Here is a 72,089-nt window from a genome sequence, read left to right on the forward strand (position 1 = left end):
CAGCCATAGCCCTCTGTTTTGTTGACAAGTTTAGATTTGGAGCAACAGCACAATGTAGTTGAAAGTTTATCCTGCACACTGAACTGTGTGTGGAATAAAATGTGGAATTAAGTTAATGCATTTATTGCAGTTAAGAATGTATTGTAATTTGGGGGTGTCCACATTATGTAGGCCTATAGTCGGCTACTGTCTGTGAAATGTATAGGCCTGTAACATGTACTCAAACTGAGGAAGGAGTTTGTACGGTACATGCACTTATTGGTGCGTGCGTGCGTGTATGCGGGCCCGGACCCCTCATTTTGAGGACCTCTCATATCTAAACATCTTTTTGTTCTATTATAATGGTGTCAAACCCCCAAAAAGCTGATGTGAATGTGAACAGAAACACTGTGCACAGCAGGGGAGGAGGGCAACAACCATTCCAACTCACCACTTTTTTATGACAAGGACCCCCCAAATTAATATGGATTAGGCCATGGACCCCCATCTGAAAATACTTAGTGCCACAGACCTTCATACAAGATTTCTGTTGTTTCAAATAAGATTTGTTGTTGTAAATAGCAGATATACAAGCTCGACAATGTGTCGTGATGTGATGCCTTGTGATCTTGTAGATCGGCTATTTTCAAATAGATGATGTTAAAGTGTAAAAGCAACACACACACACACACACACACACACACACACACACACACACACACACACACACACACACACACACACACACACACACACACACACACACACACACACACACACACACACACACACACACACACACACACACAATAATATATAATTGTTGTTGTTGTTGTTAGCCTGTTATAATTATGTAGCACAGCACATATCCTGTTGAAACAAAGTCACAGCTATCTAACTTCACACAGTCACAGAATATTAATATACCAGACCTACTGATTGACTAGCCTATTCGTGTGATAGGTTGTTTTATATATATTATTTTGGCTTATTTGACTTCTTTCCTATTCTAGAACAAACTGTTCAGTTAAAACAAAGTATTTCTCTACATCAAAAAATCTATATAGGTTGTCCTCTAGATCAGTGGTTCTCAACCTTTTCAGGTTGCGACCCCCCAAAATAATCATATTTGAACTGGGGACCCCCCATCCTGAGAAGCACTATTTTGTTTGACTCAATTCCACAAATAAATATTGTGAAAATAGCAGATCTACAAGCTCATAACGCCTCGCGTTGCATGGCATTGTGAGCTTGTAGATTGGCTATTTATTTTAGTTTTACCTCTTTCTTGTATAATTTGACAATTTGGCCAATTTTTATAGTATAGTTTGTTGATTACTTTTGATGCAGTAATGGTATTTTTTCTTTCTTTTCTTTCTTTTTGAGGTATTCAAAAGGTCTTAATTGTTACTTCACTGTCATCTGGGGGGACACCCCCCCCCCCCCCCAAAAAAAAGAATGATCGTGTGGGGACCGCCTGGGGGTTCCAACCCACAGGTTGAGAACCACTGCTCTAGATGCTCGCTAGGAGCTGTGTTCCGTCAGCAACTATAACGGAGCAACTATAAGACTTCCGGTGGACAATCTCTTCAGAATAAGAGTATCCTCTAAAAATAAAAATAAAGTAGAAAAACGGTTAATTTGCACATTAAAACTACAAATTAAGCATTTAAACGAAGCTATACAACACATATTATGTTTCTGTGTAACAAAAACGTTTTTTTAAACATCAATAATTTATCTAAATGGATAAATGGTCAGAAAAGGTCAGAAAAGTGCCGTTCTCAGACAAAAGTGGACACTGGACAGGCACCGGCGGACACTGCCGACACTTCTGACATACGCACGCGTGCGGGGACACCTCCCCTACAACAACACACTCTCCGCTAAGCGGGAGAGGTGTAAAAAAAAGTGTGGCGGACCGTCCAGTGAGGTCAGAGGTCAGAAAAGTGCCGTTTTCAGACAAAAGTGGACACTGGACAGGCGCCGGCGGACACTGCCGACACTTCTGACACACGCACGCGTGCGGGGACACCTCCCCTACAACGCCACACTCTCGGATAAGCCCGAGAGGTGTAAAGAACAGTTTGGCGGACCGTCCAGTGAGGTCAGAGGTCAGAAAAGTGCCGTTTTCAGACAAAAGTGGACACTGGACAGGCGCCGGCGGACACTGCCGACACTTCTGACATACGCACGCGTGCGGGGACACCTCCCCTACAACGCCACACTCTCCGCTAAGCGGGAGAGGTGTAAAAAACAGTGTGGCGGACCGTCCAGTGAGGTCAGAGGTCAGAAAAGTGCCGTTTTCAGACAAAAGTGGACACTGGACAGGCGCCGGCGGACACTGCCGACACTTCTGACATACGCACGCGTGCGGGGACACCTCCCCTACAACGCCACACTCTCCGCTAAGCGGGAGAGGTCTAAAAAAAAGTGTGGCGGACCGTCCAGTGAGGTCAGAGGTCAGAAAAGTGCCGTTCTCAGACAAAAGTGGACACTGGACAGGCGCCGGCGGACACTGCCGACACGTCTGACACACGCACGCGTGCGGGGACACCTCCCCTACAACGCCACACTCTCGGATAAGCCTGAGAGGCGTAAAGAAATTTGCAAAAAAACACATCCACACCATGGCCAATATCTTCCAAATTGTCCTCTATTGTGATGCCAGCATTAAGTGATGCATCATTACATTTCACATAGAAATAAATGTACCCATGTGTTTTTGCGACTTGCAATGCTTTTGCTGGTTGGAGGATGTTTATACTTGTACAGGCGGACGCTGCCAACACTTCTGACATCAATCCTACCCATTGGCTTTCAAGACCATTAATGAAGGCACACACCAACATCTCGTTCTGTATCTCTCTCCGTTCCTGAGATAAGACGTATGTAACATTGACTGTGACTATGATTGTGCCATTTATCTAGGGCAGCCTGGAGATCATTTCTACCAAGTTCCATGAAAATCTGCCACTCTCTTCTGGAGTTATTTTCTTGTCAACAGACTCGCACACAGGAGTATTATTATTATTTGTGTTATTGTGCTTGTCATAATTAGAAACAATTGCTGGCTGTAGGCTATTAAACGCTGACTCAAGTAACAGTCTTTCTCACTAAGAGTCAAATAAAGTCAAAGGACGGTGATAGGTATTAGGCCTACTATATAAACTAATGTGAGAACTGCAGTATATTTGACACAAACCCAGTTTGACTCCAGTATACAACACTATCATTTCACGTTGAAATAAGAGTATACGTTTTGTAAGTGACTATAGCAGAACCCCACAATTTTTAACATTCACAATTATAAAGAATATAAATAATGAATGAAAATAAACTTTTAAGTGCATACTTTTAGTGGCATGTCTATTACATCATGTGTACGTACCAGCTTAATATCAGGCAATGGATGTGGAGCCATTTCAAAATGTGAGACATTTTCAAAGAGAACTCTGGAACTAATCTGAACAAGAATCAAGAGGGATTTATTTGTCACTTACTCAAGTAGCAGTGAAATGTTGAGACCTGTTTCTACAGAGACTGTGCTAACACAACCAAACAAAATACATCAGTAACAAGTAACAATACTGATGTAATGAAGTAGAAATAAAAATATAGATAACACAAATAAAATTAAAGTACAGATGGAATGGCAGGTATGATAAACCTTGTGCGTATGTCACAAGTGCCACGGCAAATAGCTGTCTCGTGTCCAGCGTCCAATTTGTAAAGGCTATGCACTGACCCCTGACCTCACTGGACGGTCCGCCACACTTTTTTTTACACCTCTCCCGCTTAGCGGAGAGTGTGGCGTTGTAGGGGAGGTATCTCCACACGCGTGCGTATGTCAGAAGTGTCGGCAGTGTCCGCCGGCGCCTGTCCAGTGTCCACTTTTGTCTGAGAACGGCACTTTTCTGACCTCTGACCTCACTGGACGGTCCGCTACACTTTTTTTTACACCTCTCCCGCTTAGCGGAGAGTGTGGCGTTGTAGGGGAGGTGTCCCCGCACGTGTGCGTGTATCAGAAGTGTCGGCAGTGTCCGCCGGCGCCTGTCCAGTGTCCACTTTTGTCTGAGAACGGCACTTTTCTGACCTCTGACCTCACTGGACGGTCCGCCACACTTTTTTTAACACCTCTCGGGCTTATCCGAGAGTGTGGCGTTGTAGGGGAGGTGTCCCCGCACGCGTGCGTATGTCAGAACTAAGTGTCGGCAGCGTCCGCCGGCGCCTTTCCAGTGTCCACTGTGGTCTGAAAACGGCACTTTCTTTTACTTACATCTGGCCGCACTGGACGGCCTGCCAGGTTTTTTTTTTACAAATTATCTCTCAATTTTCACCAACATTCTGTACTACTGGTCTGTATCAATTTTCTATCAAGTTCAGGGGCGCTCAGTTATGGAACAGTTCTCACGAACACACACACACACACACACACACACACACACACACACACACACACACACACACTTATATTTTTCTGATAACATTCTTATTTGTATTGTATTTTAGTTTTTGAATAGGTGAGATCAACTTTATAAACCCCCCTTGCTTTATTTTTTTAAATCGCACCTGCACTATCTACTATTATTATTTGTAGCATATTTTGTTGTTACTTTTATCACTGTTTATTTGCTTCTGCAATAAACAATATTATATCATGATAATTTTCCAAGAGTGACCTGGCCTAGAGGCAGCATTATTACAATAATGGACAAACAGTTCAAAAACAATACATATGTAAGAAACACAAATGAATATCCAGTTAAAGTAAATGTATTTTTAAAATACATTTGTGTCTATAAAAATAAAATTGGCAATTAGAAGTGTTCTAGTATGCGCCATTTAAAAGACGTACATCATAAATTTATTTTTAAAATAGATTTGTGTCTTTTAAAAAACATTACACATTCGTGATCTTATTTTGAAGGCAACCGGAAACCTTATAGTTGCTAGCTCCAAAACCGGATGTCCTATAGTTGCTGACGGAACGGAGCGCTCCCTAGGCTTGGCGGGCTGTCTTTTCCCGCCCCCCGCCCCCTCCCGCCCGTACCTGCACGAGCCCATAGAGACGGAGAGGTCAGCGGTTTGACTAAAGCATTATATTTGTAAGTAAACAACTCGTGAAATAAACAGCTTGTAATGTAACATTCCACCACATGGAAGTCGAGTAGAGTTCTCAGTATGGAGTTAAAACTGCTAAAATACATGTATGACAGCTGGTAGAGAAGTGAATTATCTTGACAGTAGGCCTAATGACAAACTGCTTTGGTGATTTCTGAGTTCCAACAGGTGAGTTTAGCTACCTACAGTTAGCTGCTTAGCATTAACATTTAGCGTATATAAAATAGAGCTGAATTGTGTGTTATTTCATTTTTTGTATTTTACTTGGTAAAACTAAAACTATTCAGGATAAAGCATTTTTGAGGTGTGAATATGTGTTTGTATTGTTGAATTGAGCTTTGTTTGCTTGTGACGCAGTGATGCAACATGCAAGCCCAGTAGTAAAGCTCATAAAGGTCGCGTGTGTGTGTGTGTGTGTGTGTGTGTGTGTGTGTGTGTGTGTGCGTGCCTGCGTGCGTGCGTGCCTGCATGTGTACGTGTAGTTTTTGCTACTTTTGTGAGACACTGTTGTATGACGAAGTGAGGCAATAATTTAAAGTTGAAATATGGAGATACAAGGTTTTTGCCAGACAGACGTTATGACATAATTTACAGTAATATAAATCTAAAATAGAAAAATACAATATTAAGATAAATCTACAGGGTGTGCAGTGTGCACACATAGCCTACTGTACATCCCCCATGCAAAATGTCGAGTTTGTTTATAGATAGACAGTAGTCAGTATTTTTGCTTTAGAAGTGACTTGAAATGACTCCTAATCCTAATATTAATTTCAATAAACATAAAGTTGAGTACATTGTTGACAGCCCCTAAGAAGCTCTGTGGTTGAATTTTCTTTCTTTCTTTCTTTCTTTCTTTCTTTCTTTCTTTCTTTCTTTCTTTCTTTCTTTCTTTCTGATACTCAAGGCCTATGGTGTCCCTCCCAACCTACGCTGTGCTATGCCATGGGTACAAGAGCCAAGGTGATAACCCCAGATGCATATCTAGTGTTTGGAAATCAACTATACCCCCACATATCAAGCTGAGCTTCTTCTCAGTGACTGTAGAGTCTGTTCTCCTATATGGCTATCAGTGCTGGACCCTGAAGCCTGCCCTACAAGAAGTCCCTGGCCACTGTGCTACACCAGAATGCTATGTGCAATAAACATCAACCAGGATGAACATGTTATCAACAAGCATCTGTATGGCTGCCAAGGGTGAGTGAGAAGATGGCAACCATGGGAGAATGAGGCGAAGTACTGGCGAAGTACTGGCGAAGCTAATCAGATATATGGAGGATGGAGAGGCTGGAGGGCTTGTCCGAGGACAAACTAGAGAGGGGGGGGCTCTAGACTCTCTACGATGAGTCCCAAAGTTTGATCCTGGCCCTCACTTACTCAACTGATGAAGTCAAGTAGAAGACTACTCAAGGTAGGAACCTTTTCTTTTCTTTTTTCTTTGCTGCTGCTGCTTGTGTTGTATGTTGTTTCAACTTGTGTGTATAGCTACTAATGCTGTCATTTTGGGACCCAATGACTGGGTGAAACCTGAAATGTTCAGTGACTGTGGCTCTGGAATTGAATGCTGATGTGAATCTACAGTGTGTATACCGTATAGTGTCGTGTCTGATGTTCCAGGTGGTGAGTTATGACAGGGTACAGTATACAGTATGTGTATGTGGCTGGTCACTTCAATTATCTTATGTGTGAGTTTGCTATTTCCTTTTTAAGCTCAAGCTAGAGGTTTTGGGCTTTGACATAACAGCCATCAATACTGATGTGGATCTACAGTATGTATTCAAGCTGTTGTTGTCATATTGTATCATATGCCGTGTAGTAAGTGTGATTTGAGCTCTTTTGCTCATTTTTACACGTACAAACTTCTCTTCCACTGGGTTTTTAGATAATGGTCCATAAAGTGTGTGTAGAATTTAACTGTTTGTCAAGATCTAATGGTCAGAGGTCATAGGTCACAGCGGCAAACAAACAAATACAATAAGGTGCCTACTCACAACATGCTTGCCCCCCTAAATAGTAGCCAAATACCATATACAAGCCTATACAATATCCAAATTAATCATTACAGCTTGAACATGTTGAAGTCATAGAGACTACAGAAGCCTGTAAAACTCATTTTATAGGAATCACTATAGTCCCTATATGGTTGGGGATGGGTAGGCTACTGTTTATATACACTTCAACATGTGTAATAAAGTCTAGAATAGATTAATACAATGTAGTTAACCAGGTATCTTTGCTTGTTGCTACAGTAACCAAATCTTTTGTCAGCAGATAGAGTCTGAATAGTTAAAGGATTTGGTTCCAAAAGTAGGTTATGTTCTTGCACACAAACATTACAGTTAAAGCAGTGGACTGCTATCAGTATGGCAATGCCAGGCTAGTGGACTGCGACAGCGAGTTATGTATCAGGTTGTATGTTGCCAAAATATCCTGCAGGAGGTGCTGTTGCATCATACTTGTTCTGAGAGTCCAGAGTTAAACTGGGTTTCATATCTATCCCTCTGTTTAAGTGGCATGTTTAGATCTGGAGCACCAGAATAATGCAGTTTAATACCTAATAGAGGGCTTGAAGTCATCTGGGTCCCTGCATAACTTAACTTAACTCTGAAAGTGTAAAAATGTAACCCTTTACAGTTCCATTTTTATACTTTCAGGGTTAAATGACCAGTGGATTTACTGTGCAGAAACTGATTTAAGACACAATGTTGCTGTGGAGCCCCCCCCAAGACTTGAATTGCCATATTTGAAATCCCTCTTTGACCTACAGGGTGTGCTGTTCCGTTGTGTTGCACATCTCTCATTGAAGCCAAAGTGTATCTTTATTCTGCCTTAATGAAAACCCTTCCAGCCAACTGGCCTGGTATCCACCTGGAAGTGGTACAAAAGCACAGTTGTGCAGGAAGCTTAGGCAATTTCCCCCCACTTGCGTCACTGACGCATTACTGTGCCTCTCGCCCAAACCACAACCACATGGGAGCCGGGTGCAGTACTGGAATTTTCCCACTGACAAAAAAACACATTAACTTTGGAGAGCATGAAGACTGCTGGATCATTTGTCTGAGTGTTTTTTTTCCTTTGCTTTGATCCCAAGAATGAATGAGGTTCTTCTTATAGCAACACCTGTTGCGTAAATATAGAAACAAATCAGACACAGTTTAAATGGTTATTCTTATTTGGCTTGTTACATTTGTTCACTTGTCTTATGTTTGCAAGCTATAAAATCTCTTCCACATATGTCTTGTCACCATAATTTGGCCTATTGTATACACCAGACCAAGTATGTTAATATCAAGTAACATCACCATGCCACACCAACACGTATTGTAAATGATGTATAACATTAACATTCAAAGTTTGCTAATTAAGGTCTTAGGTATAGAAGCAGGCAAATAACACAAGCTTGCAAATTGACCAGTTGTTTTTGGTGTGCTTTATGTTTGACATAATTAATGGCTATTAAGATTTTATCATGGTATAGTGCTATATTTAAAAGGTCCCTCCCCTCAGAAATAAAGTCAGATATGTTTCACTGGAACAGAGCATTTCCATTTGTTCCATGCAGGTACAAATCTCAAATCAGTGAACAAGACCACCATCTAGTTAGTCCACTGCATTATTGAATAAGAGTCGATGGAAAACAGATCAATTCACCACTTGAGGCAGTGATCAATGTAGCAACAGACACAAAACAACCACAGGCATTTTTCAATGAAAATCTCAACTGAACTAAGATGAAATTAGATGAATCAACACAAATTGGGACAGACAGACAGACAGACAGACAGACAGACAGATAGATCCTCAGACACAATAAGTGATTGAGGATCATTTGATCCAAGTGACAGGACAGGAAAATAACATGGACATCACAAAGCTAGGACAGAAATGAACATTATTTGCAAACTTTCGATCTCATTCCCAACAAATTACAAAGGATAGACTAACTAAAACTTTAGCTAGTTCCCAGATATGCACAGACCTTTTTCCAAGATCATTTATGAAAATGACATCAATGATTGAAAGGTTACATTTCAATTGAGAGTACATCTGTGGCCATGGAAATTGCCAGGGAGAAATAAGCTGATCAGGCTGAGAAAGAGACTGAATAACTTGTCGGCCTCACTGAAATTGTAATGAGTTTTTCTTTTGAATTCTGCCCTTTGAGAATTTTCCATAGCAAGGTTATGAGTCAGGTTTAATAAGGAACAGAGCTGCTTGTGTAGCAGCCAAGTGACTTGTCAATCCACGACGATGACATTGATGATCATCCCCCTCCATAACCTTGGTTCTACACCAGCAGTTTTGTTTGTTTGTTTTCTACACTGAAGACAGGAACAGTTACAAACATGGGGATGTTTTTGTAATACCTGGAGCTACCACAAGGGGAGGGGTCCTTTTACATCAAATTACATGCAAGATAATAAATACTCCAAATCCTACACCTTGGAATACTTTTACTTGGATATTTTGGGGGATTATCTTCTCATCCTGAAATCATAGATCCACCAAATCACCAGCAGCTTTGTAGTGCAACTGGAGTTGAGGATATCCTCTTCACCTCGCTTAGAATGACTTTCATGCTCGGCTGCTGTCCAATTTTATACTCCTGGAGTTGCTAGGCGACAGGAACATCCTTATTACAAGTGTGTTCTGGGAAATGATGAGACCAATAAATGAGTTCTCTGGGTGTGTAAGTTATTATCTGCCCTCCACCACTGCTGTTATCATATTGGTCAATGAAAAAGAGGGATTATATGCAAATCATTTTCAATTACTTGGAGTGTTTGCTTTGGCCTGCCTGATGAGCCAGATGAATGGGGATCACATCTCAAGATTATTCAACTGGTCTCAGTACACTGGGCAGGTTCAGTTAATCACAGGCAGTGATTTGAGTGGATTTTTAAATAGAATCTTATTTTCTACAGTTATCCTCATGTGGTCTGTTCAGTGAAAATATACGGTCTCCAAAGCATTTTCAGAAATATTTAAAAATATGATGTACACAGCAAATATACTGTGAGGCAGGACAAAGACAACACATATTGCAGAAAGTGCAAACGATGCAGGAAATGTGACAAATGCTTGCAAATATGGTTCATGGACTTTTCAGCAACAGAGCTGAAAACAGCTCTCACTTTTTTTTCAGCCTTATTGTACATGCCAATATCCTAATAATTCCACTGTGGCAAACAATTCAATAATTTAGATAAGAATGATTTAGATAGCTAAAATGGGGGTCAGCACAGACCTGCTCCTGCTGCGGTTCATTATCATGTACCCAGGAGGTGTTCTGCTTATTTGTGACAACTACTTTGATCAATATACCCTTAAACCCTATCTATAAACTCCTAATGTGCTGTTTTTTTCTGCATCTTGGGCTGGCTCACCTCATAACAAATCTATACTTCATGTTGTCATGGTCCATTCTGTGTCTGCAGAGGGATGTGGACAGCACTGCATTGTGTGCCGGGCCGGCCCAATATTGCATAATGACCCCACCGGCTAAACCTTATTATAAGATCATGAAAGATACATATCTCATAAATGGTAGAACTAACGTGATTATATGGACTCCTTGTCTGCAAGAGCAGCTAATGGTGAGTGTGTGTGTGTGTGTGTGTGGGGGGGGGGGGGGGGGGCGGGGGGCTGTAGTGGGAATAAGGGCCCTGTTATCTGACTGTGTTTGTCTGAAATGCTACCCCCACCAGGCTTTTTCACCTCCATCCTCTCGCCCAGATAAATCCCTGTTGCACTTAGTAGTCATCCATTTTTAATGTCGGAGCCTCAGCTGGAGAAAGTAATGGAGACAGTGGGGAGAGGGAGGGAGGGAAAAGAGGATTGGAGGGGAGGTATAGAGAGGCAAAGTCAACGTGTGGATGACGTTACCCAAATGCTTTAGTTCATGCATGTAGATACAGTAGTCCCCTTCCTTTGTGGCCCTTCTTGTGCCGCGTGTAATTGGTGAACTCACGAATGTCAATATTGAACAACGTTAAGCTGTCCCAGCCGTTAAAATGAAGTCATATAATGTACTGATCCAACACAAAAGAAGGACAACAGCAACAACCAGTAAGCAGTGTTTACTGTCTTCAGCCCCTTAACAGGAGCGCAGCAACTATTCCACAGATGGGAGGCGTAAAGCCGGGGAGGGCGAGCTATTCATTCCTCTTCAGTGCAAACATTTGAATGGCCATGCAGGCATAAGCCAAGACATTCCTGTGTGGGCAGACCTTCCTAAACAAGTACCATGGACAACTATGGCACTCTGTTTGGCTTACAGGAGCAGCTCCTTGGGTTTGCCAGCTACAAGCTTTAGCTTAATTCTGTAGTGTTCTGTATAATTGGTGTTGGTAATGAAGATCATTGTACTGATCCTTATCCAGTTGGTCGGTCAGTTAGTCAGAAGTCAGGAGAAAGCTGTTGCTGTAAGAATCTACTTTTAAATACATAGTATGTATGTAATCATTTAGTCCTTTAATGGAAATGTGAGTAGATTATAATTGCATGGAAGAGTCAATAAGTAAGCCAGCTGAAAAACAGGACAACATGGATCCAAATATTTGATAAGTTTTTATTCCTCTAGTGAATTTGTATGTTGTTATTCTGCACAGCAGCATACAGGAAATTGTGGTAAAATATAAATAACAAAGTTCAACAGTGTCTCTTTTTCTCTTATTCATTTAATCAAAAACCTCTGTTAAAAGTGGCAAATTGTCAACCTTTGTCATTATCCACTCTCTTACACACTCTCAAGAATGTAACATTGAACAACTAAACTTTAAAAAGTAATGGGTATCATCATTATTTACAGACAATCACCTTTTGGTGAACAATGCTTATAGCTTCTTGGAAATTCACTTCCATAATGTTAAATGCAATAAAACGAAAATACAATTATGTTATACAAAGATCAAAAATACTATCAAAACCCTTATTATAAATGGCAGCACTATATCAATAAACTGCTGTTGACATTTTACATGTAAGTACAAAATCCTGTTGAGGTAGCGCCCTCTGAAGTCACTTGAAATGTTAAAATACTGAATAAACATCACTTTATGTACAATACAGCAAATCTCTCATCCTTCTTCAATGCAATTTGTATTCCTTTGGTAAACAAAACTGTCTGAAATGTGCAGTCCTGCAAGTGACACTTTTCAATCATACATTCACAATATTTTTGCATCTTTTTTGGGTTTCTTCAGAAAAAGTGGGCTAATACATTGTTGTTTAATAACATTCATTTGCTCTACACACCACTACCCCATCCAAAAAAAAATAAAAGATAACGGCTATTGTGACTTACTCAAAGTAATATAGCGTTTGAGTATTCAGTATTCATACATATTGATCATCTCTGGCAAATACATTGTCAGGGCAAACCAGAACCAAACCACAATGAGACTGTAAAAGAGATAGGCCTACCTAAGAGGGAAAAAAAAACAAATCCAGTGTGTCGCCCTTATTTGGGAATGTAAACATAAAGAATGTAATAGTTTATCTCATTTGGGTATTTTCACTGCGCATAGGCTCATAGCATAAGAACCTTCTTGCCATACAAGATTGGAAAGCCTTTTGGCCTGGTAACAATTGATTATAATGTTCCCCAGAGAATATGAGCCCTCAACAGAGGCTACATTGTCCTGGTTTTCCTTTTTTCTTTTCTTCATTCCTGCCACACAGATTGAATGTCAACTTTAGAGCAAGCTGGAAAATATGTTGTGGAGTTTTTAGGCAGGCAGAATAGGAGTCGGGGGAGAGTTCTAATTCCGGCCAGACACACACAAGTTCTCATAATGACACATTCTTGAGCTTCGTTTAATGGCAAACATAACTTTGGTTTTCTAAGACAAAAGAAAATAGTAAGCTTAGCTTACCGTACAAAAATACTTGTAGAAATATGACATTCATACCCTTTTGTCAATGACAGTGTGTTTCCCTACAAGACCAAAATACTTAGCATTTATTCACACTTTGTGATTATGGATACATAGGTGTATTTATATGCACACGCTCAAATGGCTACAAACTATAAGGAAAAATAAAATTCAATGTATAAAGCATAAAATTATTCTATGTGGATAAAGGAACTATAAAAATATAAGAGATTTCGGAAAAAAAGATAAAATCAATATCTGGTTATGAAACTGGGATAAAGGCTACTATAAGCCGAAATCAAAACAGTCATCTGAAAATTGTTCAGTGCAATTAAATTTACTTTACAGTCAGTCTGTCTAAAATATTTTCATTCTCTTACCACCCACAGCCCTGCCCCCCTTTATTGGTCGTTGGGCAGGCTGATCTTTTGAGAGTGGACAGTATTTTATCGTGTGGGCATTGTCCCCGTTGGCACTGCAAAGGGGACAGGTATACGCCCGCAGGATCGGACACACGACCCTCCCGTCCGGGGTCTTCAGGACGTGGGAACCGTACACCTCCTCCGGCGCGCCGTTATTTCGGCAGAAGACGCAGATCTTTGGTTCCTGTTTGTTCCTGGAAGAAGTTGGCTTGCGCATCTTCCTCTCCATGCCAAAGAGATCGAACCCTGCGAAGCCACCGCTGCCACTGCCGGGTCCGAAGCCCTGCATCTCCCTCTCCGGCAGCGGACCACCGCCGCCGAGCTGGTTCTGGTGGAACGGGCTCAGGATCGAGAAGCGTTCCTTCAGGTCGAGGATGGAGGCGGGCGGCGGGCTGCCGGATGACGGACAACAGCAGTCCAGAGGTCCGCCGCTCTCGCCGGTGCTGCCCGCGATTACGCACGAACACTCCGGGGAATCGTCCAAGCCCAGGGTGGCTTTCAGGGACTCGGTGATGGCGTTGGGGTTCTGGGGCATCATGCTGAGCTGATGCGTGTTGTTTTTCGTGACCAACGTCGACAGACCGAGGTAGTCGTTCCAGAAATTGAAAGTGTAGTCGTATGGGTTGCGCGCGTTCAAATAGTTGTGATTGAGAAAATCCATGGCCACTTCAGATTTTTTTTTCTCCCCCGTCAAAAACAAACCAAAAAAAAAAGAACCGATGTAATCCCTTTTAAGGTTCTCTAGCAGTTCGTCTCCAGAATAGTTCATGTACCGTGGTGTCGTTCCAGTGTCTGTTATGTATGAATGTATGAGCGCATTTCTAACAGGCTTTCTGGTTATAAGGACCAGGAGGGAAGGAACGGCAGAAAGAGGGCGGGGCGCTCTCTCTTCAAAACCAAGTTTCTCTCGGGGTTGCCATGTCCGCTTATTATAAGCGACTTTGGGCTTGTTTTTCTGTAAAGTTGGTAGTCTGCGGATTGCGGTTGTTTGGGTTTAATTGTTTTCAAAGTGTAGTTGTTGCTTATTTGGAATTGAACCAGTGTTTCTCAAACATTTTCAAGTCAAGAAGAACCCCCAAATTAATATTTGTCTGTGGACCCCTATCTGAAAACATTTTATGCCAGGGACCCCCCATACAAGAAAATAAAACATTTTTTTGAAAATAGCAGATAGCAACTGAGCTGTGAGCTTGTAGATCTGCTATTTTCAGATAGCCAGCGTATTATGTGGGCGCAGGGCTCGCTTCTTTTGGGCTTGTTTTCATATATGTTGTTGCTTATTTCTCTCACACAATCTGGCAACACTGGGTTCTCTCATCAAAGGCAGATTTAGACACATGGCAGGCGTTTACCTTGCGTAATACGCAAAAAAACACAGTCAATATTAACACTCGTGGCTTATAAATACTGAACATCCTTTAAAAAATAATCTACTTGAGGAATTGCGCAAAGGAAGGTGGGGAAACATCCACACAGCCTCGACAGTATAGTCTATATATGCTGCTGTGCTGTGTATGTGAGCAGCAATCAATTACCGTAGGGGAACATATCTCTTTGTTGGCCCAGTACAAAAACACTGCGATTACGCATGCTTCGTGAATCAATATCGTCAATCATTGTGCGCAGACACCAGCAACACCAGCTCGGGTATTCATTCGCATTCTTTAACCTCTTGAGTGCCAATTTTGCTCCATAACATGATGTGAGTTGAACGATAGTAGCCTTTTACAGTAGACTGACTCAATATTTCGGGAGTACTAAAATGCAGTGGTTCTCGAACTTTTAAATGTCAAGGACCTCCCCTTAACTCTGACAGTATAGAAATGGAACCAAATGGACCCGTATGGGTCAATTTGGTTCCATTTGGTTCCAGTACACTGTCAGAGTTACAGACTTGTAAAGGTCCATTTAGAATCCACTCAAAGAACCCTGAGGGTCCCTGGGCCACATTTTGAGAACCACTGCTCTAGTGATGAATGAGTAAACTATTATGAAACAATATCAGAATGTTGCCATAGACAGTAGGCTACTACACTCCCACTAAACATTACTTTGGTTTACACTGAGACACAAATAGAATTCAGAGGACAGACAAATAATAAATAAATATGAATTCCTCACAACATACTTGTCCTTTTTTGTATGTGTATATATTCACCAGTTTCACTGGTAAATGGAGGAAGCAAGTTTTGTTGAAATGATAACATAACTGAGATAGCCAGCTATATTACTTTAGTGTTTACAAACATGCATGTAAAACCATGTTGCAGCCTCTAAATCAGTGTATATCAAAAGGATGCAAAAGTGGGTCAAAAGATTCGCTGACTGGGTCAAAACATTAATAAACATGGGAACTATAAAATGTTGTAGTATTTCATTTAGTTATTTTGTGGGTCCGGGTGCAAAACAAACTGGTCTAAATACACAAGGACACTAACTCTTTTGTATCTGAAGCTCAGAGGAACACATTTCAGAATAAAAAAAACAAACAAAAACAAATAACTTCATGCAGACAAAGCCACAAGAGAAGACTTATCGTTTCAACAGGGGGCAGTATACTGCAATTACATACCGACCCTTAAGCAACCCTCTAAGCCACTTCCTCCAACACCCCCCCCCCCCCACCCCTCAGTGCCTATCTGAGCTTAATGATGGCCAGTGCCAGTGGCAGCGAGATGAAAGTCACCCATGCCGTTCCACTATGAAGATGTCATTTGCATATTTTGACTCTATTCAAGGAGTGATAGCCAGAAGGCAGCTCCGTCTCAGCCCATATGGAGAGTGTGACAAGGTGCGCACACTACAATGTCATCTTCATGCCACAGTGAATCCAATACCCAGTCTTTTGTCCTGATAACAGTCAGTTACATCTGCACGATTAAACAAAAAGGTCTCGGACGGCTTTGGTCAGGGTATTTAGGATGTCTCATTATAATACACATGATTGAAAGCGGTGACGTTTGGATTATTCCATAACTACCATCCAAATAGCTGATCATGTTTAAGGAGATATTGACAATAGGAACATGTAATTCTAGTTCTTTGCCTCTAGGTGATCATGTCAGTGTGTTCAGGTCACAATAGACCTGACCTGGTGTCTGGAGATAGCATCCCTGTGGCTTAATGTCAATCATTGGCTCAGCCCATCTTACTGTACCAGTCATTTTAGCTCAGAGTTTTCCTCTCTGTTGAAAGCAGAAAAATATTAAAACAAGCGTGCATTGTTTTCTAAAGGAATACAGACTTGTTTGCAAATTAGATCTTTCACAAACTTAATGTGGTAAAAGAAAAAAATAATTGTGTAAAATTAAGCTAATTTGGGGTGCAATAACTCATATTCTGTTAGTTATGAGGGTCCATGAAATCAGTCTACGAATTCCAGATTTTAACCAGATGAACCCTAGCAGTGGAAACATTTGGCAATAATAACCGATCTACAAGCTCAAAATGCATTGCAACACGACACGTTGTGAGCTTGAGATGACCAGCAACACCAGCTCGGGTATTCGTTCGCATTCTTTAACCTCTTCAATGCCAAATGCCAATGGCGTAGAGGGAAAAAAGAAGCAGACCAATTATAGAGCCCGAGGGGATTTGTCAGGATTCAAAAGTGTACCACTGGATGTTCTGATCAGGACAAGAAAACAAAACAGCAGAGAACAGGGAACAGAAAAACAAGATGTTTGTCCTGACTTCATGATCACTGTAAGATTTGCAAGCCACTGCTTTTAACTTGTTATCACATAATTGAAGTCTCAGTTCTGCGGCTATCAGCCATTACAGTTCGTTGGAAGACAATTCTAAAATGGAATAATAAAAAATTCAGCATTGGATTCATGGTTGATATAACACGCATGCACGCACGCACACACACACACACTTTTCAATTCCTTTGCACTGAAAGTGAAGTAATGTTGTCTTTGTACCATGTGCCTGTGTACCAATGATCTATATAAAGACATCAATATGTCTCCATACCAATGTCACCACAATAGACTCCTGTACTGTACATGCATTATTATACTGCTCTCAGTAATTAAAGCGATTCTGATTGTTGCGTTGGAAAGCAGAAGAAACAATGAGGCAACAAGCTGCTGAGCCCAGTCACTGGCCAGTGATCTTGTGATGAAGTGGGCAGGTTGTGGAATGTGGAAGCAGGCCTCTCGAAAACAACGATAACACAACTGAGTGGTGTTCTAATTAAAACTACTGGCGGCAGGGGGGTCTTGGTCTGTTCAAACGTAATCACGCCAAAGTATCACATATATTTTTAAGGGATCTATCAGGAATGTACTGCTGCCTTCGAGACCAAAGCCATAAAAGCAGAGCATAAAGGCACTGGCTTGACTATACCGCAGTGTTTTAGGAAGCATTTTCTCTCTGTGTTTTGTGTGCTCAGCAAGTTAGTTGGAAACAGTATTGACTGTTCATCTGATTTTCACTCTGAAGTCCCTTTCGGTTTGTGCAGAATATGAATTTTGTGAAGGAGCATTAATAATGTAGGTAATCATCATTTCTGCCCCCCCCCCTCCTTTTTTTTTTGCAGCCAGGATAGATTGTAGTGTGCACATTCCAGTGTTACTGCAGTGTATGTAAAATATTAATGGCCACATTATTGCTTAATTTTGTTGTGACTAAGAGGGATTAATGCTCATCCATTAACCATAGAGCTAATTCCATGGCCTTGCCTCAAGGTGCCATGTGGACAAGGAAGTGAGATTAGCAGAGGAATGATGCATAACATCAGCAGGGTGGCTATTGCTGTAAATCGATTTGGATTTGAAGCACACTGACTAAGTGGTTATTGTGTAAGTGTTTTGGTTTTTGCAGAGAAGGGCGGGGGGAGGGGGGGGGCAGATCATCATCAAGGCCTTTAGTTGTGGGGGGGGCTTTTGTTTTTCATGACCAAAAATCTATTTCATTTGCATGTGTGAGCACTGAGCTCATTAGAAACATAGGATTTACATTTTAAAATTTTAGCTGTTTGTGCTCAAGATGAATTATGCAATGCAAATCAATTCCCACTTGCCTTTTTGCTGATGTTAGGGGAATGGTCTTGTATGATTTATACCATCTTGAGCAGCTAATCTACCTCTGATATGCAGGCTGCATGCATTATGCCTCTGATTTATAATCATAAACACATTCTGTGGTGTGACATGGGACTAGGTTTTAGGCTGATTGTCTGATTGCCCAGATCACACAGAAGGGGTGGAAAAGGGTTTGTAACAGTTCAAGCAAAACAAGACAACACAATGTCTACTTGAGATGATTAATGAATAATTAATGGAATTGTGGAATACATGGAGACAAAAAATTAGAGCCCTTTCCCCCCCAACAATTATTTACAATTAAATACTTAGTTGTGTTATAATTTTGAATGCAAATCCTTAAGCCCAAAGAGGCGCTCGTAACAACTCCTTTCCAACTTATGAATTTTGATGTAAAATTGTATCCAGTGTTAATTTACCTAACTCATAAATTATCACTTTACTGCGTGGGTCTCCGTTTTTGTTCTGTAGTGCTCATTATAATGAGAGAAGTTGCTTACCTTCAGCAATGGCCTTGGGTGTGCAGGTGTTACAGAGCAACACACAAGATGGGAGGTGTCTGCCTATTATTACTCTGTCAAAGACAGCTGCGCTGAAGCGGTGCCTTGCTCAAGGACACCTCAAAGGGGGCTATCCCCCCCACCACACACACACACACACACACACACACACACACACACACGTTTACAGTGCATATTGATCATGGTAACAATACATAATGGGTTTTCAAGAATTGCTGAAAAATCCATTTAGCTATATTGATTACTATAATGAAGATGAATGCTGAATCACTCAGTACAAAAATGGCTTGTATGCATTTATGACCTGTATATTTTGTACCCCATTTCTCATTTGTGCAGCGAACTGCCGCTCTTTTCTTTTTTTCCGTCTTTTCCCCCCTTGTTTCTTCCTTCCTTCCTTCCTTCAAACCTCAGACCCGTGGATTACCATGTGTTTTCATTCAAATCCATTAGGCCGGTGTTTGTGATTATGCAAATAAGGGAACATGGAGGAAATTTAATCAGGGTGCAAATTTGATTTCACGTGAAAGATTGCTCGGGGGTGGTGGGGTTGGGAGGGAGGAGTTTGATCACATAATATTGAACAACCAAATTATGTTCAATATTTGTTTTCACAGTGCCTCTCCACTTGGACACCCCATAGCTTTTATAGGCTTAAGGTTTTGCCTCGGCTTGCAGCCTGGAATTAAACAGTCTTGTATAAGGTTTGATTATCCTTTGTTTTCCCAAGAGAACACCGAACACAAACGACAAACCACAGTTAATAGCAAGCATTTCCATATCAGCAGCATAACATAGTGGCATGTGTTTATGCATTTTTATTATTGTTGTGCCCCGTGCACAAAATATCTAAGTGCTTGCTTTTCTCTTTTGTTCCCTAAGCTGAATGGCTTGGAAATTGGCTCTTTATAATTGCATATTCACTCGGAAGACAGCCATTGTGCTTTAGCATGTGCCAGTGAAGATAACCGGTGATTAAAACTGAATGTGTTTTTCAGGAAGACATTAAACCGATAAAGCATGTCAGTCAATGAGAGAGGCAAAGATCATATTTACTAGCTCAGATGTAGAACAAAGTCATGGTTTCTACAAAGACTGCCTGGCCTTAGTTCAGTAGTTTTGTGTGTGACCTAGAATCTCAAGCCAATCAAGGGCAAGTTATTCATTGGTAAGGACTCTAGAAATTGTATTGACCTAACAGTTTTGAGTGTATAAGTGCATAATGCATTTAAGTGCATAATATAAACAAATTCCCGATCTTAGGTGCTAGTTAAAAACTTTTTTCAAGGTACAGGAAAAGAGTCCTTTAAGACTTCTATTTTGAGATAGTTAACGGTATCGTTTTTCAGGACATGTACAAGTTTGGTATACAGCAGTCGAAGCAGTACGTTGGCACTCAGGAGAAAACACTGTCTTTTATTGCATTTTAACTGTCTGTGCACCCCATTCAGTCTACATGGTTCTTCAAATAAATAGGGAAGAGAGATTTTTGCCAGTACTACATATGGCTCTGAAGGGTGCTAATGCATTAGTCACACTTGGACACAGTTAGTGGAATATTGCTGACACATGCTCATGAGGAATGCCACACCAAGTTTGACAGTTTAGGCCCACAATACTTGTAAATCTAAGCGCTGAAGAGATTTTGATAGTGTCTGCATGCAACTGCACTGGGACTTAATGGCCAAGTGCAGCATTTTAACCCCCTCAAATAAACGTCCCAAGAGTCTAAGCCCCGGCAACGTTGCTCCCTTACAAAGTGGTTTCAATGCATTAGCATCCTATTGCTGGTGCGGCCAAGACTAAGCAACATTTTCAGTCCCTTTTGTCATTAAAACATGTAACAAAGTTAATGAGAAATCTATGCAATTCAGGATACATAATGGAATTGTAGCATCTTATCTATGCAATTCAGGGTTTCAGAGATATACAGGGCAACTTTTAGCACACATGCATTTACAGGGCTTGCATAGCAGAGCATTTAATCATTTGGAGTGTGTATTAAACAGTTAAACTAGTATGCTTTCGCTTGATGGAATTTAGTGTCAAAGGCCCCACATGGATGCAGCGGCAGACTTTTAGCTGATCGGCATGCTAAAATCACAGGGTTTCATATTTGTCAGTCAGGCTGCCTGCATATTGTTATTGGAAAGCATGTCAGTTTGCCCTATAGTTCTGGGATCAATATCGAGGGACATGTCCCTCACATTCCATGTTGTATCGAGGCATGTGTGCAGTGGAAACATCTAAATCACAGGCAGCTCACCACTGTGGCAAGATTACACCAAGTCAGTGAGCAAGGGGTGGATTACACATTGGCAAGGTAAAATAAAGTCCCATCAAAAGTAGGAACTCACATTTTGCTAACCTGAGTCACTATGGTCTGTGCAATACAAAGTTGCAACAGCAAAGTGGTTACCATTACATACTTGGGTTGTTAGTTTTAGTCCCTAAAAATAAACCATGTAAATCCCTTTTAATGTTATCCCCCTGGGGGAAAAATAAAAATATTTCAATCGTGCAAGGACAAAAAAAAAAGTGCATACAAGGAATGTTCAATTTGATGCTTTATTTAAACATAAGACGGTATCAGGGTAGCATCTACAAGAGCCAGCACATGAGGCAGTAATTTGGCTTGATTTCATGTGGTTATAGCCCACTGGTGGCCCCAGTTGTTCTAGAGGTAGGTTGTGGGTACAATTGGGTCCCCATAAATACAATCCTCCTCCACGGCAAGGTTGTAGCGGCTTCCACTGCCTCCCTTATAAGCACTCGTAACAATTCTCGCCCAGCCCTTCTCGCCCTATGGAAAGAAAAGTCAAGAAATAGTACTCATTTCCATGCCAATCATTTTAGGACCAATTTAAACCTGCAAACACCAGGTGAAAGCAATTTACTTGGGAATCGGGGGGGCATTACCCTGGGTCCCCAGTTCTGTGGTGGTAGTGTTTAAGTCTACATTTAAAAATCCATAAGTTACCGCTCATTAAACACTTCAAAGCCATCACCCAATGATTTAGTTATTTGAGACTTACCCATGGCTCTCCCCATGAATTACGCACAATCCAGTATTCAGTGCCATTTTCTACTCCCCAGCCAGCCACAGAGACTATGTGGTTGATGTCAGGAGTGTAGATATACTCAGAATACACACCCCCGGTGTATTCTTCAAGCTTATCCGTAGCCATGATCCCACAGCTGGGGTGAGGGAGAAAACTCAGTTATGAAAAGGCATGTATTCCAAGCCCGTCGATATACAATAAAAGTTATGTGTACTTTAAGAAAACCAATCAATATTGAATTGCCCAACTTTTACATCAGATGGTAATGTATGATTTAGTAAAGTTAAAACCTGATGGGCCCTCCAGTATAGATCTCTGCCTTCATAGTCTCCCGTCCTGCAAGTGCACCATAGTCACCAACTCTCCACCTGGTGTAGTTCTGCACAACATTGCATGCCCCAAAAGTCGTGCAGGTCCCACAGATATTGAAAGGGTCACACTCTGTGGATGATCAAAGGCAGAATGCTTGAAGCTCATTCAACGTACAAACCAAGGATCAAGTCAGCCTACTACTCCTCACACTTGAAGCATATGTTGGAGCACATCGCGCATACAATTGGTCCCCACTAATAATATTCAATATAAGATGTCACAATTTCCATCTACTCACTCTGCATCTCATGGTGGGCTATAGACATGTCAGAAACGGCATACAGAACCAATGACAGGGTCATGCTGTGCTGAAATGAATGTTTTTGTTCATGCAATTAATTTTTTTTTGTTGAAATAACCAAACCTGCCTACCGACGATGTCACTGATAGGCAGGTTTCTCAACTGTCCACAGCCCTCCTCCGAGACACAATTAGACAGAAATGGTGCCACCATAAGAGCATTAGTGGAAAGACCAATCATGTTGAAAATGGGTGAAGCGGTCCTTTAACTTAAGACCCCCTTGGGCATTGAAGCCCAATACCTACTCTGGTCAATTGCCTGGTAGTTGTTGCATGTCTCATCTGGAATGCCATGTTCATTGGCATACTGAAACACCCCAGCATGGTCTCCTCCATGACAGGTGCCCGCTGAAGAACAGTCGAGCACGTTCTGGACAGACAGGTAAGCAGATGGCCACACCCCTTTTCGCTTGATGTTGATTCGATCTGACAAGACAAATTGATTAATACATAAGATTTTTATTAGCTGCCACACCCGTTTGTGGAACATTCACAAGTTAACAGGCCCAAGCTCAACATAAAACCGCTTCATAATTTTCACAAGATCAGGCTCAATTCAAAGATAACTATTTCTTAAGAACCCATGGCTACTTTCCATTTAAGAAGTTGGAGCTACTTCCAAATACTAAAGTGGACTGGATAAGCAATTGAGAGCTCAAAATAACCTTTTGTGTACCTGCCAGAGCGCTAGTGCTACCATGGGCCCAGCAAGAGCCACAGTACTGTGGGATGTGCTGGTTCCGGGTGGTACTGACGTAGTTGATGCCTTTGACATTTCTCCAGTCCCAAGACTTGGGCAGTTCATTGAGGTTCAGCTGTTCATGTGGACGTGGAGTGGTTCTGTCGAACATGGAATGTAAAACACTTTGTAAAGTTACTTTTAAAATACACAAATGTCAAACTGTTCTACAGGCAGCATGTCTGCATAAACATTTGAGGCATTAAGTATGCCAAGAGAGCTGATAATACTGTACACCATTTGCAACCAGTGTCCACATTGACTTTCTAAAAAAGGTCCAAACATTACATTTGTGAACATGTACTGCAGTTAAGCACTCTAGTGTGACTTAGCCTGAACATGCACTTGGAAGAGGCAAGGGGGAATTTAAATCATTGCTCGGGTCACAAAACCAACCACATAAAAGTGTACTCAGTGCAGAGCCACAAACGAGGTGATCATGCATGTACATTTATACTACTAATGAACCGGGTGCACTACGTTAGTCCGACAGCGCATTCCTCCGACAGCGCAGCGCTCCGACGTTTCCAATACTAAACCCGAACCAAACCCTCACCCTAACCCTAACCGCACGCGGATGCCACATAGTCGGAGAAAAGCTCTGTCGGATTAACGCATGCCTCCCTAATGAACCAACCCTATAGGTCTACAAACCTAGATTGTAAGTCTAACTTAACCATTTCCTGCACCATCTTGAACAGGCGGAATCCAGTCAGAAACAGAACTGGGTCAAAGTGTTAAGTTTTTTTTTTAAGGGTCATTTTGTCACCTATTCAGGCTTTTGTCAGCCCCCCTGACAGTTTTTAAGTTGCTTGATAGTCCTTTTTATCAGACACGCCCCCTTCCTATACAAACCATTGTAACTTCAAACTCCATTTTAACCATGATAGATTTATCGAAAACAACAGTCCTTGGTTCTGGTGACTCATGCTGCCTCCAATGTAAGGGGGCCGTATTTATGTTTCCATTTAATTCATTTCATTGAAATTTTATAAAAAAAAAGGGGGGGGGAATTGAAAAAACATCACCAGAACCAAGGACGGGTGTTTCCGATGAATCTAACATGGTTAAAATAGTTTAAAGTTACAATGGGTTTGTATAGGAAGGGGGCATGTCTTATAAAAAAATAATATCAAGTATTTAAATACTGAATCAAGCAACTTAAAAATGATCCGGGGTGCTCCCAAAAGCCAGAGGAGACGATAAAATGACTTTTTGTTTAAGTGAAATATCCCTTTAACTTACTGATGGTTCTGTAGACTACTCAATAATGTTCAGAAGTGATCGTTTTGCAATGCAAACCTCAGCTAGAGTGTACAGTCATTACTTTAACCAACTCATACCACATGGCTTTCAATGGATAGTATTTCGAAAACACCACATAAGACACCCCATTAACATGCCCTCTTAAAGACTATGTACATCATACCATACATGTCTATGAATTGAATACCAAGGACCCCAATGGAAACAAGACCGCAAGGACCTTTTTGGACGGACCTTTTAGAAAAATTATAAATGTAATTGTGCCGTTTACATTTTTTGCCTAATAAAATATTCAATCAATCAAATCAGGTTAACTTGAAAAGGAAAATCTTACGCAGCGCCAAAGTTTTTCCTCGGCATGGGCTGATAGCAACGAGTCTTCTCTTGAAAAAAGTTCTTGGCCAAAACAGCAGAAGTCATGAGAATAAACAAGAAACCAACAATGTGGGCCATGTTGAATTGCAGAGGAAACACACCTGACTGCTGTTCTTCTTGGGTGAAGCTTTAAACCCTGTGATATGAAGACTCCCAATCAAGCTTTATTGCTCTCAGCTGTGAGGTGCATTCATTCAGAAGGCAGAGATTGGCAATACACATGAAAATAAATGCAAGTTGACTGCTACTCTGTGGCCACCCTTCAGTTTTAATATGTAATGTCATGTAAAATGTCAAATCAAATAGATAAATAAAAATGTGTTTGACATGTGGATATCTGAACAAATTGGCATTTTGTCTAATCAAATCAAAAGTTTAATAGTGGTGGAAGAAGTACTCAAATGTTTTACTTATTAAGTATCAAGTATCAAAGTATCAATACTATAATGTAGAAATACTCTGTTACAAGTAAAAGTCTGATGTTCCAAATTTACTTGAGGAAAAGTATCAAAGTATTGGCATCAAAATATACTTAAAGCACCAAAAGTAAAAGTTCTCATTATGCAGAATGTCCCATTTCACAAGTTTTCAAGTGTATAAAATGTATAAGAATCTTTGGAAAATATCAGCTCTACAAGCTCACAGCGCGCCGCGATGCGACACGTTGTGAGCTTGTAGATCGGCTATTTTCAAATGGCCAAAGTTTAGATAGAGCTGAAGTGGTTAATGTATGTTTTGTAATAATAATCTAAATCTGCAAAGTAAGTAAAAGTATTGTTTTTAAAAACTCTCGTAAAGTAAAAATACCTCAAAATTGTACTTAAGTATACAATACTTTCCACCTCTGAATTCAAACACCACCAGTTTTAATTAAATAACAATTTTTTTACAATGTATATACCATTGACCTTGTGCTCTTTTCCAGAGCAACTTGAGGCAGAAAGTTTGGGGCAACAAGCCTTTATGGGAATCAAGTGTGCCAACTCTCACCCACTTCCACTAGATTAAATATGCAGACTCAGCCTAGTTGAGTTTTTCTGGGATGTAAATTGAAGGTTCTCACATTCCAACCAATATTTCTGTAGGTGCCATGTACTTGTACTTGTATTTGCCCAGTAATCAGGACATCGCTGTTATGGCCTCAGGTTTATTAGATGGAGTGCAAGCCAAGTGACATCGGAATTCATGTTGATATCATCCAGATGCCTCTTACACAACAAACTCTTGCATCTACTATGTCTCATAACAAAGACACGGTCCCACCACGCTGTGCCACAATCTCCAATCTGCAAGAGTAGACTGACATGTTTAATACCTTGATTAAAATCTAACCAGAAAGGGATGATGGGATATGAAAGTCATTTTCCTGTAATGGAGACTATTAATATTTAGATATATGGGGAAAACTAGATGTCCTGATTGGCAATCATCTAGAGGAAGGAAAATGATCACCAGAGCTGCCAGTGAACTGGACACCTAGTGCAAATAAGGCTGACTGTTTTCCAATTACCAGTTTCCTGTCTCAAATGAGCATATTTTTACATTTATTTCTCGCTCCCCTCTCTCTTGCTCTCTCTTTCCCTCTACATGTTATTACAAAGTCTCAGATCTATTATGGAATTATGTCATTTACAATTAATCTCCCAGCAAATACGCTAAAAAACCTGATATGCCTTCCCATTATTATTAGTCTATTTCTTGGCCCGATAAGACTTTTAGAAGTAAAAGTATTGGAATTTGGAATTACTCAAGTAAAGTACAAATACCTCAAAATTATACTTAAGTACAGTACTTAAGTAAATGTACTTAGTTACTTTCCACCACTGCAACTGGGACTGGTCAGTGCACCCATAGACTTCTGCCGTTGGTCAGTGAGCAATTCTACTGGAGCAATGAACGCGTATAACGCTTCTCATTGCAGACCTTTACAATGGGAGATGTACCAAATATATCGACATATTTGGAACAGATGCACTTGATTCGTTTTGCCGATCGTACCGACTGCAGGATGTGCGTAACCTTCAAAATGTACACCGCAGTGTTCGTTGATGATCATTTGTTTTGGTAAGGGCATTTTTGCAATCGGGTAATATGCCCTCAATCATGAGGAGACAGAGTTTAACTGAACCTCAACAGGATCTCAAACCTCTATGCACCGCACACTGCATTTAACCCATTAAGGTCTGAGGCCGATTCTACATAGTGTCTTCTAAACCTAACGGTTTTCAGAAAACTTTTTCATGTCAAGGACCCCCACAATTATATGTATTTGGCCGCGGACCCCCACCTCAAAATATTTTGTTTCAGGGACCCCCCCCCCCAAAAGCAAAGATTTGAGTTACAAATAGTGGCTTTAAAAATATATATATTCAAAGATTTGCACACATTGTCAACATTTCTCAAAAATAGCAGATATACAAGATCATAGCGCGGCACTCGGTGCCGCGCTATGAGCTTGTATATCTGCTATTTTTGAATAGCCAAAGAAATGTAAAATGATAGGGATGCGTTCCCAGTCTTAATGGGTTAACAAATACTGTACATCAATTTCAAAAGCCAGAGTAATGGATGGTTCATTCATGGTCATGATGGCTTGTTACAGGCACATCAGTGGGAGATTTCTCACTGATTAGTGTCATTTACCGCCTTCGTGAGCATGTCACCTTTCTCATTAACTTGAGCAACATCATTACTGCTCTCTCATAAGCCAGGTGATTGATTCAAACACTCACTGTGGTTTGTGTGTATTTTGTGTGTTGCGTGTGAGTATACCGTAGGTACGTATATCTGTGAAAATTGTGTTTCTAGGGTTTGTGTTGATGGACGAGGAGGGTGTGTGTGTGTGTGTGTGTGTGTGTGTGTGTGTGTGTGTGTGTGTGTGTGTGTGTGTGTGTGTGTGTGTGTGTGTGTGTGTGTGTGCGTGTGCGTGTGTGTGTGTCAAAGTTTTCAAATTGATTATACTTTTTTTGGACAAAACATCCTAATTGGTGGTGTAGGACTTAGTCTCTCCAAAATTGGGTTCAGCATTGGACCCACAAATAATCACTCAGGCTCTCTACTGTAGCCTAATTGCAGTAAACCGTGTCAACCACAATGACCTGAGTTAGAATCCAGCTTGGGACCCGTACATCAGCACATCACCTTTTATTTAACCTCTCCACCCCATCTCGCTTGACTGTACTGTCAAGTATGGAAGGGGGGAAAAAATCTGAAACAAATGCACTTTATAAATGTCCCCCCTTAGGGGATTAATAAAGTGTTGTCAATCAATCAATCGATCAAATAACCTCACCTCATCAACATCGAGCTTTGTTTTCATTTTCTTGAAGGAGAGATTAAAATAAACAAGCCATGACACAAGATTCAGCCGAACAGTTTTTACTTGTTAAGACGTGTTTTATAGCGCATAAGGACTCCTTGTTGTGTGAGAAAGACCAGCCACATTTTCCACTTGAAAGGATTTCAAAGGTGCCGCTCCGTGCCTCCCTGCCTCTTCGCTGGAGCAACCTGTCCAGCCCCCCACCGGAATCCCCTCAACCTGAAAGTTCACCGCTGGGGGTTTTTAACACCCAGTGGGCCATTTCACATTCGATTGGCCCTGTGAACACTAACTAAGCATTGGCGATGACAGACTTGTTAAGTACATTTCAGCCGTCGTAGTCATAAATGGCTTTTAATGGAGCAAGGTAACTGGAATAAGGTCAAGGGGCAAAGAGTTGAGGAATGGGGACTGGGGTTCAGCCCGCACGATGTGCAGTCCTTAATGATCTTCACCGGGCTTGTCAGAAAGCCGATAAAGTATTGGGCCCCCGCAGTTGACTAAAAGTCAGATAGATTAAAGGGGTTTGAGGAGACAAGGGCGGGGAGGTTGAGGGCAGCCCTGTCACGTCAGCAGTGCAATGATACGATGAGACACTCATAGAATCACATTTGAGAGACAGTTGTTGTTAAGCTGATGTTTAAAGGGAAAGTTCACCCCCCCCCCCCAAAAAACACATTTTTTCCATCGATTAGTCACCCCATGGAGACTTGAATTCATGGATGTTTTTTTTTTTTTGTCGCATTCCTGAGCCAATAATTTGATGACCGGCTCAAAGTGTCAACTTTGAGTCTCCTACCGGAGACATCATCGCCGGTCATCTATTATTGGCTTAGGAATGCGACAAAAACAAAAAAATCTTCATGGGGTGTGTACTTGATAGAAAATAAGAACATTTTTGTCTGAACTACTCCTAACCCCTTTAAACATAAGTTTGCCAAACACTGGTCCCCCGGTTTGATCGTAACTTCGCCACTCATGAACTGATTGGGCTAAGTCATTTTTTTGCATTGTGAGATGTAGTGTACCTGTATACTGTGGTCTTCACCCATTAAGACCGGGAAAACATCTGTGTCATTTTAGATTTTTAGCTAAAAAGCATTATTTTATACTTTGGATATTCAAAAATAGCAGATACACAAGCTCGTAGCGCGTCACTTCGTGCCACACTACGAGCTTGTAGATCTGCTATTTTTAAAAAATCTTCAAAATGTGTGCAAATCTTTGAATATATATATATATATAGCAAAACAAATGCTCTTTTTGCTTCTGTGTGTTCCTGGAACAAAGTATTATGAGATGGGGGTCGGCGGCCAAATATATATAATTTTGGGTGTCCTTGACAACACTTTGCATTCTTCTGGCTGGATGTTACTCGAGAGCCAGGAGGGAAATCCATTCTTTTGGAACATTGACTGTTTATTTGACTGTGCACTCCTGCAGAACTGAGCCCCGCTCGGAACAAAAGGTCACCTGACACACACATGAGGCGCTGCGTTTTGTGTAGCCGTAACAGGTCTGGCCCAGGTCTTCTCTGTAGTTCTGTCCACCCCATCATGCCCTCTTTTCTCAACTTTCACGGTCAGACTGAACAACAACACATTAGCTAAAAAGCACGTCAGGACACACAATGTGAGTTTGGTTGGTTAGTTCTCCTATCTATAGGCTTGCCTTGGCATTGAATTTCTTCTTTTCCCATTCGGCTGATGTTTCAGCAGAAGTCCCCTACACACGCACACGCACGCACACGCGCACACACTCACACACACACACACACACACACACACACACACACACACACACACACACACACACACACACTGCTATTTTTGTTTTACTTTTGGTACTTTTAGAATATTTTGATGCCAATACTTTTGTACTTTTACTCAAGCAAGATTTTGAACACAGGCCTAGTAGTTGTAACAGAGTATTTTTATATTGTGGTATTGGTACCTTTACCTAAGTAAAATATCTGAGTACTTCTTCCACCACTGGTCTCACACGCACGCACGCACGCACGCACGCACGCACGCACGCACGCACGCACGCACGCACGCACGCACGCACGCACGCACGCACGCACGCACGCACGCACGCACGCACACACACACACACACACACACACACACACACACACACATACACTGCTGTGATGTGATTATTATGATTTCTTTCAAAGCCAAAAAAGAATTTTAGCAGAGAGGGAGAAGAAGGGGGGGCCTAGGGGGATTAGTGTGATTCACCCCCATTCAGGCCCCCCCACAAACACACACACCCTGCAAAGTCAATGTATGGCTCTTTATGCACAGAAGCCCCGTCGCAAGGTCGCATTTGTTTGGCAGCGCCGGGATCACCGGCACAGAGGACTAATCCTGTAGAATTAGACCATTCAACAACCACCTCTTGACCAGGAGGTATTGGCCATTAAAGTGGTTACAAGAGGAATGTCTGAGTTCTTAAAAAAAGAAAAGGAAAATTCCACCACTCTACAACATAAAGGTAGCCCACAGAGTGAGCAACCTACAGTACCCTCCATCTCAATTTGAGGCAGCAGAGCAACAGATTTAATTTAGCATTTATCCCATTAAGACCTGAGGCCCATTATACAAATGCCTTCTAAATCAGTGGTTCTCAAACTTTTTCGTAATTCAAAATGATTCGACATTTTTCAAACACTTGTTTCAAAAATTACAAAATAGCAGATGTACAAACTCGCAGCGTGGCACAAAGTGGCCCGCTGTGAGCTTGTATATCTGCTATTTGTAAATAGCCAATGCTAAAATCTAAAATGACACAGATGCTTTCCTGGTTTTAATGGGTTATGGATTGTGCTTATTAAACATTTATAGAAGCTATGTCAAATGTTTAATTGGAAAAGCATGCGAGTAATATCCACCGTGCATGCGTTGAGCCTGAACCCTGCCTCCCAGAGTGGTGCAGTGGCTCTTTTCAATAGTTCAATAGTGCTGTAGTAGATCAACATCAAGCTTATGGGATTCGGGATGTCTGAAAAGAAAGAGGTAACGAAATAGAGAATGAAAGAAACCAAAGAACTGGTCAAATATCTTACGGACAGTGTAAAAATACAGTATATGGTGCATATTATAATGTATGCATAAGGTGCGTGGTTAAAAGTAGCAGCTAAATGAGGGAGTTAGAGTAGTTCGCTAACCTGACTCCGCCAGATGGGGCCGTATTGAGTTAACAAGTTCAAAATACAGCCTTCATCTGGGATCGCTCAGAGATTGGAGTTTAAACCGACCCGCGGCCAGTCGAACCAATCAGCGGCAGCTACGGGGCGGGATCTTGGCGAGACCGGGTGTGACGCCATCGAGAAGCGCCTGTTCCATTATAGTTATTTCACTATTCATCATGGTTGAATAATACACGCAGTTCCTGCTGGCGCAGCTACTATACGTCATGCCGATATGTCAATATGATTGGTTGGAGTTAGCACGCCCAGACGGTGATAGACAGACGGTTCCATGATCCAATCACCTGCCAAGTAGCTTGAAAAAAGGGACCGCCCTCTTCAGCGGTTGGGCTACCGAGATGCCAGATGGAAGTAGGTTGTGAAACAAGTGTGACGCAAGCTTCTTCTATCTGGCGGAGTCAGGTCAGTAATTCACCCCCCAAAAAATATTATTTTCTATCAATTACACATTATTTTGTTTTTGTCGCATTCCTGAGCCAATAGTTTGATAACTGAGTCTCCTATTGACCGATGACCTACCCTCCATCTCAATTTGAAGCATTTCATTTCATTTAGCATTTATCCCATTAAGACCTGAGGCTGATTCTACAAATGCCTTAAATCAGGCATAGGAGACTCTACCGGAGACTCCGCCGGTCATCAAATTATTGGCTTAGGAATGCGACAAAAATCAAAAAAAGATTCATGCATTTAAGGCTTCATGGGGTGTGTAATTGATAGACAAGTCATTTTTTGGGTGAACTACTCCTTTAAAATAGCATCGCTTACAATGCCATGCATGTTTCGCTATGATATGATATTGAAAGACCTTGATTGAAACACAGCAGTAAAATGACATCATTTATGATGGGCATATACATCTAATAGAGCCATCATCATACGCAGCTGGAAGTCTTTTTAGTGTGGTTCACCAGTGGCCGTACTGAAATGGGCTGAGCATCTTTTCTCAACCAGTTACCATTCAGCCAGTAGCGTGAGCACATTTTAATCATGTATGTTTTACAAAATAGCTACTGGGAAATGCACAATGCACACCATAATCCTGCCAGAGCATATCATATGCCTCTCGTCTCCATGAAAAAATGCTATCAAGATGCCATGTTAGATTACTACTCTTTTTCCTTGTCTTTTGTTAAATTGTGACTCAATTCAAGCAAGAGCTATCTCCCTCCTGTTGAGTGGGCTTGACAGAAGCAATTTCCTGCTTTTCTAATCTAAAGATTTCTTCATTGATGTGATCTACTAAATACTATCCGAGGCACATGGCAGCACCAGATGTGTCCCAAAGACTTTAGAGATTATTTGTGTTTTGGGACTTTCTGAAGAAGCAAGGGCAAGCCCGTGATGAATATTAATTTCAGACCAAAGGATGTCTAGCCAGGCTCATCTGGATGATCATTTTTTTCTCCTTTCATCCAGGCACATAGAGTATGTAGCATTTTGTGTCAAAAAGAGACAACCACTAAGCCAAAAAATGTATTCCCATGCTGTTACTAAATGACCCCTGGAATGAAAATGAAAATAAAGTCACTATGGGTATATATTATTCCTGAAACTAAAGGGCTTACAAAATAAGATCTCAATCATCAGTGGTCTAAAGTAACTAAGTACATTTACTCAAGTACTGTACTTAAGTACACTTTTGAGGATTTTTTTTACTTTACTGGAGTATTTCCCATTTTCTGTACTTTTACTTCTACTCCTCTTTGACAGGGGACAATAAATATGTCAACAGATTGTGTTATACCTGTACAGACCGCCCCTGATATACAGGAACACATTGTGCAAACAGCCAACAGTTTTCTCCATCAGTCATCGGTCCATCATCACAATGTTTGTTATGCAATGTCACATTCCACTATTGAGTCTGGATGCTCTTCTGAAGAATAAATCATTTAGGAAGGGGATTCACCATCTTTGCTCAAGGACACGTCGGCTAGGATTTAAACCTGTCAATATCTGTCAGACAACACGGGCAAATGCAACTTCCATATGACCATTTATAGGGAAGACATCAGACGATCTACAGAGGGAAGACAGTGGTGTTTTAACACACACAGACGTCCCTGTTTCATTTGGAAGACGTCGGCGTTGTGCAGGCTGTTTTCTCCATCTGTTACTCTACGCTAGAAACGAAGACAGGTGGTCAGCCACTAATTCTCATGAAGCGCCGGACCACCGTACGCGTCGGCCCACTCATTTTGCAGATAGCGATCCAAGGCAGCGTGGCTGCTAAATATTCGAGCTCATACATATGCATGACATGGCTAAACATTTCCCCGCCGACACCCATTAGTTGTACACTCACTTCCAGGAGGGCCTATTTAGAGAATTTGCATGTGGCCATTAGTAGATTAATCACGAGTGACAGCTGAGGGAGCGTTGTGGACCGCAGACCGACCGTGCGGGAGCCAAGATGGACCCTGACCCACATGTCTCTGGTAGATAACTTGGCCTGGTTGCTTTGTGAGATTCGGATGATTAAAATGACCCATTTTTCTGGCCTCATGAGCTTAGAAAGATAGAGAGACAAAGGGAAGAAAGTCTTTTCACAGACTTTCTTTTTTAAATTAGTGTGACATGAGACTGTGATTTAGGTTTTTCCAGTGATTGAACTCGCGACCGTTTAAATGGGTTCCATTATTTTATTTTCCTACCTTCTCAAAAGTCACCCATCTTCTCGTTTTGCTTTTAATGATAGCAGTTTCTGAATTAGTCAGGCGGGAAATTGCTGATTGAAAGAATAGTTCAGTTGGTGGTACAAGCATGACATTTGGCACAGATAACCTTTATGCCACCATAATTGATCATCATCAACCTTGGGCCGGTGCAGAATTCTTCCATTGTTCAAGATGGCAGCCAGGTTTCAAAATGGCTGCAACCGGGCCCACGTTTTGGACTACTGTATGTGCAAATGTACTGTGAGGAAAATACTGGATTTGTGTAAGAGAAATAATTGAAAAAAAAGATTTGTCTGGTCATTTGTCTGGAAAATAATTGTGTGTTTAAAAAATTGTGAAAAAATCGTATCGTGATCCTAATATCTTGATTCGAATCGTATCGTGAATTGTGTGAATCGTTACATGCCTACAAATACCCCAACAACATCACCATCATAACCTTTATTTCAACTCGGAGTACAGTCGAGGGGCAGGCCCTCATTTTCAATGTAGCCAAGATACAGAACACAATAGTCAACAGGAATATACATTTATATACATCAATATTGAATATATGACTGAGAAGACAGAAAAATACTCAAACAATATTCAAAAAAATAAAACAGATAGACCAGAAATTAATGAAAGCAGTTACAGTCTGCTTTAATTAACAACAACAACTGTTTCAGTCTTGATGACACAGGACCTCACACAGGCATTACCACTTTATGTATATGACGTTGACACTCCACAGCTGCTGCACACGCACAATCACTTGTGTATTTACTTTTATGCAGTAGTGTAAAGTAACTAAGTACATTTACTCAAGTCCTGTGCTTAAGTAAAAGTTTGAGGTATTTTTAGCGGTGCCAACCGCTCTACACTTGGCTTTGACTCCGTGTCTGTGTGTCTGTCTGTGTGTCCGTCCGTATGAGCCCGGGATGAGCACGGCAAAGAAGCAACACATACAAGCACACGCACACACACACACACACACACACACACACACACACACACACACACACACACACACACACACACACACACACACACACACACACACACACACACAGACTTGGAGATTGCCTATGCCATCTCTCCTCTCATTGGCCACACGTGCCACTGGTTATCAAAGAGGGGTCCAGGGACCCCCAGCGTATGTTATGTCCGTCCGCCCGTATGAGCACGGGATGAGCACGGGATTTTAAACAGCTATAACTCCAGTTTGCAGCATGCCACCAGTCCAAATGTGGTATGTGGACGTAGACCACCAATACGGGACGAGCACGAATTGCTGAAGCCCCGCCCCCTCTGTCTTCCCATTGGCTGGCCTTTAAACAGCCATAACTCAAGTTCGCAGCATGCTACGGAGTACAAATTTTGTACATGGACTAAAACCACCAATAGGGACGAACTGTAATTACTTAAGCCCCGCCCCCTCTGTCTGCCCATTGGCTGGCCTTTAAACAGCCATCATTCCAGTTTGCAGCATGCTACCAAGTACACATTTGGTAAGTGGACTCAGACCACCAATAGGGACGAACTGAAATGAGTTAAGCTCCGCCCCAAAGGCACCGCTTCCTTCACACAGGGTGTGATTTTTACTTTACTGGAGTATTTACAATTTTCTGTACTTTTGCTTCTACTCCACTACATCTCAGAGGCAAATATTGCACTTTTACTACACTGCAATTATTTGAAAACTTAGTTACTTTGTAGATTTCGATTATTATCACAAAACATACAGTAACCACTTCAGCCTCATATACATTTCGGCCATTTGAAAATAGCCGATCTACAAGCTCACAATGCGTTGCGATCTGGTGCGACGCATTGTGCGCTTGTAGATCTGCTATTTTTTTATACAAAAACAAATTAAATACATTTTAGACATGAAACGGATTCTGCATAATGAGTACTTTTACTTTATAGTAGATTTTGATTACCGGACTTTTACTTGTAACAGAGTATTGATACTTTTACTTAAGTAAAAAGTTTGAGAACTTCTTCCACCACTGCTTTTATGTTTGACATCTGCCACTAAATGATGTCTCTGACCTGCACAAGAGACTCTCACTCTATATCTGCTGCTATTTAAATGTGCTGCAAATGTTTCTTTACTTGAACAAGAAGAATTTCTATTTTGACCATGTACCTTATGTACAGTATATTTCGCATTGAATATTTTCCATAGTGTTATATTTGTATCTGACTTTATTTCCCTTGCTTCTTGCTCTATTCTTTACCCTATTTTCTTGGTTACTGCAAAAGGTCGCAAGCTTGTACAAAAACAATTTCACCTAGTCTTTTATACAGGTTCTGTAAACTAGTGATGGGACAATACAGTACATTTGAAGTTGAAGTTGTCAAACATTTTATGTTGATCTTTCACATAAACCAAATATTCAAAGGCCTGGTTGAACTGCGCTGCAAATGTTCCTTGAATGCATTTCGGTCTACGATTCTGTGTTGATGTTGACGTTTGTGCCACGGTGTCACCTGCTGAGACACCTCTGTATAGGTAAATGAAGGTTCTCCTACCGTTGCACTTATAAGCACTCTGGGGAGAGAGCAGAATGCCTCAAAAGCCAAATCTTAAATGTCAATGTCATGCTACAAATGGTTGCCCTCTTCATTTCCTTTCCATTCTCAGTTTCTCCCTGATCCGGTCAGGATTGCTAAATATCGAAATGCCACAGAAATAATTACATTGGCTATGAAACACTGATGCACTAATGTGACAGGGAGCTGTTTTCTAAAAAATGACATCAATAAAAACAGACCCCCACGTGAATGTGCAAGTGTGTGCGCACATGCACAAACATTTGCACATATTTCCATAAACATGCACGCACAATCTCACACACGACACGTGTATATAGTGTCTTTCATACGTTGTCAGACTGCATGCCAATATTGCCGTGTAACATGCTACATCACTCATATATCTAGGGCTGTCACTGAAAATAATTCATCAGCGTCTATTTACAGATGGACTCCTGATCTGGCGTTCCAATTTACCTGTTGCTGTCGGAGTGCCCAGTGAGGGAGGCTAAAATTGGAAACACCATTTCACCAAGCAGCCCTGATATCAATCATTCAATACCTGTCAGAGAAAGAGAGCCGGACAGGGAACTACATACAGAGATGGGAGGAGGTAGATGGGCAGGAGAAGCTCGAGAGACTAAAGAGAGTGAGGGGGAAACGAGAGAGAGAGAGAGAGAGAGAGAGAGAGAGAGAGAGAGAGAGAGAGAGAGAGAGACTGAGTATAAGGTTATGCAGCTGTGCGGTGGCTGTATTTATGTAACAACCAGCCCTGAGGCCAGCTGGATACTGATACTGTGGTATGATATGAGCTTCATCACCAGTGAACAACCTTGTAACATTATACCTCAGTTGTACCACATCTTTGACAGAAAAAAAAGAAAATAGAAAGAAAATACCACTATTTCCACATAAAATACCACTAAAATACCACATATTAAGTAATGGGTATTACTTAATATGTTTGCATGTTTTTTTCTTTTCTTATTTCTTTTTTTGGCTGATGGCCTTCTTCAGAGAGATGACTTACAGTAAATAATGGCAGTAATATAATAACAAGACCTTTACATTGTAGCTAGCATCAACAAGTTTAGTTTAACATAGCCTAAGCTACCAATCAAAAGTCTCAACAAGAAGCTGGAATGATTTATTTATACCATTATATTTTATTTCCTCAAGATCTGTAAGAGCACAATAATTACTCAACTTTAAAGCTAGCAAACTAAAGCCCAGTCCACACCAATGATTCGCAACGAGTTTCAACTTGCAATGACTTGCAGCGGTCCAAATTGACCTGTTGCAGGTCGGTGCTGTTCTGTTGCAAGTAGTTGCAAGTGGTTGCAAGGGGTTCCAGTTGCAACTTGTTGCGTTGCGAATCATTGGTGTGGACTGGGCTTTAAGTTGTCAGATGACCAATTTTGTATCCAATAAACAGAAAGGATGTTTATATTAGTAGGAACATTTGTTGGTGTTGTTCTCAGCTTTGAAATAGATGCTTTCAATGTAAAGTTTGATACATTGCACTAGTGCCTTAACTTATGGCGGGCCACATTGCTGGATATCATGACTGGCCCCACAGTGTACACTAGAAGCGTGCACACACACGCACGTACACATGCACATAGGGTATTGTATTGGCAAAGTAGAGAGTTCAAAGAGAAAGACATTTATTTGATTTGTTTATTTCTCATTGACAATGTAAAAAAACATTGTGACAGAATTCAGCACCATGGATAGCACTCTGACACGGTAATATAAACAGTCGTTAAATCAAATCAACGTCAACCACTCAACCAAGTAGGCTTATAGGAATGTTTACATAACTATAGCTGTAATTAGGATGAAGAAGAAAAGTGAATCTTGTACTCACCTATTTGAATGGCATTGACCACAAACGTGTGTTGTGCAAAATCCTCATGCATTGTTATAGAAGAGTGAATAGTCTCCAAATAGACAGCATGGCTGTGCACAATCCAGATGCATAGAGTAAAAGCCAGCTGGCAACCATATCAAAGAAATGAATTATTAATTGAATTGAATAATCTTTAATAGTTTATTTATAGTTTTTTTTATTTATAGTTAATGTAGAATAAGCGTATCATTTTGTTAAAGACTACTTGACCAAAACAAATAAAAAAGATGGTCTTTTCGGGGGTATAGGGTACATAACAAAATGGCAACATGAAATTGTTTGTAGTTTTAAGTGAGTTCTTCTTTAAACACAGGTGTTCGTTTGAGGTTTTAATCCGAATAACTTTCAAAGGCCCATTCTCCACCCAACACACACGCCCACCCAAGGGCCCCACCTATCCCACTGATCCAGTGCAACTACACTGCCTGCAATGTCTATACCTATGCCCCTGATACATTGCTATTACAGCAGCTTGTTGTAACTGTTTGTTCTCACAGTTGGGTTAACCACATGGACTATACGGTCCCTCCCTATTCTAGGCATACCATGATAGGTGAACATTTGGCCGAAAATAGCAGATCTACATGCTCGCAACGCATCTTTTTGTAGCTTGTTGTGAGCTTGTACAGTAGATAGGCTATTTTCGCCGAAGAGATTTTGGTGTTGAGGAAAAAAAGGAGGGGGTCAAGTACAGACAACTGGGGTCGGGGAGGCCGGTTGACAAAGTATATAGGATTTAAGTGGTGAAAACGTAAAACATCCGTGGCTCAGTGGTTAGCAAAGCTGCCTCATGGATTTGAACCTGGCTGGGGTATTTCTGTGCATGTAGACAAACATTTCCTCTGGGTAGAAGCCCCCCCGCCCACCCCCCCCAAAAAAAGACATAATCATGCAGCTGCCCTTGACCAAGACACTGGCCTTAGAGCTGCAACTGGTCCCCCGGCGCTGCTCAGTGGCTCCTATAGTTAGGATGGGTCAAATGCAGAGGACGAATTTCCCCACAGGGATCAATAAGGTATAATAACGTAACATGGCTAAGATTAATAGCAGCAGGGTGGAATGCAATGAGCCAATGAAAGCACGGTACCTCCGGCTGTGTTGTTTGACTTAAGGGCCCGATTTACCCTCAAATATAAAGATTTTTACGGTGGGGGGGGGGGATATTTGTGTGACAGCTGAGAGCAGAGAAGCTGAAAGGCATGGGGGGGCATAGAGGAAACGTCAAGGTCTTGCATCGCCCAATTTATTTCAGTCAGTAAATCAATTAATTATATGAGAGCTTGCCTTGATTGCTGATTAACGCCATAAACAACTGAGTTAAATTAGATAAAATGTTATTTGTCTGGGGGAACACTCTATCAATCCCAGCTCTGCATCCCTGCTGAACAACCGACCGTGTATACTAAGGGACAGAGAAATCGCCCTCCCCTGCCGGCCTACCAAACGTGAACATGGAACAATTGTGGCCAAGCTGGAGGCACCGCGGTGGAATCACACCTCAGTTTCCATGGTGGTGGGTAGGAACTTTACCACTGTGCTACCTGGAGAACCCAATCCTTTTATATAACTCGATTTTCAGGCTGCTCTGCAGCCTTCTAATATAGTCCTATATATTGTGCTAGCCTGGAAGCCAGCCAAATCTGCCAGTGCAAAAAAAAGAAGCCCTCGGCACCTTAGTCTGGCCCCGCTCGGTTGTGATTGGATTTCGTTGCCCCCGAAGTTGTGGGGCACCAATCAGGGCCCAGTATGCAAATATGGGGCGGGTTTATCATAAGAGGCATTTTTCCAGACTAATATCTACGCGGTGATATTAGTTTGGCCAATGCCAGGCTGATATTGCGCTGCTCAGAGCAGTGGTTACCGAATTATCTCCTGATGTTACATTTGTGTCCACCCACTGTCCACACAGTCTACCCACAAGGCAATTTTCACCACTTAACCCCAGCATCGATATTGTGGGGAAAGCTTTCGCTGGAAATAGCAGATCGACAAGCTCACAACGCGGTAACAGAAAACAGAAAATATACTAGTAGTGAGCCCTGAGGGACTCCGGTTACCCATATGGGGTTTAAGTGGTTAATATAGGATATGAAATGTAACAACATAAACCCTTGCATCCCTATTCTAGGTGTATCATAACAGGGAAGAAGGTGTGAAAATATGTGAAAATAGGCTCACATTGTGTGGCATTGCAATGAGTTGTGAGCTTGTACATGTAGATCGGTGTAAGAGATTTGATGTAGAGGGAAAAGGGAGGGGCCCAAGTTAACAGACCCCTGGGATAGGTGGTTAAGCAGTATAGTGCATTAAGTTGTCTGAAAACACTGTCAAAGTCTACAAATATTCTCTGCTGCAGTCTTCTGATGTCTACAAGACAGCGCTGTAAAAACACACAAAAAAAAACGACCTCAAATTGTTATTTTGACAACCTATATTTTGGTTCTCCTGAATTTAGTGATTAGGGGGAAAAAGCCTCCTGACAACGTATCAAATGCAGGTGTGTTTCTCTGACACAACTAATCCCGGGTTTTACTGCACAACCACCCCCCACCCACCTCCTCCCCCCTCCCCTTCAAAGGGCCCGCACAGCCACTTGAAATTCTTTGCCTGAAAAAAGACTCCAGAGCCTCAGAAGGATCCTTTAGTCGGGGTAGAGAGGAGATGGGAGGAGCTGGAACTCCATTTAGTCTGATTTCCTGTCTTTAAAAAGGATGAATGAGCGGCTTTAGGCCATTCAAACTGCCCTCACCTATAGCCCTGTCCGTTTGATCTCGGCAACAGGGCTGCCGACAGGTTAAAAGAGAGAGAGGGCCCTTAATGTCAAGGCCATTCTTAATGAGTCGTGGGCTGGACAGGACCAACCACAGACGTTCCTTAAAAAAAGGAATCTAATCCTCCTTGGGCCTTATCAAAGTGACTTCCTGTATGTTTTGCTTTCATCTCTCTTCAACAAAAACGAAACGTTCCAGTAGTTTAGGGAATACTTTGATAACTGGAGTGTTACATATTTCCACCCCACCCCAATCTTACAAATGTAATTCATGTGATGTTAGGGGGGTCTGGAGTTTAATTTGCTGTAATCGGATTAATGTTCTTTAGCATTCGCTAATCTTGGTTCAACACATTTTGTTGTTTTCGCTGTGATGTGAAATAATACACTGATTGGAACAGTCTAGCCTGACTGCAGACAAATTAAAGAGATATCAAAACTTTCTCCGTTTATTATAGTCATCAGTGGCCTTTCGACTCACAAAATGCATGATGATAAGCGACGGTTAAATTGAATGACTTTGGACTGACTTCATAATAGGCACACTGCATGGCAAAGCACGGAAATGTTGTGCAATTTAACTCCTCAGATCTCTTATTGTCATCCTTTGCATATATATATATGCTAATCAAGCATTTCTAAGGAGAGGGTGTACAGAAGAAGAAGAAGAGGTTTTCATTGGGAAATGCAGACAAAAGCTGACACACCACAGTATATCGACAACAAGCCTTAAGGAATACAGTATTACCCATTACAGAACCTGTGTCGTTTTATAACCGAAATACGAGCAAATATCCAGTTTCACGACACATCGACCCAGATGCTGCTGGGCCATTCAGCTGAGCTGGGGGGGCTTTTTGTGTCGGTGGTCTCTCTGGCAGAAATCTTCCACTGCACTAGGCAATAGGCAGCCCTCCTTTGTGTCACCGTACTCCCTCGGCTCTGTTCCACCCCTTTGTTTGCTTTGGTGCTGTTTCCGTGGCGACTGAGCCCAGGGCCCCCAATCACAGGCCCGTAGCACTGACAGGCGGGTGGGGGGTGGGAGGGAGGCAAGTGATGGCGGCTGGGCGTTGGGGAGGAGGGGGGCCGTGCACGCACGCACACACGCTCGCACACAACGTTCACCTGCTGCACACACACAGTCTCACACGCACACTCATTCATGCATGAATACATGCACGGCATGCTCACAGATCTGCGCGGACAGATACAATAAAAAGGTGCGCATGCACACACACACGCACACACACACACACACACACACACACACACACACACACACACACACACACACACACACACACACACACACACACACACACGCACACACTGTACATGTGTGTATGCAGTGACACACAGACACACATATAGTGCTTTGCCAACCCATGTGTTGCACGCGCACGGCTACAGGCCTTCAGTTTCCATGCTAATAACGTGCCCCCGAGTCAGCCGCCATAAATCTCGTGGTAGCGGGATGTCACTGACAAAGTGCCCTTGTGATAACACTGTGGCTAGATGTTATTGTGCTGCAACGAAGCGTGTGACAGTTCAGAATTTCTCCCTTGTGCTGTTTTCTCTCCTCTTGTCTTCCCTTCCTCGTTTACCTAGCTTCACCTGGACCCCGTCCGCATGGCGCCACCACCATCAACACCGCTAAAAATAGATCCGTGATAGGGATTTTTTTTTCACGTAGCCTAGAGACGTGGAAATGCTAACAACTTTAACCCTATAGGCCAGTGGTTCTCAAACTTTTTCATGTGGACCCCTAAATTGACACTTATTATCCCGCGGACCCCCATTTGAAAAGATAAGCCAGGGACCCCCATAAGAGAAGATTTGTACGGCTCTAGCAGTGATTCTCAACCATTTTAATGGACCCCCAGTTTGACATGCATTAGGGCTACAGACTTCATTTAATGGCATTTCTATCTCTGGGACCCCAATTTATATTGTAAAATCAATGTTAATTTAACTCTGAGAGTGTACAAATGGAACCAAATGGACCCGGTAGGGTCCATTTGGTTCCATTTGTACGCTTTCAGAGTTACAGACCCATAAGGGTCCATTTGGTTCCTATCCATCATTTAGCTGGGGACCCCCTGGAACCGCCTCAAGTACCCCTGGGGGTCCCCGTACCCCACTTTGAGAACCAATGCTATAGGCATCCCTGTTCTGGGCATGTCATTAAACTTTAGCAAAGCCACAAACGACCTGAGAGAAAAAGTAAGAAGGGCTTTCAATGCCATCAAGGGCTTTCTATGCCATCAAAGGGATTAAAATCTGGTTAAAGGTATCAGACTCCGTTATTATGGAACCCATCTCCCTCTATATGGTTGCGAGGTGTGGGGACGCCTTGCCCCAACCAAGAACTTGAGAAATGGGACAGACACCAAACGTAAAGTCTGCATGCAGAACCGCCTAACTCATTTCAAATCTCCCTTTATGCCTTTTAGTCTTATTTTAATGTGTTTCTCTTTGCTCAATTCTTAACCTTTTAACTATTTGACCTATTTCTCTCCTTATAAAGTTGTTTATTTTGCTTAGATTTGTAAAGCGACTTTGGGTATATGTTTGATGTATTATTGAACCCTGCAAATCCATCCTCCGCACCCTACGGAAAACAACAAACAACGCACGCAGAGCAGAATTAAGACGATACCCAATCATTATCAAAGTAAAGAAGAGAGCATTTCAATTGCATAACCACCTAAAAGAAAGCGACCCCGACACGATCCATAACAAAGCCCTCACCCATAAGCCAAATTCCAATACCGAAAATCTCGGCCACTCGCTCACTCCCACTCGGTCACTCCGACTTCGAACCGGAAGTAGTCGCGGTCCAATTGTTCATGTGCGTCTTGGAGGAGGCGAGTGGAGTCGAGTGGAGTCGGCGAGGAGGCTCTCCACTTCCGCATTGAGCGAGTGTACATCAAGTGTATGCTCGCCCACTCTCAACAGCTCCTCCGCGGCAGACTTCCGCATCACGTGTACACTTTTTTTTGTTTTTTTCCCCTTCTCCCATGACGTTTACATGGTCCTCCTCCTCCACATGTGCCGAAAACAACGGCCGCACCCCCCCCCCCCCCCCCCCCCCCCTCGCCGCCGCCGCTCACTCGTTGCGCATCTCTCACACACACACACACACACACACACACACACACACACACACACACACACACACACACACACACACACACAGTGTAAAGTAACTGAAAAGACCGCAACAAGCCACTGGCTTTATTGCGTTGTTGAATGATATAAAGCATAATACAATTATACATTGTAATATATTGTGCACACTTTCTGTCTCAAAAGCTGTTTCTATTCGTGCATGCCTCAATGTAGTACACGGACTACTATAAATGACTGAGACAAAGATTATGTTAACATTTTTAACTTCTGGGACGAAGAAAAAGAAAAGAAAACGGGAGGTGCGCGAACAGCGCGATGGAGAAGAAGGACCCGCCGATATTTAATATTGTTTGTTGGTGAAACAATCATGACTGATACACATGAAAGAAGACCCTTCACAGCTAAATAGAGAATTTTACATTTTAAGAATCGGTTCAGAATTGAATGAGTACGACTATAGTTAAATGTGAACCGGTTTCTGCTATAAATATGCATCCACCGTTCTGCGCGCCCCTTGGCTGCGACGTTTCCTTTTTGCCACACATCTACACTTCATGGAGTACATTTTTGTACTGGGGTTCTGGGGACTGTACGAGCAATAAGAGGGACAGGTCAGGATTAAATCAATAAATGTAAGTTTGCTCATCCTGGCGCTCACTATTTCAGGAATAAATGGCTTTGCACAATAATGTAACTATAAAGATAACGATGTGGCCATCCATCCACATTGATGAATTGTCTATTCTTATATTCTGTATTATTCTATACCTGCATATTATTCTATGCATAGTATATTTTCATCCACGCCTCTGCTGCTCTGGTCCAACTGTGTGAGACGTCATAAGTGATCGCGGGATTTGCCGTCACTTTGAAATGACGCGCTGAGTGTAGTCCGATCCTTTGAGGGCAACCGCTCGACCACTCGTCCTCTCAAATAATCCTCGGCTCCTCGCAGGGGCGGGGCTTAGGCGCGAGTGGAGGAAGCGAGGAGAGTGAGCAAGTGACCAAGTTTTGGGGAATGGAATTCAGCTATAGAGAAAGCATACAGGGATGCCCCCCTTATAGTCAGCTGGTTCAGGGACTCATGCCGCTGCCCTTGACCAAGACACTGGCCTTAGAGCTGCAGCTGGAGCTGTGATTCAGCGTCCCCATGTAGCCCCTAGTTAAGCATCCCACAAGCTCATATTGGCCAATTTATATTTTTCCAGTTTTTCACACCAGGTCTTCTCAACTTTGATTGGCTCCCACGGAGTTTCCCAGAGCAGAAACGTCAGCGCTGGGCAACGCGGGCAGCTGCCTGCCCTGTTGAGCCCTTTGCCCGCTGCTGAAAGATGGACCAAAAACGTTGGGTTGGAAGTAATTCTCAACTTTGATTGGCTCCCACGAAGTTTCCCAGGGGATATTAGTTGGAAGTAATTGAGAGGTGTTAGAAGACACCTTTATGAACACGTTGGTGAAGAAAGCTATTATTTTGCAGATGGCAAAAAATGTTGGCATAATAATAATTGGTAAAAATGTGATTATATTGTAATGGAAGCACTCATTTGCACACCAGCATGCCTCATGTGATCACTTTAAGAATAGTTTCATTGTGATCCTTGACCCTCAAAACATAAGTGTACACACCTTAGTTGTTTAGTTAAGTGCAATATTGGTTGATTTATAGTGAAAATGGATGTTTCGATAATTGTTATCTCCCAATTCATAACAAGCAGCAAGACAACCCAATATTACAAATCAAAATGTCTGTTGTAGTATATAACTATTCTGTCTCCTGGTATAAACAGTATATTTTGGAGCATCAGCTTCTCTGTGATCTCTGTGAGGCCGTTTGTTACCACTTACCAGAGGGGGTGCATTGCAGCAGTGTTGATTTTGACAGCAAATTTTGATTTAGTTTTAGTCATAGTCTTTTGAATAAAATTCCATTTAGTTTTAGTCATCGGAAATGTTTTAGTTTTTGTCTAGTTCTAGTCGGCTAAATATCATAAGATTATAGTCGAAATCTACAGTTGATTTAGTCGACTAAAATGTATTTTGGCGGTGCCTTGATGGCGTCATAATGGCTGATTTCACACTTGGTTGCATGCTGAAGATGGCTGATCTACAAGCCCACAACGCATCGCAGCTTGTAGATCTGCTATTTTCAGAGCACAACACCCGAGCGCAACCAAACATAAAATTACTCTTTTAGTTCTAGTGGATCGCTTCTCCGCTAGTCCCTCCCTAACATTTTAGTCTATTATTAGTTTGTATTTGTTGACAAAATTGTCAATATATTTAGTCATAGTTTTAGTCATCGTAGCTTAGTTTTTATTTCGTTTTTATTTTGTTTTTGTCAGTGAAAAAAGGTAGTCGACGAACTTTGTTGTCATAGTTTTAGTCGACGAAATCAACACTGCCCTGAGCAGGCCATTCCCCCAGACAGTACAGCATCAGGGCGCCTCTGTTACTGCAAACATGCCAGCATTTGTCTTGAGACATTAGCTTCCATTTTATTACATTTTACTGAGGTTAATTACACTCCCCCAAATGTCTGATATTACTGATAATATGACCCATAACAATGTTAGAACTCCGCCACCTGGCACTGAAAAAAATACCCCCTGCTGAAAATAAAGGATTATGCCAGAGAGGGAAAGATGTAAGAGAGGTTCCCTTAATTCGGAGCCTTTCATGGATTCATTTGGCAGTGCTCCATATGACTAAGAAAGTCTACAGAACACAGAGCTCAGAGCAAAGTCCCGATTTGAGCCGTGATCATGTTTTTTCTCAGGCGCTTTGCTGTGAACAAAGCCTCTAATGGGTTTCAATCATATGGCCTTGTGTCTCAGGAACTTTCCCCAGTTTGTTTGGGGACTGTAATTCCAAAGCTCGGCTTCAAAGGGATTTTGAAAGGTGACCGCATAGCAGCGCAACCCATATCCATCCTCACCGCCCCCTCACCCCCTCCAGCTTCTCCTCCTCTTCCCCTATAACGCTCCCTCCCGCCTTTCTCTTCCCGTCCACCTTCTTCCACTCATTCTTTCGCTGTTCTGTATTAGCCGGCGTCATGGGCAAGGTGCTCATATTGCAACCTGCTGACGGACTTGCAGTCGCGTTGTGATGTCTTCTGACCTTTTGTCAAGTTTTTAATCATGTGCTGAAGCGCCCCCCACCCACACACACACACACAAGTGCCAAGTTGCTAAAGGTGAAGCTTGCTGGGCAGTATGCTGTAGATTTCAATGAAGCTTGCTTGTTTGCTTGGAGATAGTGTGGATGTGTGTCTTAGCCTGTGTGTTTGTGGTTGCACACATGTACTTTAGCCTGTGTCTTTGTGATTGCACACACGTATAGTTTAAGCCTGTGCACAGTGAGTGTGCATGCCTGTATGCATGCAAGCTTTGTTGCATTGGCTTCTCTTTGCCTACATGTCTACAGTGAGCATGCTCTTTATGTTGTACAGCAGGTGACTGGAATACTGATGTCTCCCCGTTTCTCTGTGCAGCACCACAGCTGTCTCTGGAGGGGTCACATGTACCTTAAATGTGAATTTCCGTTTGAAATGGGAAGTGCAGATTAGGATTCATTAAAAGACAAGCCAACTAAAATTCACCTTTGTTTTTTTTTCTGCAGAAGTAGGTATTTTACTAAAAATTTTGAGTTATATACTTTCAAGCTCAGGGGGAATAAAATTCTGTGTGACGTCTTGAATTGAATTACCTGAGAAGACAGAGATAATAACGATGTGAGATAAGTGAAGATAGTTTTCCACCTGTTATATTGGAGCTCACGTTTTCCCCTGTATCTTTCAGGATTGGAGCCCAGGAAAATCCTTAATGTCAGTTTAACTAAGATGAGCCATCATACAGTAGGTCCACTTTTACCCTCTCAGAGTTAAACTATAACACTGAGGATTTTCCCTGTGAGGGAACTGCTTGACTGTTCTCAATTAGGTTCCCAGCCATTTTCATTAAACTCTGACTGGCGACGCCGATGAAATGGAAGGACAGGACACATTATGTTGGCACAGGGAACACCAATCAGAGCCCTTAATGAATGTAGGACCTCAACTCACAACTGTCTGTGTGCCAGCACAGGGCTGAGTTTAATTTGCATAGTAATCCACTTGCACAGACATTTTTTGGAGGCTTATAAAGGTGGACGTTTGGCTCAACACGCTGAACTTGCCGTGTTGTGAAAAGTGTTTGTACGGCAAAGTCCTGAGTGTTAATTTAACTGAGAATATAAAAACTTGCCGTGTTGTGAAAAGTGTTTGTACGGCAAAGTCCTAAGTGTTAATTTAACTGAGAATATAAAAACTTGCCGTGTTGTGAAAAGTGGTTGTACGGCAAAGTCCTGAGTGTTAATTTAACTGAGAATATAAAAAATAGACCCATGGGTCCAGACAGGTGAGGTAATATGGTACTGTACGTCAGAGGTATTGACGTCCTATGAGAGGGACCTCTTTAAATACTACACGTATGCCTGGCCAAATCTGCCATTCACTACAAATGTCCTTTTATATATTTTTTTACTTTGTTGTTGCGCCTTTAATTCAGAAGCAGGAAGTGGGAAATAAAAACAGATCCTCAAGAATGAAAGGGGGATGGTAGACGCAAAAGGAAACCTTACATTAATTCAAAATGTAAGCTCTGATTATTCACCATATTTATTTGGTGCCTGTTTTCAATTCCCCTGATGTACTATATTCAGAGGGGTTATCTAAATGCTAATGTCTCCATGCATCAAACTGAGGGAGGCACAGTCACTTTTCACAGACAGCCTGACCGCCTTTTGTTATCACAGAGGGTATCGAGAAGAGTATAGAGAGAAAAAAAAAGGAGTGAGGGTTTTTTTTTATTGAAGGGTTTAAGAACACAACATGAATGTCTCCCTCAATCCAATGCTCCATTTCTCGGCGTACGTTGGAATCGGCACAAAAGACATGAGATTTAGATGTCTGATAGGCTAAACCTGGGTCTTTGCACTCGTGCACGAGGCTGTCGAAATGTTCAATTTGTGGCATGAGCCTCCTTCCCGGTATTATCAGGCTGTGGATTAGGCTTTACAGATAGCATTGTGTCCTGGACTCACATAGATTGCATGGATCTGCCTTGAGGAAGAGTGCGTCAGTGAGCGCACGTGTGTGTGTGTGTGTGTGTGTGTGTGTGTGTGTGTGTGTGTGTGTGTGTGCGCACGTGCGCGTGCGCGCGCGCGCACGAGAGAGAGAGAGGAAACACATGTGTGCACATATTGATGTACAAATATGTCTTGTTTAGAAATACGATGGTTTGGATTTGTTAGGTGTATTCACATCATGGGTAGATCTTTGAACAGTCTAATCATTTATCATTATTAAAACTGTTTTCATCTCGAAAATCAATGAGAATCGCTGGGCGTACAGTATAATACACAAACTATCTACTTTGTCCTCTCCTCTCCTCTCCTCTGCTCGCCTCCCCTCCGCTCCCTCACGGCTCAATCTGTGGACAGCCAAGCCCTTCTAAATCACCTGGCTACAGACAAATCCCCCTGAGGAATATGTGGTGCTTCTGAAGTCAGGGAGGCAAGCGAGTGAAAATCCTCCTCTGTGTGGCCTCTCCCTCCCTCCCTATACGTTGTATAATACCTTTCACAGAATGTGACCTTCAGAGCATTCCATTTTTGTTCAGTATTAGCAGCGGTAGCAGCAGCAACAGCAGTATAACCCCATTGAATTATTGTCATGGTCCAAGTCAGAAAAGCAGTGTTGTTCTCTGATGACAATACTATATCGTTTTGAGCCCGAGAACCAAAGACCAAACTTACAAAAATGCATCATGCATTGCCATAACATCTACTTTTATAAACTATTGATGAAGAGCACAACAAACCTTGAATTTTAAATGTATATAAACATATATACCAGTATTTATTTTGTTATAAAATTACACACAACATTATCAAATTAGCTGAGTCTAATGTTAAGTTTCTCACATAGAAACTTAACTTTGTAACAGTTTTAAACGTTCTACTCTTCTCACCCCTTTCTCAGCTCTCTATTTCTTACCCCACCCTTCGATCCCTCAATTTTAAAACCCAACATTGACCAACATTATGATACATTTTTACTGACTTTAAAATGGTACTGACCTGACATGCTAGAAGGGGTATACTATTTCACAATGAAATCTAATGAGAGGCATGAGGCTGGAATCTGGATGATGTTTTCAACCAGTAGATCTATCCTGGGCTTGTTTTTCCCCCCCACAAAAGTGCTATTCTAAGGTCATGCTGAGGCTGAGCATATTAGACTGTTGCTGTTTTTGTTTTTCAGGTATATGCTAGAGTATAGAAACCCCAGTTTTCACATAAGAAAGTGGAGACAAACATCAAAAACATGTATAGCGTTCCTAGCCAAGCAGGAAGACCTGCTGGAAATGAGCAATCCAAAACGGTAGCACCTTATACACTGCCTGTTCAAAGTGGGAACGTTGCCCCTTTCTGCTGCCTTACTGTCTTGTGTACTATGGAGATGGTGGTGGTGGTGGTGGAAAAAGTACTCAAATGTTTTACTTGGGTAAAAGTATCAATACTGCAATGTAGAAGTACTCTGTTACAAGTAAAAGTCCGGAATTCAAAATATACTTGAGTAAAAGTACAAAAGTATTGGTATCAAAATGTACTTAAAGTACCAAAAGTAAAAGTACTAAAATGTTTGAAAATAGCCGATCTACAAGCTCACAACGCGTCACGATGCGACGCGTTGTCAGCTTGTAGATCTGCTATTTTCAAATTAGGTATAAAATGGGTCTAAAGTGGTTAATGTATATCTGCCAGCTGTCTGTGTAGAGTGCACAGCTGACATGGCAGGACAGGGGTGTGTGTGTGTGTGTGTGAACTGTGAAGTAAGGTACACGCACCTTTCTAAAAGCACAAAGATCATCAGCTCTCACCTTTAGGTACTCTTTATTCTGATCAGCACAGGCGGCATAGAGCACATGCACCTATCTGCCTTGGGTGGGGTGGGGGGGACTGTGAAATAAATCTGTAGGCTATAGTTGTACACGTAAATGTATGGAATCTACCAACAACTGCTGTCAAAGGATGACACTACTTGTGCTATAACGTTACGCCTCTGCTCCCTGTAAGCACACATCAATGGGGAGGTTTTATTCTGTGTAGAAAGGCAAAGCGGGCATTAATGGCGGCTCTTCACGTGGCAATTGCACGATCTCTGTAAAGGTGCCTTGAGAGAGGGTGACTGTCTCAAACAGCATCTTACTGCCAATGATGACCTGCAATGGCCATGGCCAGTGGCCAATACCTCTAACTCTGTCTGACTTAGACACAGCTCCAGTGATGGCACGGCTTGGAAGGGATACTTCACCCCACTGAAGGTTTTGAGATCCCGGTGAGTCAGGAAAGTATCGCGTAAATCTCTCCTGTAGGCCATATATGTTCTGCTTCACAGAGTCACTCAGGGAAACACCCGTGTTGTAACTGGGGAATCCCATAAACATCCACAGACTCATTTAGTATGATGCCTTCAGTGTGTGCGTGGTTTCCTTTGAATGCCTGGACTTAATTTTTTTTGGTACACACTCACAGGATTTCTGAAACGTATAGGCGTCAAGGAAAATGTCAAACATATAGCCTAAACACTTAATACAGCAAAAATAATTTGTATGTATATGTATATGAGACACGCACACACGCACACATCTCTTTGGTTGTTTCCTTTTGAATCGTGTACTTCTGGATCGATAAACCATATTTCACTTTGGTTTAATAGAAAGTGAAACAGGCCCTGGACGGCTGGCGTAGCGGTCCAGGCACCTAGGCTGCTAATGCAGCCTGACAATGTGCCGCGAGTTTGAGTCCCGTTCCCCACAACCTTTGCTGCGTGTCACTTCCCATCTCTCTCTCCCCATTTCTTGTCAGTCTACTGTACTCTATCAAATAAAGGCAGAAAAAGTGAAACAGGTAACTACTACTGTATAAGCTCCTCAGGCAGGACTTGATGCTACTGTATACATCATGCTGTATTTACTGTAATCAAATGATGAGAGAGTCCTCACTGATGCTACTTGTTAGATCCCACAATTTTCAAATGCTACCGCCCAACGGTCTGTACTTTGGAAGCTCTTCAAATGTGTATAAAATAAAGAACATGTCACGTCATTTCCACACTTCCATATCGCCTGTGCAGTCTAAGTAAGTAAGTAACTCCTACTGGAAACCAAATTAGTCGAAGCCTATAGCTGCTTAGCAGAAACTGAAATTCTAAAATATATTTTTACAGTAAGATATTTAAAAATAATATTTTGTGAACACCACATCGTGATAGGTTGAATACCCTTCCGGCGTCAGCTTCCTGTTCTCAACATTTGCCGGACAGACTCTCTATATAGCATTCAAAGACTGTGGAAGAGAGTACCAAAAATAATCAACCATTAACTTCAAGAGAAACCGATGACCAACTATACCTGTAGTTCCCATTTTAACCCAGTTGAGTCATTGAGTGTTGTTTTCTCTCCAATTTCAATGCTGCACAATGGCTGATTATTGTTAGTCCATCCCTGTGTGCCATCGCATTGTATTTGCCACTGAAGCGAGGTATTGTTTTGTCACTTCACTAATTTCCCTACACGTCTGCAGTGTGTCTGCCAACCATGAGCCAGCAACTTATGATCACATTGTGCCTGCTACAATACTCCATTGATGCACACTCCTGACAAAGCTTCTGCCGCAGCTTCTGCTGGGGAAACAATCCCTACGGCGTGGGCACATCTCATCCCCCGTAATGTTTAAATCATGAGACAAGAGCCCGGCTACAGACAAGTCATGAAGGATACATTCTCTCTCTCAGGAGGAGAGAAAATGTCTCTGTCTTCCTCCTTCCTGTGTGTGTGTGTGTGTGTGTGTGTGTGTGTGTGTGTGTGTGTGTGTGTGTGTGTGTGTGTGTGTGTGTGTGTGTGTGTGTGTGTGTGTGTGTGTGTGTGTGTGTGTGTGTGTGTGTCTCTTTCCTCTCTTGCATTCTTGGTCTCTCTTTTTCTCTTTCTTCCTCTCCCTTCCATCTGCCTTCCCCACCTCCATTTGTTCTTCTCCCCTGACTACCCCCCCCCACCCCCAACCCTACTTCTTTACTCTTACCTTAACCCCTCTCTCTCCCCCTTTCTCAACCACCCTCTCTTGCCCCCCCCCCACCCCCCACCCCAAATATGGACTTAAACGCTGCGTGGTTCAAAGCCCCGCATTCATTACTGTAGCATGCATTGCTAAATGACTGAAAGAGCTTCTTTTTTCCTTCCCATTCTCCATCTTTCACATATTTTGTCAGCAGTCATGAAGGACCATTCCATGAAAATCGAGTTGCGAGAGAGTTATTTGCACATTGTAAGGCACTGGTTCTCATTGTGGGGTCTATGGACCCCCAGGTGTCCTTGAGGGAATTCCAAGCAGTCCCCAGCTATGAATGATTGATAGTTAGGAGGTAAATGGACCCTTACATGTCTGTAACTCTGAGAGTGTACACTCTAAAAGAGTTAAAATACCAGGTCAGAGTCCCAGAGATAAAGATCATATCAAATGGGGGTCCGCGGCCTAATGCATATCCTACTTTGGGTCCTTATAACTTAAAGGTTGAAAAGCACTGTTGTAAGGTACGATTCTCATACCAAAAAAACATGTGTAGTAGTTTCATAGTAGTGTATATTTGTCTGTCATTAAATGTTTAGATGAATTGAGTACAAAGGACCCCAATGGAAACAAGATATAGGCTTTCTTGGGTTTAAAATCCTCTTAGCAGACCTTGTATTGAACTGTACTTTCCTGTGTTTATTTTGCCAAAGTATTCAATCAATCAATCAGTTTGAAAAGCTGATGTACATTTGATCTATTTTCTTCTTCTTCTTCTTCTTCTTCTTCTTCTTCTTCTTCTTCTTCTTCTTCTTCTTCTTCTTCGTAAGGAATACTTAACAACACATCCTCCCTGGGCAGGGCTGTGGCATCTCAACGGCTTAATAGAGCGGCAAGAAGCATGCAGCCATGAATAAAACACAAGCAGCCGGAAGAAATCACACTCGCTGGAAGGTGTGCACACAGATCATGCGCAGGAATGTGACAGGAAATGATGAATCGGAGGTTCTGAAGCGAGGTCTTTTCATGGGCCTCTGGTTTACTGTAACAGCGAGAGCAGTATTTCTGCCTGGGAGGGAGAGACACTCCATGTCACAAGGTGTGTGTGTGTGGGGGGGGTTTCAGGGTGGAGCATCGCTGGGCTTTGTTTTGTGTGGGATTCCACAAGTACCTGGCTGACATCCTGAACAATCCTGTGGTTCTCGGTGGGAGATTAGTTCAGGGGGAAACTTTATTAAATTCCACAGCACCTTTTGTTCAGGTGCCCTGTAAGACGGTCTTTGCTTTCCTTTTCTCACAGCATAGCACACACACACACACGCGCACGCGCACGCGCACGCGCACACGCACACGCACACGCACACGCACACACACACACACACACACACACACACACACACACACACATACGCACGCACGCACGCACGCACAAACACTGACATGTGCACAACTAAATGCAGAACCAACTGGAAAGGGGCGCTCCGTGGAATGCATGTCTCTGCCAAGCTGGGTGGCCTACCCAGGGCTGTGAAAGTCATGGGTTGCAGTCGTCAGGAAATAGTGTTGAGGTGGGCACTATAGAGGCCCCTCCACAGTTGATTCATATTTGGCGGTTGTTGGATGTTGCGTTCATTACATACAGAATGCCGTTTTTTTTGTAAGAAATAGGGGCCTGTCTTCCGCCCGGCACGATGTGGCACAATGACGCTTTGCACCCACCGCAAAGCGCATTCCGTATCTTACCCCTGACGCAGTGGTCCTAAGCACCCTGCAATGCAGTGCATTGCAGTAGCTCATACTCTCTCAAATGATTTAAGCATGCATTGCACATGTTATGTGTTTGTTGTTGAAAAGCGACATCAAGCCTTACGCATCCACAAAGTAATCCAACATTTCATCATCATAATCATCATCATTTTCAATTAATAAGATGGCCAATATATCCTCCCTGTCTATCCATTTTCCCATGAAATAGTTGGAGAATGAGCACACGGGTTTGCAATGGTAAAGAAAAACTCAAGTGAAACCTATAGAATACCACCGGTTGCTTCAGTGATTTTACAGACCTTAGCTCGCCTTAAAGAAAAGCAGGAGTAAGTGGTGATGATATTTCTAAGTTAAAGATATACGGCAGCTGACAGCTGGTGTTAAATAAGACGAGCGTAGTATGCGCACAGTCCCACGTTCTGTCTGCATTTTGAGCACACATGCAGCTGTAGTATGTGATATGCTCTGTATTCAGACAAAATGAATGTACCACATTTTAGAAAGGGTCCCTAGCAGCCAACCAGAGAGCTCTATCACCTTTTCACCAGCCCGCTGCAAGCTCGGTCGAAAGTTTACCCACCGGCCATTCAACAGCAGACATTCTGCAAAGGACGCTTTCCAACACTTCCCGCCGCCGACGTCGAGGTGGGGAGCCACCTTTAAGCTATTTTTAGCACCATAGTAGCTGTCTGTCGATGTGGTGTGGATGTGTGCATTCAGCAACTTTCTCACACCTTTCAACCGACTGATCTCCCAACTACATTCGACTTAGAGTCTGTAGTAGTCTGGACAACAAAGTTAGTTAGTGTGTTGAGACCTTAATATGACTCCCAAGATCATGTGTAGATCATTTAGGATTGGTAGGGGAAACAAATCATGTTTCTGTAACATGTATCTCCACATGTATCTCCTCCTGTTGACTTTTCAGCAAGACTCCTACAAATCCTACTGCCAAATTAAGAAAATATGAGGGTAAATAAATGGTATTGTTGTCACAATGTCTTCAGTCCCTTTCTGGAAAATATGCTGGTGACATGCAAATACAAAGGCCCTTGATTCAATAGTGTTTTTATTTTATTTCGTACTTGACCCTAATCTTTCACTGAATAACACACAAGAGACCAGGGAATGTGTCTCTGGTTTCGCAGAAATACTTGTAGCTCTCATGGCAGAGGTTGTAAGTTCAAGACCGGAAAGTCCTTGCGGAACATTTTGAAAGAACATAAATTACATTTTGAAAGTGAGCATTCAAAAGAGGGGTGAACGTAGTGATTGTGGATGGACCACACCACTGGTGAAAGACAGAGTTCAAAAGATGATGGTTGTGATGGGGTACGTCATGTGACCCTGAAATGGAGAAATAAGAAAGAGATACCAAAACAGGAAAATATACAAAAGCCATGGAGTAATGGAGACTAACGTTACAGATGTATATGCACATTTCAAAAGGGACAATTTAAAGACTTTTAACGCCTTTTCATTTCATTTCATTTCAAACCTTTATTTATTCTCAAAAGACATTGAGGTTGCCCTCATTTGTAGTGTCGTCGAGATACATCACAGTACAATTTCATTTTCATGTTCACATCAATATTCATATCAAAAACAAGACAAAACAGAACCAAGTAAAACAAACTTTCCCTATCGTGTGATACGACACAAATTTAAAAGCATTTTAAAAGCAATTGCAAAAGTATTTAAATTGAGCGTATGTTAACAGATTTTAAACTTAAGCTGTAGGTCATTCCAGGTGGTTGGGGCATTAAAACAAAAAGCTGTTTTCCCCAGTTCGGTCCTTACTCTGGGGACCTTTAGCGTGAGCCAATCACTGGAGCGTGTCCTATGTGTTACAGGATTCCAAGCAGGGATTTAGTATACAATGGTAAAGTCCCATCACTTGCCTTAAAAATGAACAGGTACCAGTGTTTGTTTCGCCTGTCGGCCAAGGAAGGCCAACCCACTCTATCATATAGAATGCAGTGATGAGTCCTATAATGTTCACCAGATATAAAACGCAAAGCAGAATGATAAACTGTATCCAAGGCCTTGAGGACAGAAGGAGCAGCATTTCCATGAATGACATCTCCATAGTCCAACACAGAAAGGAAGACTGCTTCAATAACCCTTTTCCTACATGCCATTGGGAAACTGGCTGTGTTTCTGTAAAAGAAACCCATATTTTGCCTTAGTTTACAGGCCAGATTGTCTATGTGGCATTTAAAAGTGAATTCGTCATCAATCCATATTCCAAGGTACTTGTATTCAGCAACCCTTTCTATAATGGATCCATTTTTTAATACCAAATTGTCAAATATTACGTAAGGAAGAGGCAAACATTGTGAAAATAGCAGATCTACAAGCTCACAACGCCTTGTGTTACCCTCTAGATACCCTCTAGATTTCTACTAGCTTGTTGACCTTTTCCATTTTCCCAGAACTCTGGTCCTAGAAGTCCAGCCATAGTACATCACCCTGCACGCTCACACTGAACCGACAGACATTTAATTACCATCATAGAACTCATTAAAAGGGAAGTAGTAAAACAAATGTGGCTCTCTGCCACCACGGCTCAGATACCCAGGTGGCTATTTGGCTGGTCCAAATCTGAGACAGCTCTTCATCTCTCTCCTTAATCTGCTGTCTAGCTCAGGGGTTCCTAAACCTTTCCATGCCAAGTGCCCGCAAATAGCCCTAGTCTCTGGCTGTGGCTTCCCATTACAAAATTGTAAAAAGGTGAAATAGCCAATCCACAAACTCACAATGTGTATTTTATTATGTAAAAAAAAAAAAGAACAATTTTGTCAGTTGTTAAACTAGGACGATCTTAAGAATTGCATTTTTATTGAAAAAAAAAATCTATATTTTCTTTTTAAAGTTATGTTTAAAGTTATTTTTAAAGTTATTTTTATTTTTAAATACCAAATTGGCAGTGGTCTAGCTGACCAATTGGCAGTTCAAGTGGTCTAGCTGACCACTTAAACCGCCCTACCTCTTTGTTCGGGGCTTCACTGAGGTCCATGCTAGATGGCGGATTACACACGATAATACCACCCCCCAATCTCAAGACCTGATTGTTTGCTTTTCTGAAGTGCTCTGGAGAATGTGTCGGCAGGGCCGATCCAGGCTGATGTACGGGGCCTGTGAACCGCCAGAGGGTTCAAGTGCTCCTCATTTCCTGGCTTCTTGCAGGAAGCAGCAGATTTTGAGCCATCACCGTGGGCAACAAGGCTTCACAGGAACCTCAATTCCACCTCCATCATCGCTACACGTCGCGATCCTTGAGTGACAGTGAATATTTGTTCGGTTCATCGTCGTCCCTGTCTGCGATTAGCGTCATTGTTCATCACGGTGGGGCTTATCGCAAAATACCACATCATTTCATTTTTTAGAGCCAACCGGCTGTCAAGAATCTTTTCTCCCCGTGTTATTTCACAGCCCTCGTCTCCCGAAGCCCCCTCTTTGTGCTCAACAGGCCGTGGCAGAGCTCACAGAGCCTAGCCGAGCGTGACACTATTGTGGATGAATGTGTCCGGGTTGAGTTTTTCAGGGATTGTTGGTTGTTGGGGTTCTCAAATTGTGTGTGTGTGTGTGTGTGTGTGTGTGTGTGTGTGTGTGTGTGTGTGTGTGTGTGTGTGTGTGTGTGTGTGTGTGTGTGTGTGTGTGTGTGTGTGTGTGTGTGTGTGTGTGTGTGTGTGTGTGTGTGTGTGTGTGTGTGTGCGTGTGTGTGTGTTTGTGCACATATTGGTCCAGGAGGCAAATAGTCATCCTGGAAACGGGATCAGGAAATAGGCCAGGGTGTGCATGTCAAGGGAATAGGGGGATGGAGAGAGGTGAAAGGGAGAGAGTAAATACGTGAGAGGGGGGGGGGGGGGGTCTGATTATTGCTGTATGTACAGTAGGCTAGCAGCAGCAACAAACATACCTGCATCACTGTTCTGGAGAATTAAAGCCACACGTCAACCAGTTTTCCTAATTTTGAACTGATGGTTTGATAGATGGTGTGTTTATTTATTTTAAGTCTAAAGAGAGAATAAGACATTTTTAATTCTATAGCAATGTAAATGCCATACAATCACATTCCCATGACTTATATGTTGATAATTAATGATACATAGCTATTAAAAGACATGGAGGGGGAAATATAGGCTACCATTTAACACTGAAGTATTTATTTATTTATTTATAATGGAACTATTGTGCAGTGCTTTGGACTCAAACCTGGGTAATATTTTAAAGATGCACATTTGTTGGATAAGTTTGATAAGGCTTTGTTTTCCTTGAAAAAGCAACCTTTGCTCACATTTACCATCAAATAGCAGCACTATACTGGAAGACGGGACAGACTACGCTCCAATTTTCCATTTTTCTCTTCATTTTCTGGTAAATAATCATATTAGATTTGTGTTTTCTCTTAAGTTTCCGAAGGCCATATTTTCAGGACTGTGTTGGTTCCACTTAGCATCAATGATCCTTAAGTTTTCCATGTTTTCATTGGTTGTGTTACGGCACACAACTGCCAATAAATATAAAATACCAAAAGGACCTTTTATAATTAAATTGGCTGTTGTACCGCAAATCATTCAACAGCAAATGACTGTTTTGCTTGTTTGTCTCTAGGCATGAATAAAATGCCTCTCTAATTAATTTGGAGGAGAAAAAATCCTGTTGTGTAAACTGAGAGGCAAATTGCATTTTGAAGGTCAAGCTAGTGCTTTTTTTTTTTACATTCCCTTCATTAGGGCTGCATGGTTAATTGGATTTTTAATTATGTTGCCATTTCAATTAATGCTGTCAGTGCGAAGATTGGCTAACGGCCAGCATGCCTATGGTTTTATTAGGGGCGATAAAATTGTCAGACAAGACCCATGACGTTTTATTCATACTTGGCCACTTTCACCCAGGTCACTTATGTATTTCCACCCGTCAGAGGAGATGTGTTGTTTTGACATTTTGTCTCAGCAAAAATGTGATGCATACTTAATAATAATAATAATAATAATAATAATAATACTAATAATAATGATTATGAAAAACTACATCATAAGACTAATTTTCCGTGTGAGATGGTGTGATACATTGGCAGTGTACAGTGAATGATAAACAGCGTTTTTATGGTTTTGGTCTTTAGAATTTATAGCTGATTACTACCCTTTGTTCTTTAATTGTTTTTCTGTGTGTGTGTGTGTGTGTGTGTGTGTGTGTGTGTGTGTGTGTGTGTGTGTGTGTGTGTGTGTGTGTGTGTGTGTGTGTGTGTGTGTGTGTGTGTGTGTGTGTGTGTGTGTGTGTGTGTGAGAGAAGGGGGGGGTGGGCATAATCATCCAACGTTCACCAGTCAGTATCTCTGTAATATAAAAGAGTATAGTCCATGAAAGTCTTCTTCTCCACATAGCATTATATTCTGCCAACGCAGGAACCCATTAAAGTTACCCACAATCAAGTACCATAGTTCTGTTTGCTATTTTCATCTGTGGTTATTTCATGTCGGTACAAAACTTGTGCATCTTCAGAAGTTCAGTAACTGAACGGTCTGTCTGTCCTCCATTCAGCTCACTTGGCCAAGAACTAAAAGGGTGGCTCCTGCATGCGGTACAGCAGCCAAATCTAAATGTCAATGGCCTGTTTACTTGTGTCCCCCTTTTTTTTTATTGCTGACTATCGCAACTTAGTGCCAAATGGTTCTCAGTCACTCCATCCCTCGCCTGCTTCCTTTGCATAACATATTTCACACATTGGTGTTCCCATTATTAGCAGCCAAAGCCCCAGTGTCATCCCATTCAAACGTTTAAACACACAGACTATTAGGCTTGTCTGTATTGACACAGGCACATTTGCACATCTACTCAGGGCAGTGTTAATTTCGTCGACTGAAACTATGACGAAAAATGTTTTTTTCACTGACAAAAACTATACAAAAACTAAATAAAAACTAAGCTATGGTGAATAAATCTATGACTAAATATATTGACAATTTCGTCAACAAATTAAAACTAGACTAAAATGTAAGGGAGGGACAATTGGAGAAGGGATCCAGTAGAACTTAGAAAAGTCATTTCATGCTCGGTTGTGTGCGCGAGTCGCGCTCTGAAAATAGCCGATCTACAAGCGCTCGGCTATTTTCAGTAGCCGGTCTAGAAATCATAACCTGACGCTGCCAGATCCAAAAAGCTTGTTTCACATTCTGGCAGAGTCAGGTTATAGAAATCAGGCATTACAACGCCATCAAGGCCCGCCAAAATATTTTTTTTTGGCAACTAAACTCTTATGATATTTAGTCAACTAAAACTAGACTAAAACAAAAACATTTCACATGACTAAAATATAACTGAAATTAAATGGAATTTTATTCAAAAGACTATGACAAAACTATATCAACATTTGATGTGAAAATCAACACTGACTCAGGGTGGCCTTGTGGTTTCAAATGCCCTGCAACCTGAAGGTCACAGGTTTGGTCCCCATGAAAAGCAAGGAGTTTCCATCAGCACATACTGTACTGTATCCTGTCATCTGGGATAAGACGCTAAACTTTGTCTTTGAACTTTGTCTTTGCTTTGTGATGAGCACAGCTGACTGCAATTATATCTGTACTCATCATGACTGTGAACTTGGGGATGTTTTTGCAAAAGTTCTGACCCAGCTGGAACTTGGAAGCAGTTATTATTTGTAATTATGTACAATCCTCAAAAAAAAATAATCAAATTGTTATTTATTTTATAAAGATTTAGAGTTTTTGCATATCCTATTTGAAATGTTGCTAACCAAATATTTTGTTGGTACTGTAGCTTGATCCTGTTACTCTGCAATGATTGAAGTTTACCTCTAAATTCTCATCTTAAGATGGTGTACCATTTTCTAAAAGATTTAAGATAGCTGGGAAGTTTGAAAAATCACAGTAAACAGTATTCTCAATGTCCATACATCGTATCATAGTCACGGTTTTCCTTCTTACAAATTGAACTCTGGTCATATGTCATTGTAAACTCATAAACCGCCATGGTTGTTACAGCATTGAAACTACTTGCTTTATACAGGGGTTTTCAACGTTTTCAGGCCAAGGACCCCCTAGCTGAGAGAGAGATGAAGCAGGGACCCCCTCCATATTGTATAAAATTGTGTGTGTTTCAGATTCAACATTTTTTGTTTACGTGGTCTGCTCTTTTCTCCCTCTACACCTATGCCTCTTTGCCAAAAATAGCCTGTGAGCTTGTAGATCTGCTATTTTTGGCTAAAGTTCACCTCAGAAAAGGGATGCTAGGGTTCAAGTGGTTAATGTAAAATAAAAAATCCTATCACACAAAGATTTGGCGGACCCCCTGTAGTAACTCTGAGGACCCCCTAGGGGTCCCGGACCCCCTGTTGAAGACCCCTGCTTTAGTATGATAAATATGGGCCTCAGTTTAACCACTTGATCCCTATTCTGGGCATGTCATCATTAGCCTGGAAACCAGACGGATCTGATATTGCAATAAAAAAAAAAAAGAATGCCCTCGGCAGATTTGGTCTGGCACCGCTCAGTTGTGATTGGATTTCCCTCCCTCTGAAGTACTGAGGGACAAATCAGGGCCCAGTATGCAAATGTGGGGCGGGTTTATCACCAGAGGCATGTTTTGAATTTGCCCCTTGGAAATGCAGGTTCCACACAGAGATTCCAGACTAGTATCTACGCAGTGACATTAGTTTAGTCTGGCCATGCCAGGCTATGTCATCATAGGCAAACATTCTGCGAAAATAGGTGAACATTCAGTGAAAAAAAGCCAATCTTGCGATGTGTTGTTGTTGAGCTATTTTCAAGAGATTTGGTGTAGAGGTTAAAACTGACTTCACAAATGAGGGGGGGGGGGGGGGGGGGGGGGGGGGTCAAATTCAACTTATTTTTATTGTCATCCAGCCAAGCGAGTGGAATTAGTTCCAGTACAGCTGGAAAAATAGCTCTGGCATTTAGAGTGCGCGCACACACACACACACACACACACACACACACACACACACACACACACACACACACACACACACACACACACACACACACACACACACACACACACACGGATATAGATTGTTCATACGCAATTTTCTGTAGTGGACCTAGTAGGATTTGTTGTTGGTAAACGCATGAAATCGTTACATATCTATCTTGCTGTCCGCTGTGAGAACCGTAAGATCAAATCGGCTTGGGTATCGCAGAGGACCCGAGGCTGTGAGCAGTCCTGAGTGGGAAGTTGGTCAGATCAGCGGTTGTCCAGAAAAATATATAAATCCACAAATCTCTGTGTTTCTTTTAAGCCCATATGGAGATCTCAGTATCTGTCTGTGCCTGTGTCCCTTTTATGACCATAAATGGAGATCCATGATGTCATCAATACAATGTCATAGTACTGACATCATAGAATGGCCTCCAGTATGATAATGGTTACTGCACTAAGTACTCTGATGGTACGGGTACAATGGGTACAACGGGTGCAACGGGCACAATGGGTATTGCATGACCAGAGGGGCATTCATGCTTTCCCAAAGGGCAGTGATTTATTTACAAATATTTCATTAGAAATATGAAATCTACATAATTTTGACAAGTGACAACGAGAAATGAGGAAATTAATTGAATTTCGAGGACCCACCAAACCAAATGTCTTCAGCCGTTTAACAGAGGTCCCCATCATAAGTTTTATTTATTTATTTTACCTTTGAGATCCAAAACTATTTGCACTTCAATAAATATAAAATACATGTTGCCCAACATTTGAGTTAGTCTCAATGACTAACTCATTTAGTAATTGTCTTGTCGACACTATTTATCTTTAAGTTCTGTTGTGAACAGCACTGAGCTAACTGTGGCTAAATGTAAACAAAACTGTACTTTGCTGTAGGCTAACCAGCTGACTAATGTTGTAAGGCTAGATAAATGAATAAAAGACCTGCCAGGTGCCAAACTATTTTTTATTTGGCATGCACGTTTTGGAAGCCACCAGACACTTTGGCAGGTGACTTGTTTGAAACAGAATAACAGTCTTGGCCAAATGTATGACACGTGACACAAAAATGCTTTTTATAGGCTAAACGGTACATTTAATGTTTTGACTATTCAAAAAAATATGCTTGCCGGGTATAATTTGACGATATTTATGTGGAATGACAAACTGTATTATTACCATTATTATTTATTTATACACTTTTAATGATCTCTTAATTTGGAATAGAACTATTCAGGCTTTTTTCTTCTTTTTTTTTTACCAGGAGCCTCCAGCGAGCTCCATTCAGATTGGCCGTTCTGTTGTCTCTGCTTCTCTTTTTACTGAATACTTCACATTCCCTGGCCACTGCATTGCCTGGTATTATGTAGCATCAGCATGAGCAGAGACCCTGGCAGCGTATGAATCGGCTCAGTTCCATTTCAAACCTACCAGCCATGAAAAGGAGCCCTGGCGGTGGTCAGGAAACGCTGGAGCGGCTCCTTATACGACCGCTTCACAATAAGCAGCTTTAAAAACAGAACATGTAAGGGGGAGGGTAGGGGGGGGTGAGGAGAAAGGGGAAGGTAAGGATTCTCTCCCTCTGTCTGTCTGTCTGTCTGTCTGTCTGGCTGGCTGGCTGGCTTTCTCTTACACTCTCCCTGTTTTTTTCTCCCTTTTTCTTTCACCTCATCCTCATACAAAACCAGGACTGGGGGACTTCCATGAGAGAGAGAGAGAGAGAGAGAGAGAGAGAGAGAGAGAGAGAGAGAGAGAGAGAGAGAGAGAGAGAGAGAGAGAGAGAGAGAAAGAAAGAAAGACAGAGAAAGAAAGAAAAAAGAAAGAAAGAAAGAAAGAAAGAAAGATGTATGTAACAGGAGAAAGATGAGACGGTCGGGGCCGGGGACAGTAGTGGGCAGATAGGGTAATAATAGAGAGAATGGAAAGTAAACGGAGACGGCGTGTGTGCAAGAGAGACGGGGAGGACAGGAGGGGAGGGGGTGAGATGGTTAGAAAAGGTAAAGCCTGGGCTGACAAATAACATGGGGAGAGAAAGGGAGACAAATGTGCATGCACTGAGAGAGAGAGAGAGAGAGAGAGAGAGAGAGAGAGAGAGAGAGAGAAAGATAGAGAGAGAGAGGGGGGGGGTGGGTGAGGGACTAGGGAGATAGGATAGTGGATAGAAAAGGGCAGAGCGCAGCATCTATCCAAGATAAATTGAGAAGAAATGTGAACCAAAAATGTAGACCAAATGTTATTGGTTGTATGTATGAAGGAGAGAGTGAGGGTTACAAGAAGAGAGAGAGAGAGAGAGAGAGAGAGAGAGAGAGAGAGAGAGGTTCTACGTATTTATATTTATTTTAATGATCAATCAATCGATTGTGTTCCGCCTTCGATCAATAAAACAAACGTAGTATACTTCAAGTTCCTATTCAACAAAAGAAAAAAAAGGCAAGGTTTTATAAATACTTTCCCCCCCCCGTTTTTTTCCTCCCCTTTTTATAGTAATGTTACACTGTTATTAAAAAGTGTTTTGCCAATTATTTGGGGGGGGGGGGGGGCCCACTTGCATTACCCTCGCGGCCCACCGGCGGGGCACCGGCCCGCAGGTTCGACAACCACTGCCTCTAAGCATGTCTGAGAAAGCCTGTTGTAAAATGCCAGCCCACACAAAGGAACAGGTGTCTGAGGGTTTAAGGTTTCAGGGAGAGAGGAGAGAGGGGGCTAGCTGCCATGGGATAACAGGGATGTTGACATTCATCCATGACAAAGGAGGGCCTGTTCATGGACATTATGTTGTTTTTAGGGGGAAAATATGCATAAGAGATTAGCAGCATTATGAGCCGCGCCACGATGACAGCTATGAAATGTTTTCTACCAGATAATATCTCTCTGCTACATCTTTATTACATTCTGAAATAGCAGGGGCGGAGGGGGGGGGGGGGGGGGCAGTGCGTGTGTGTGTGTGTGTGTGTGTGTGTGTGTGTGTGTGTGTGTGTGTGTGTGTGTGTGTGTGTGTGTGTGTGTGTGTGTGTGTGTGTGTTATGTACATACACAAACCGTACACAAAGCTTATAATTGGGATCGTGACGAAATCATTTGGAGAAATCTGTGGTGCTGCTGTCTCAGGAGGAAAACAGCAAAAAGGCACACAGTCGGTAATATAGCGCTGACCGCATTACTCCCACACCTCTCTGTCTTGTGCGGAGGTGTTGCTTCTCTGTCTTGACGACGGTGGTCAAATAATCTCAGTTCCAGAGAGAAATTCAATACCTGGGAAGAGTGCATCCCCCCGAAGGGGAACAAATTACTGTTTTGAATGTGACACGCTGACAGCTGAAAAGCCTGGCCTTCACAGCTCATTTATTGAAGCTCATCGTCAAATTATTGTTTGTCCACTCGCGAACCGCACGCACACGCAAGCACAAACACACACACACGCACACACACACACGCACACGCACACACACACACACACACACACACACACACACACACACACACACACACACACACACACACACACACACGCACACGCACACGCGCACGCACACAGCCTGTGCTTGTTGTTGTCACAAATGCGCCGTATACAGAGAAATGAAACAGCTCAGACATGCTTAAACACTTAAACCCTATACTTATAGTTGACTGGGGTCCCCCCCGGGTCCCCCCCCAGCCCCACCCGGGCTCTATTACTTGGTGAGCTTACACGAAAATAGCCGATCTACAAGCTCACAATGTGTTGTTAGTTAGTTTGTTAATCTGCTATTTTCACCGAATGTTTGCCCCCGGAATAAGGACACTATAGGGTTCATGTGGGTTGGGCCATCTATATGACACAACGTTATGCTGAAGATGAAGTCAGGTTTAAGTGTTTTCCTCAAGGGCATAATTACGCTGATTTATTTGACAGTCCCTTTCAAGCTCGGGTTTTATTTAAAGGTTTTGTAAACGTGCTATACAGTATGATGCATGATGCAACAGGTTTACGTCAGATTCTATTACTTAATGAAAGAAAATGTCCTGTTAACCTACTTTCTGTGTAAGGTTTTTCTTGACTTTGTCTCCTTGGGTTATCTTTGTACCCAGCAGTTTGCAGTGACCCTAAATGAATGGCTGAAACTGAACTAGGTCAAGCAGAGTAGGCTAATACGAAACATGACATCTGTAACATGATATTTGTCATTCAACATGTGATATAATACGGCTGTATTACTGCAGGCTGGGCTAATTAAATGAGGATTAGACTGAAGCCTTAATGGTGATAAAATGATTATCTTTAGTCTCTATGTCGTCGTCCTTAGTAGTGATAAAATAACAACCCTGACAGCCCTAATGTGTGTGTGTGTGTGTGTGTGTGTGTGTGTGTGTGTGTGTGTGTGTATATATATATATATACACACACACACACACACACACACACACACACACACACACACACACACACACACACACACACACACACACACACACACACACACACACACACACACACACAGTATAGTAGTATATGATATGTGCCTCTAGAAACCCTAACCAGTTATTATTATAAAGGCTGGCCTGTGTGTGCGTGCGCGCGTGCGTTCGTGCGTGCGTGCGTGTGCGTGCATGCGCGCGCGTGTGCGTGCGTGCCTCATATCTTAGCTTCTCACCGTACCATTATTGGCACCCTCCTCCTCGTCTTTAACCAGGAGGAAGGAATGTGGCCTGGCCTAGATACACGCCAAACCATGAAAAGCCCGGGTGTCTATTTGTGCCATTCTGTCTCCCTCTCCAACCATATTTCAGGCTTATTCTCACAGGGGTGCGAGCCACTACCCCCCGCCCCCCCCGCCCCCCCGTACCCCCCAAACACGCACAAAGGAGCAAAGTGGCGAGGAAAAGGGTACCCTGTAGAGCGGCCTGTCAGGTGCAACAAATTAATGGCAAATCTAGTGCGCTGCCGACTGCCAGGCAGGCAGGCAGGGGTGGCAGCTGGTCGATGGGAGGCCAGCAGCTCTCTCTCACCGCCGCCATGCATGCGCATTAACGTGGCACAGAAAACCCCGTTCTGGGATCCGCCGCGGTGATGTTTACGAGTCCTTCCCATTTGGTCCTGAAAGGTGAGGGGGAACGCAACCAGGCGGATTGGTTAACGGAGAGCACAGCTGTCCGCAGAACATTGGCAAGAATTGAATCAGCAGGAAGGATGGTCCGCCTCGTCCCGCTCACTCTGGAGGATGCTGGGGCTTTTTATTACATAGTGTTGATTGTAAAATATCCTTGAATATACTGTATAACTTAAAGTATATCCGTTTGTTCCATTGATCCAAGCCCGGAACGCAATCGATTCGTTGATCATTAAAATAAACATGCTCTGAACATGCACATGGCCCACCCATCTGACCACTTAATTTAACCCATGTTAACCCATTTAGACCTGAGGCTGATTTGAAAAAACGGCTTCTAGATCCTAACCTACGTTTTCAGAAAAATAATTTAAAAAGTCCTGTTGCTACATACATGCAGCATCTAAAATGACACAGATGCTTTCCCGGTTTTAAAGGTGCAGTATAACAATGTATAGGCTTTCCCGGTCTTCTTTCACGGACCCCATTTGGTACCATATTCTTTTAATTTCTGGGACCCTAATATATTAAATCTATACTGTAAAATCCTATGTGTTCATTTAAAGGAGTAGTTCACCCCAAAAATGACTTATTTTCTATCAATTACACGCCCCATGAAGCCTTGAATTCATGGAGATTCTTTTGTTGTTGTCGCATTCCTAAGACAATAATTTGATGACCGGCGGAGACCCATTAGGAGACTCAATTGAGTCTCCTACTGACAGATGACCCGGTCATCAAATTATTGTCTCAGGAATGCAACAAAAACAAAAAAATCTCCAAGTAAGGGTCCATTTGGTTCCATTTGTTCAGACCCGAAAAGGTCCCCGGACCTGATGTTTAGAACCGGTGTATCATGCTGTATAGTTTCTTTTGTTTTTTTTAAGTAACTAATAGCTTAACTGTACACATACAGTCTCGCAAATATTTAGAGGATAGTATAATAAGTACATATATACGCTATACTCTTTTTAAAGTGCTATTTTTCCATTGTCATAACCATGCAATGGCAGTTCATGAACCGGGTAGAAACAGCGAATTCTTTCGTCCCAAGTTCACTGAGGTTGAAATCGTACACTCCACCCCTGTACGCCCCCCCACCCCCCTCCTCTCTGCACCAGTGCTGCTGAAATGGGCTTGTCTGATTGCACTTGAAAGACTGCAATGACCTGAAAACAACTTCCAAAATTATAAATAACCAACCCCTTCCTACCAACCCTGCAACCCCACCATCTTCCCTTTAATCCAGCGGATGGAGGCATGACAGGAGAGTGGCCCCCCCATTCACACAGCCAATCAAAGTCTTTAAGGAAGATCAAAGGTGCTTCTTGGACACTAATGCAAATCTCTGGAGATTAATGCCAGTTAAAACCACTGTGGAATTTTTCAGCGACTCTGGAGTTAAATCCTTGTCGAGAAAGTGTCGGTGACACGGAGCAAGAGAGAAGTCAACAACAGGACCTGCTACAGGACCTCCACACTGAAATAACCACAGTGCTAAACCATTTATGGATGTTCTTAATACCCATCTCCCAACTTCATTTCTAGTGCTGATTCACCAATGTCCAATTCTGTATTTGCACTACTTTCTACAGTGTTTCCTTACTTACTCTATAGCAACTAGAGGTGGAACGATTAATCAAACGCGGTGTGATGCGACACGCTTTAGAGCTTGTAGATGTAGATGTAGAGCTTGTAGATGTAGATGTAGAGCTTGTAGATGTGCTATTTTCAAATATTCAAATATTAGTTTATTTTTAAACACACATCTTGTATCGGTGTCCCTGGCACAAAATATCTCCAGATGGGGGGTCCGCAGACAAATGTATATCTGCGGGTCCTTGACATGAAAATGTTTGAGAACCATTGGTTTAAACAACATTAGGAAACAAGCCCAAATAAGCACTCTAGAAACAAGCAAAAAAAAATACAGCTACCAATGTTTGGAAAAAAAGACAAAAGTCGCTTATAATACTGCTGCATGGATGGCTCTGTTTGTATATATGATCAAGCGATCAGACATGTTATTGTTGTGGAATCTGCGTGTACCGACCTGAGTGCAGTTACAATCAGTAAAGTCTTCTAACCTGGAGAATCTTTGTCATGCCTGTGTTTACCCACACCTCGTCACCCAGCAGAACAAATCTGTTTGTTGACCAAGTTAACAAGGAAATATTGGCTTAAGGTATGTCGTCATCATCAAGGCAGGTAACATTGGCTGCTCACACTCAAATATTAGCTAATTTATGTTTAGAACATATTAACATTTAGACATATGTAGAGAGACAGCGAGATCCGTCCTGGATATGTAACTACATCTAAAATACTTAAATCGGTGCATTTATTGACCTTTAATGAGGTCTCTCTGTAGAATGCATTCAAACAGTCCACCAGAAGACTTCCGGGAACTGATTCATGCCTACTAGACATGACTATCAAGTATTTTGGACTTAGAAATGGTCTTCAGCTAAATGAGGCTCACCTGTGGTCAATCAACATTTTCACTTTATGCACCTTTGAGCAATTTTTGACCTATGGAATCATCAGTAAAACACAGAGCCTTTAGGAAACACATTTGTTTGGAAAAGCATTAGAGCTCTAGGCTACCTGTGGGTTTAATCTGATATATATTATATCGGAGTGTGCTTTCTGAAAAAACAAATGAATATAAACATATATATCAACATTTATTGCCTAAAGTGCTGACTGTGGTCCGCTTTCATCACTCTGTGTCGCATATCTGCCTTCAAAGCCATGAATAAAAGAAAAAGATTCTGACTTAAGAGGAGATGAACACTTTTATTTTATTCATTTCTTGGCATCTGTCTGAGTCCATTTAAACCACAAAGACACTGTGGGGTTTGCAATTGCAACCCTGCTTTTTGCAGGAAATATAAATTCCGCAAGTACAAAGAACGAGTTAAGAGTACTACTACTACGCATGAAAACCTTTGATGAAATGTAACTCTTTCAGTCTCGTGACACTCACAGTGTTGCGTTTATGTCTAATTCCTCTGCAAAAATCCATTCAGACATCATTATGTGATATAATGTACAGTAATTCTTTCAGTCTCGTGACACTCACAGCGTTGCGACTAATTCCGCTGCAAAAAGTGGTGAAAAGTAACCAAGTACATGTACTCAAGTACAGTACTTAAGTACAATTTTGAGGTATTTTTACTTTATTGGTGTATTTCCAATTTTCAATACTTTAACTTCTACTCCACTACATCTCAGAGGCAAATGTTGTACTTTACTGAAAATAGCCGATCTACAAGCTCACAACGCGTCGCAAAGTGACGCGTTGTGAGCTTGTAGATCTGCTATTTCAAAATGTTTAACTGTGAAAACTTGTGAAATGGGACATTCTGCAAAATGAGTACTTTTACTTTTGGTACTTTAATATATTTTGATCCCACTCAAGTACATTTTGAATACCGGACCTTTACATGTAACAGAGTATATCTACACTGCAGAAGTACAAAATGTGAGTACTTCTTCCACCACTGGATGAAATGTAA

The 72,089-nt window shown here is 42.0% G+C and overlaps 2 protein-coding genes across 2 annotated transcripts; both read right to left on the bottom strand.

Annotated features, from left to right (window-relative positions):
- Positions 1–11,685: 11,685 nt before the first annotated feature.
- On the bottom strand, positions 11,686–14,193 carry LOC311034291 (nanos homolog 1-like). Its single transcript, XM_084042148.1, has one exon. The coding sequence runs from the start codon at positions 14,169–14,171 to the stop codon at positions 13,338–13,340; it is 834 nt and encodes a 277-aa protein (XP_083898274.1). The 5' UTR covers positions 14,172–14,193; the 3' UTR covers positions 11,686–13,337.
- Positions 14,194–21,651: 7,458 nt separating this feature from the next.
- On the bottom strand, positions 21,652–47,708 carry LOC311034027 (cathepsin Z-like; the record flags this gene model as incomplete). The annotated part of the gene is made up of 6 exons (XM_084041765.1): positions 21,652–21,777; positions 22,010–22,172; positions 22,327–22,477; positions 22,955–23,134; positions 23,385–23,548; positions 47,575–47,708. The coding sequence occupies 6 exons, from the start codon at positions 47,706–47,708 to the stop codon at positions 21,652–21,654; spliced, it is 918 nt and encodes a 305-aa protein (XP_083897891.1).
- Positions 47,709–72,089: the final 24,381 nt, after the last annotated feature.

The sequence above is a fragment of the Gymnoscopelus microlampas genome, assembly GCF_963454915.1.
Source record: "Gymnoscopelus microlampas genome assembly, chromosome: 18".
Classification (NCBI taxonomy): domain Eukaryota; kingdom Metazoa; phylum Chordata; class Actinopteri; order Myctophiformes; family Myctophidae; genus Gymnoscopelus; species Gymnoscopelus microlampas.

Bases quoted from the DNA above. Each gene is read 5' to 3' on its own strand.
- LOC311034291 (XM_084042148.1), bottom strand. From the start codon at position 14,171: ATGAACTATTCTGGAGACGAACTGCTAGAGAACCTTAAAAGGGATTAC.